This window comes from Ranitomeya variabilis, chromosome 5 (genome assembly GCF_051348905.1).
Source record: "Ranitomeya variabilis isolate aRanVar5 chromosome 5, aRanVar5.hap1, whole genome shotgun sequence".
In the NCBI taxonomy this organism is placed as follows: domain Eukaryota; kingdom Metazoa; phylum Chordata; class Amphibia; order Anura; family Dendrobatidae; genus Ranitomeya; species Ranitomeya variabilis.
Genome location: NC_135236.1, coordinates 571,304,192 through 571,376,280, shown reverse-complemented (window position 1 = coordinate 571,376,280; position 72,089 = coordinate 571,304,192).

Genomic DNA, 72,089 nt, shown 5'->3' with positions numbered 1-72,089 from the left:
ACGTATGAGACCACGTCCTGTCGGATCTTGTGCCACCAAAAACTCCAAGGTACCCCTAACCCCTGGGTGGCCAGCCAGGACAGCATCATGATGCTCCGCCAAAACCTTTAAGCGGAGGTGAAGCGTTACAAATGTTTTGTTGAAGGGAAGCTCAGATGGTACCTCCTCCTGGGCCTCGGCAATCTCAGCCTCAACCTCAGTAGTGAGAGCCGAAACCACAACACCCTTTTGGAGGATGGGTACTGGATCTTTCCGGGGTTCTCCCCCCAGAAAACACCTGGACAGAGCATCTGCCTTAGTGTTTTTAGACCCAGGTCTGTAAGTGACAACAAAGTTGAACCGTGTGAAAAACAATGCCCAGCGAGCCTGCCTGGGAGACAGACGCTTGGCAGACTCCAAATAAAGCAAATTCTTATGGTTGGTAATAACAGTAACCTGATGAACCGACCCCTCCAAGAAGTGTCGCCATTCCTCAAAGGCCAATTTGATTGCCAACAACTCCCTGTTGCTGATATCGTAGTTACGTTCGGCGGGCGACAGTTTCTTGGAAAAATATGCACATGGACGCAAACCGCTCAAGGATGAGCCTTGTGACAGCACCGCCCCCACACCAACCTCCGACGCATCGACTTCCATAACAAAAGGTTTCGATACATCTGGCTGCACAATAATGGGGGCCGAAACTAAACTGTTTTTAAGAAATTCAAATGCATGCACAGCAGCCTCAGGCCAAACGGAGAAATTGGTACCCTTTTTAGTCATGTCAGTTAGCGGTTTAGCAATGATAGAAAAATCTTTGATAAACTTCCTATAGTAGTTAGAAAACCCAAGGAACCGCTGAAGTGCTTTAAGGTTATCAGGCCGTTCCCAATGCAACATCGCTTGCACCTTGGCGGCGTCCATTTTGAAACCAGAAGCAGACACAATATAACCCAAGAAAGGCAACTCCTGAACTGAAAAAAACACATTTCTCAAGTTTTGCATATAGCTTATTCTCTCTGAGAAGCTGTAACACCTGCCTGACATGATCTAAATGAGTATCACGGTCGCAAGAATATATGAGAATGTCATCTAGGTACACAATAACGAATTTCCCCAAAACATGCGAGAACACATCATTTATGAAATGTTGAAACACTGCAGGTGCGTTTGTCAACCCAAATGGCATCACCAAATTTTCAAAATGACCCTCAGGGGTATTAAAAGCCGTCTTCCACTCATCACCTTGACGGACTCTTATGAGGTTGTACGCCCCCCTGAGGTCAAGCTTGGTAAACCACTTAGCACCTGCCACCTGGTTGAACAAATCCGGTATCAATGGTATAGGGTATGGATCACGAACCGTAATCTGGTTTAACTCCCTGAAATCCAGACACGGGCGTAGTCCGCCATCTTTCTTCTTAACGAAGAAGTACCCTGCTGCCACTGGCGAGGATGAAGGCCTGATGTGCCCTTTGCTCAAACTTTCAGCAATGTAATCCTTTAGAGCTTGTCTCTCCGGACCGGAGATGTTAAACATCTTGGCTTTAGGCAATTTGGCCCCTGGTTTAAACCTGATAGTACAGTCATAGAGGTGATGTGGTGGCAACTCTGAACAAGCCTTCTCAGAGAACACATCCACAAAATCTAGAAGTGACTCAGGAACGCTTGAAGTCACAGCATAAATACATGTGGCCAAGCAATTCTCCTGGCAGAATTTGCTCCACTGAATTATGTCCTGAGTTTTCCAGTCAATCACCGGGTTGTGCACAGACAACCAAGGAAAACCCAGAACCAATTGTGCTGGAAGACTCTTTAGCACCTTACATGTAACCTGCTCTAAATGAAGAACCCCAATGTGGAGTTTCACCTCAGCCACAAACTCAGTAATCTCCCCCTGTGGGAGAGGAGCAGCATTGATGGTGACCACACGGATAGGATGAGGCAGTTTTTCAACCCTAAAACCAGCTGTGCGCGCAAACTCCTCATCAATGAGATTTGTGGCAGAACCACTATCCACAAAAACCGTGATTAGCAGCTCTCTGCCAGCGACAATAACTTTGGCAGGGAGTATGCATTGAGAAACCACCATGGAGGATATACATAAGCTCAGATTGGACTCCTCCACACCCTCTGAGCTTAGAAGTTTTCCGCCGTTGCGTTTTTCTTTGACAGCAGAGGACAAATATTAACAAAATGACCAGTTTTACCGCAGTAAAAACAGGCTCCCTTCTTCCTGAGCACAGGGGCTCGATGCTTAACATGTGACACCCCTTTGATTTGTATAGGTTCCGTGGGCTCACCTGCAGCAACCTCACGTGAACCTAAACCTTCTCCCACAGGCAGCGTCTCATGCTCCCCCTGACGCAAATGGCGATCAATGTGGACAACGAGACTCATAGCGGAATCTAGTGAAGCAGGAGTCTCGTACATCAGGAGGGCTTTTTTAACCCTTCCAGAAACCCCATAAATAAACTGACACCGCAGTGCGGGATCATTCCACTGAGTGTCGACCGCCTAGCTGCGAAATTCAGAACAATAATCCTCTGCAACACGCTCCCCCTGGCGAATAGTGCGTATCTTAGATTCTGCTACAGCCATTCTGTCAGAATCATCGTAAATGTGTCCAAGAACAGAAAAAAACTCTCCACAGAGTTAAATGCAGCAGAATCAGATGGCAAAGAAAACGCCCATGCTTGGGGGTCCCCATTTAATAATGACAACACCAGGCCCACACGCTGAGCCTCATTACCTGAGGAGATCGGACGCATCCGAAAATACAGTTTGCAAGCTTCACGAAAAGTAACAAATTTACTGCGTTCCCCATTAAATTTTTCAGGCAAAGGAAACTTAGGCTCAGCAGCCCTACCTGCTGCTCCAGCTTGCACATTAGATACAGCTAGTCCCTGTTGCTGCACTGCCCCCCTCAACTCAGTGACCTGTAGGGACAGCGCCTCCAACTGGCGGGTTATGGAATTCATGGGATCCATGGAATTCAAATAATGTTGGCCGATTATAATGTCACGGGAGTCCTAGGTATGCAAGAGCTAATGACCCGGGCCCCTGCGATTTCCCTCAGACTAGGGAAACCCTGACTGACCCTCTCCCAGAGTTTACACTGATGGTGTGCATGTCTGGGCCTCCACCCTCACCCTGTCTCCTGTTTCAACCCTAGGCTGAAACCTCCACCCACCACCCAGTGAAGAGACCACACACCAATACCCACAGTTAGCACAGACAAGGATAACGGAAAAATATGCAACACGCCGCAGTCACTCAGGAATACACTATAAGTGCACAGGGCAAAATAAATACAAATATATGAAGGAGAAAATAAGACAAAGGGAAATACACCACCAGCAACGATACTCCAACTCCTAGCTCACCACTCCAGACCAAGATAACCAAGCACAAGACAGAAGCTATAATCGGCGACACCCAATGTTCAGAAGAACTGTTTAAAGGCAGTGGGTGTGGCCCAACTACCAATCCGAGCACCAGCTAAATTAACAAAATTAATAAAATCTAGCCGACGCCACTGAGCACATAGTGGACAAAAGCGGAATTACTGCTGTCTGTCAAACGCCCTGGTATGAACAGCGTCCGACATGACAATGTCATGGCGATAGCCCACGCACAGGGTGCCGTGTCCGGATAATTACCATCGAGTGTCAGTTGAATCAAACAGCTGACACCCAGCAACCAGTGGCAATAACGGTGCCTTACTTGACAGTGTGGGAACTGCAGCTGTCTGACAGCGTTGATGATTTTACCACCGATCAGAAGCAGAATATGACATTGCTACAAACATCCGGTGTTCAAGAGGCTGAATCTAAACAGTAACACTGACCTCCTGATGAAGTCCGCGTCCAAACAGTAGATGTTTGGTATGAACTCCAAACGTAACTGTTCAGATTCGCCTACTTCTACTTATCAATAGATTTTCTTAGCCCCAATTTTTTGTCAGAAATATAACAGGAAAAAATGGACCCCAAAATTTGTATTGCAATTTCTCCTGTGTATTCTGATACAGAGGCAAGTTCACAGCAGTGAAATTCTCCAGCTGAGTTGCAATTGGCTCGCCTCTGTACTATGAGACTTTCTCACATGCTAGCGGGTATCTCACTGAGGTTAACGCAGTTAAGCCCAGCTTTGAACGCAGCCTCAGAGACCGGCAGTGACCTCGATGACGTCACCGCTAGTCATTGATGCTGGGCTTGCAGCAGCTCATTCACCTGTGGTTCTGAGCTAGGACGGTTAAATCTTGGCACGGTCCAGGTTGAAAACGGTTTATCTATTATTTTAGAAAAAGTATGCGGCTCTCACCATTGCATGCATTATGCTAGTCCTTTATTCCATGTGAAAGTAACAGGACACTAAAAGTGACCTTCCTGGTTACAGAGACATGCCAGGAGAGATGAGGTGGAAGACGGCCATTTCACGTGTTAATGCTTCAAAAGGTCCAGGTGTATAATTAGATAGGGTTACCCCCTTATAAAGGGCTGTCCATATGATATGTAGAAGCAAAATACATAGTGTTGAACATAGATTGTGCAAAGTATATAAAGTGTATAACTAACATAATTATAATCTTAACAGAGCTACTGTATTTAGAGATAACTAGATCAATTCTATCATTAAGACCAATGGGATCTTGTGCTTTCATGATCCATTTGACTTCATTTTGAAGAAGTATATTATTGTATATAATTACATACATCGTGTTTGCACATTTTTTTTGCAGGGTGCAGGCTGAGTTTTTCCAGTAGTGGCTGGGTAATGTGGGCTGTCTAGCCTGTGGGTGCACATATGGTTTTGGCAGCCCGCCTGATGTAATATTAGGGGCATCGGTAATAGGCTGCTATACACATAGAGGTGCATCTCACATAATAGTGTGAATAACACTCTACGCAGACACCTTATGGAATACTATGCAGCCACCCCACACATGTTTGGTGGGTTAGTAAGTGGCTTGTCTTTAGTATTTTGCACCTGTGCTGGCCCTGCTTTTATCATGGGGGACTTGCTGCATCCTGTTTGTGCATTTGTGTCTGGACATGGTATTGCAAATATGGCTGATTTTTCTCTCTCAGTGATGTTAATTTTCTTACTTCAGTTAATTATTTCACTAAGACATCTAAGAATTATATTTTCTGTTAGAATATGACAACTTAAATTTGATATCTGAATCTAGATTGTTCAAAAAGTATGAAATTCACATATTCTGATATAGAACCAGTTCAGAAGAGGAAGACAAAGTCTATGTAGCTCCACCACATCAAAACATGAGTGAATTGGTGGGACACAAAGACAAGGTTTTCCTCCAATAACATCTTAAACAAATTGGCATAAGCAGGCACCATATTTGCACCCATCGCTATCTCGCATTGCAGTATACTGAAACCACCAAATAGGAAATTGTTGTTATAAAGTACAGATTCAAGTACGTCTAACAAACTTAATCTCTTTACTCACGAAGCTGGCCAATTTTTACAATTCTGACCACAGTCAACTTATGTAGTTGTAACTCTTGAACACTTCAGTGGATCCAGGTGATTCTGAGAATGTCTTTTCATAAAATATTGTGCTTCATTATAGTGGTAAAGTTTATTCAATATTGCTTGCATTTATTTGTGAAAAAAATGGAAATTTGGCAAAAATTTGAATTTTCATACCCTTAAATCACAGACATATGTCACACAAAATAGATAAGAAATTGTCAATTTATCTACTTTACAACAGCACAATTTTGGAACCAACATTTTTTTCGTTAAGAGGTTATAAGGGTTAAAAGTTGACCAGCGATTTTTAATTTTTCCAACAAAACTTACAAAACCATTTTTTTAGGGAATGCATCACATTTGAAGTCACTTCGAGGGGTCTATATGACAGAAAATACCAAAAAGTGACACCTGTTATGATCCGGTGACCTTGGAGCCGCATGAGACTTTCTCAGGAGTAGGTGGAACCTGTACTCTGTACTGACCGCAAACCCTAAACTGTCACCGCAACAAGAAGTAGCCGTGGGGTGTACCTAACACATCCTAGACACCTCGACACAGCCGGAGGACTAAATACCCCTATAGATGGAAATGGGAATTCTATCTTGCCTCAGAGCAGAACCCCAAAGGATAGGCAGCCCCCCACAAATATTGACTGTGAGTATTAGAGGAAAGACACACACAGGCAGACATCAGGATTTAGCAAAAGAGGCCACACTAGCTAAATAGGAAAGGATAGGACAGAATACTAAGCGGTCAGTATTAAAACCCTAAAAAATATCCACAGCAGATAATACAAAAATTCCACCATCTAACTAAAGACATGGAATGTATATCTGCATCTCCTGAGAATCCAACTTGACTGAAATATCGAAACACAGTCTAAGCTGGACAAGAAAAAACATTGAATAGTACTGAATTGTAAAGCACACAGCATGTGTGCTGCAGAAACAAAACCAGACACTTATTTTTGCTGATTTGGCAGCAGGGCAGGAGGAACCAGACAGAGATGCAAAACCTCCAAGAACAATGGACAACTGGCAAGGGCTAATGAATCCTGCACACACCTGCCCAGGATTGCAACCCAGGGACAACTGCATTACTACCAACAACCACCGGAGGGAACCCAAGAGCAGAATTCACAACAGTACCCCCCCTTGAGGAGGGGTCACCGAACCCTCACCAGAGCCCCCAGGCCGATCAGGATGAGCCAAATGAAAGGCACGGACCAAATCAGCAGCATGGACATCAGAGGCAAAAACCCAAGAATTATCCTCCTGGCCATAACCCTTCCATTTGACAAGGTACTGAAGCCTCTGCCTCGAAAAGCGAGAATCCAAAATCTTCTCAACCACATACTCCAACTCCCCATCAACCAACACAGGGGCCGGAGGATCAACAGAGGGAACAACGGGCACCACATATTTCCGCAACAAAGATCTATGGAAGACATTATGGATAGCAAAAGAAGCCGGAAGGGCCGATCAAAAAGACACCGGATTAATAATCTCAGAAATCCTATAAGGACCAATAAAGTGAGGCTTAAACTTAGGGGAAGAAACTATCATAGGAACATGACGGGAAGACAACCAGACCAGATAACCAACCCGAAGCCGGGAACCAACACACCGACGACGGTTAGCAAAACGTTGAGCCTCCTCCTGAGACAATACCAAATTGTCCACCACATGAGCCCAAATATGCTGCAACCTGTCAACCACAGAATCCACACCAGGACAGTCAGAAGGCTCAACCTGCCCCAAAGAAAAACGAGGATGAAAACCAAAATTACAAAAGAAGGGCAAAACCAAGGTAGCCGAACTAGCCCGATTATTAAGGGCAAACTCGGCCAATGGCAAGAAAGCCACCCAATCATCCTGATCAGCAGACACAAAGCATCTCAGATAAGTTTCTAAAGTCTGATTAGTTCGCTCGGTCTGGCCATTTGTCTGAGGATGAAATGCGGAAGAAAAAGACAAATCAATGCCCAGCTTAGCACAAAAGGCCCGCCAAAATCGAGAAACAAACTGGGAACCTCTGTCGGGCACAATATTCTCCGAAATACCATGCAAGCGAACCACATGCTGAAAAAACAATGGAACCAAATCCGAAGAGGAAGGCAATTTAGGCAAAGGCACCAAATGGACCATCTTAGAGAACCGGTCACAAACAACCCAGATGACAGACATCTTCTGGGAAACCAGAAGATCAGAAATAAAATAATAAAATCCATAGAAATATGCGTCCAGGGCCTCTCAGGGACCGGCAAAGGCAAAAGCAACCCACTAGCACGGGAACAACAAGGCTTGGCCCGCGCACAAGTCCCACAGGACTGCACAAAAGAACGCACATCACGTGACAAAGAAGGCCACCAAAAGGACCTACCAACCAAATCTCTGGTACCAAAAATACCAGGATGGCCAGCCAACACAGAACAATGAACCTCAGAAATCACTCTACTAGTCCATCTATCAGGAACAAACAGTTTCCCCACTGGACAGCGGTCAGGTTTGTCAGCCTGAAATTCCTGAAGAACTCATCGTAAATCAGGGGAGATGGCAGAAAGGACCACCCCTTCTTTCAGAATGCCGACCGGTTCGAGGACCTCAGGAGAATCAGGCAAAAAACTCCTAGAGAGGGCATCAGCCTTAATATTCTTAGAACCCGGAAGATACGAGACCACGAAATCAAAATGGGAAAAAAACAAGGACCATCGAGCCTGTCTAGGATTCAGCCGCCTGGCAGACTTGAGGTAAATCAGATTTTTATGATTGGTCAAGACCACAATACGGTGCTTAGCTCCCTCGAGCCAATGTCGCCACTCCTCAAACGCCCACTTCATAGCCAACAACTCCCGATTGCCGACATCATAATTGCGTTCAGCGGGCAAAAACTTATGGGAAAAGAAGGCACACGGTTTCATCAAGGAACCAACAGGATCCCTCTGAGACAAAACGGCCCCTGCCCCAATCTCAGAAGCGTCAACCTCAACCTGAAACGGAAGAGAAACATCCGGTTGATGCAACACCGGGGCAGAAGTAAATCAGCGTTTAAGTTCCTGAAAGGCAGAGACAGCCGCAGAGGACCAATTCATCACATCAGCGCCTTTCTTCGTCAAATCGGTCAGGGGTTTAACCACACTGGAGAAGTTAGCAAAGAAACGGCGATAAAAATTAGCAAAGCCCAAAAATTTCTGAAGGCTCTTCACAGATGTGGGTTGAATCCAATCATGAATGGCCTGAACCTTAACCGGATCCATCTCTATAGATGAGGGAGAAAAAATGAAGCCCAAAAAATAAACCTTCTGCACTCCAAAGAGACACTTAGACCCCTTCACAAACAAAGCATTATCACGAAGGATCTGAAATACCATCCTGACCTGTTTCACATGAGACTCCCAATCATCGGAAAAAATTAAAATGTCATCCAAATATACAATCATGAATTTATCAAGATAAGTCTGGAAGATATCGTGCATGAAGGACTGAAAAACAGATGGAGCATTAGCGAGCCCGAATGGCATCACAAGGTATTCAAAATGGCCTTCAGGCATATTAAACGCAGTTTTCCATTCATCACCCTGCTTAATACGAACAAGATTATATGCCCCCCGAAGGTAAATCTTTGTAAACCAACTAACCCCCTTAATCCTAGCAAACAAATCGGAAAGCAGAGGTAAAGGGTATTGAAACTTGACCGTGATCTTATTCAAGAGGTGATAATCAATACAGGGTCTCAAGGAGCCATCCTTCTTAGCAACAAAAAAAAATCCTGCTCCCAACGGTGAAGAAGATGGCCGAATATGTCCTTTCTCCAAAGACTCCTTAACATAACTCCGCATGGCGGTATGTTCAGGCACAGACAGGTTAAAAAGTCGGCCCTTAGGAAACTTACAGCCTGGAATCAAGTCAATCGCACAATCACAGTCCCTATGCGGTGGAAGGGAACTGGACTTGGGCTCATCGAATACATCGTGAAAATCAGACAAAAACTCTGGAATTTCAGAAGTGGAAGAAGAGGAGATTGACATCAAAGGAACGTCATTATGAACCCCCTGACATCCCCAACTAGTCACAGACATAGACTTCCAATCCAACACAGGATTATGTGCCTGCAACCACGGAAAACCCAGCACGATAGCATCATGTAAATTATGTAACACCAGAAATCGACAATATTCCTAATGGGCTGGCACCATACACATGGTCACCTGTGTCCAGAACTGGGGCTTATTTTTAGCCAAAGGTGTAGCATCAATGCCCCTTAAAGGAATAGGGTTCTGCAAAGACTGCAAGGGAAAACCACAATGCCTGGCAAACTCAAAGTCCATTAAGTTCAAGGCGGCGCCTGAATCCACAAACGCCATGACAGAAAATGATGACAATGAGCAGATCAAGGACACAGATAATAAAAATTTAGGTTGTACAGTACTGATGGTAAATGAACTAGCGATCCTCTTTGTACGCTTAAGGCAGACTGAAATGACATGAGAAGCATCGCCACAATAAAAACACAACCTATTCTGACGTCTGAATCCCTGTTGTTTCGTTCTAGACAGAATCCTATCACACTGCATTGACTCAGGCATCTGCTCTGAGGACAACGCCACAGCGCGCACAGTTCTGCGCTCCCGCAAACGCCGATCAATCTGAAGGGCCAGAGACATAGAATCACTCAGACCGAAAGGCGTGGGAAACCCCACCATAACATCTTTAACGGATTCAGAAAGACCCTTTCTGAAAATTGCCACCAAAGCATCATCATTCCATTTAGTCAACACAGACCATTTTCTAAATTTCTGACAATACAATTCTGCCGCTTCTTGACCCTGAGACAGGACCAACAAGGTCTTCTCCGCTTGATCCACAGAATTTGGTTCATCATATAATAATCCTAAAGCCTGAAAAAAGGCGTCTACATTAAGCAAGGCCGGATTCCCAGATTCCAGGGAAAATGCCCAATCCTGAGGATCACCACGCAGCAGGGAGATGACAATTTTAACCTGCTGAATGAAATCACCAGAGGATCGAGGTCTCAGAGCAAAAAACAGTTTACAGTTGTTTTTAAAACTCAAAAATTTGGACCTGTCCCCAAAAAACAAATCAGGAATAGGAATCTTAGGCTCTAAAACTGGAATCTGAACAATATAATCAGAAATACCCTGTACCCTATCAGCAAGCTGGTCTACACGAGAAGCTAATCCCTGAACATCCATGCTAGCACAAGACTCCTCAGCCACCCAGAGTAAAAGAGGGAAGAAAAGACAAAGCAGGCTACAGAAAAAAAAATTGCTCTTTCTTCCCTTCTTCTGAGATGCATTTAACTCATTGTTGGCCAGTTGTACTGTTATGATCCGGTGACCTTGGAGCCGCATGAGACTTTCTCAGGAGTAGGTGGAACCTGTACTGACCACAAACCCTAAACTGTCACCGCAAATAGAGGTAGCCGTGGGGTGTACTTAACACAACCTAGACACCATGACACAGCGGGAGGACTAAATACCCCTATAGATGGAAATGGGAATTCTATCTTGCCTCAGAGCAGAACCCCAAAGGATAGGCAGCCCCCCACAAATATTGACTGTGAGTATTAGAGGAAAGACACACGAAGGCAGAAATCAGGATTTAGCAAAAGAGGCCACGCTAGCTAAATAGGAAAGGATAGGACAGAATACTAAGCGGTCAGTATTAAAACCCTAAAAATATCCACAGCAGATAATACAAAAATTCCACCATCTAACTAAAGACATGGAATGTATATCTGCATCTCCTGAGAATCCAACTTGACTGAAATATCGAAACACAGTCTAAGCTGGACAAGAAAAAACATTGAATAGTACTGAATTGTAAAGCACACAGCATGTGTGCTGCAGAAACAAAACCAGACACTTATCTTTGCTGATTTGGCAGCAGGGCAGGAGGAACCAGACAGAGATGCAAAACTTTCAAGAACAATGGACAACTGGCAAGGGCTAATGAATCCTGCACACCTAAATATCCCAGTCAGAGCTGCAATCAGCAGGGACACCTGCCCAGGATTGCAACCCAGGGACAACCCAAGAGCAGAATTCACAACAGACACCATTCTAAAAAAACAACACTCCCCAAGTTGCTAAAAACCACATTCAAGAAGTTTAATAACCCTTCAGGTGCTTCACAGGAATTTTTGGAATGTGGGAAAAAAATGAACATTTACCTTTTTTTCACAAAAAAAATTACTTTATATCCAAATTTATTTATTTTGACAAGAGTATCAGGAATAAATGGACACCAACATTTGCTGTGTAATTTCTCCTGAGCATGCTGATACCCCATATGAGGGTGACAACCACTGTTTGGGTGCCCGGCAGAGCTCAGAAGGGAAGGAGCACCATTTGAATTTTTGAATGCAAATTTCATGGAATCATTAGTGGACATCATAACCCATTTGGAGGCCTAAACAGTGGACACCCCCCACAAGTGACTCCATTTTCGAAACTAGACCACTCAGGGAATGTAATTAGATGTGTAGTAAGCACCTTGTCCCTTCAAGTGCTTCACAGATTTTTATACCGTTGAGCCATAAAAATAATAAAATCACATTTTCCCCACAAAAATATTATATAAGCCCCAAATTTTACATTTTCATTAAGATTAACAGGAGAAATTGCACCATACAATTTGTAGTGCAATTTCTATTGAGTAGGTCGATACCCCATATGTTGGGGAATACTACTTTTGAGGCACAGTGCAAAGCTCAGAAGGGAAGAGTTCAGATTGGAGTTCAGATTTTGCTGGCATGGTTTGAGGGTGCCATGTCACATTGGCGGAGCCCCTAAGGTACCAGAACAAAAGAAACCCACTATATGTGAAATCATTTTATAAACTACGCTCCTCAATGAATTAATTTAGGGGTACATTGATTATTTTGACACGACATGTCAATATATCAGAATTTTATACCATTGTGCCGTGAAGAAAGAATAATTACATTTATTCCACTAAAATGTTGTTTTAGCCCCAAGTTATTAATTTTCTAAGGGCTAATAGGAATTTTTTTTACAACAAACCTAGGTCCATTATTTCCTGAGTGCGCCAATACCCTAAATGTAATCGGGAAATATTTTTCAGGCACAGTGCAAAGCTCAGAAGGCAAGGAGTGCCAGATTTTACTGTTATGGTTTGGATGTGCCATGATGCACTGGGAGAGCCTATGAGGTGCCAGAACAGCAAAACCACCCATAATTGACTCCATTTTACAAACTACTCCTCTTAACAAATTCATCTAGGGGTGCAGTAATCATGTTGTGTCAAAGAATTTTACTCGATTGGGCAGTGAAAAAAATAACTAAATTTTTACCACAAAAAAGTTGTTTTAGCACCAGATTTTACATTTTCACACGTGGGAAAAAAATTCTACTGAATGTGACAATATCCCATATATATCCCATATACAGTACTCCTTAGTAGGGTTGAGCGAAACGGATCGGTCATTTTCATAAATCGCCGACTTTTGGCAAAGTCCGTTTTCACGACCAGTGTGGGGTCGGCCAAGCGGTCGGCAATCTTCGCGCCAAAGTCGCGTTTCCTATGACGCTTTCAGCACCTTTTCTCAGCCAATGAAGGTGGACGCAGAATGTGGGCAGCGTGATGACATAGATCTCGGTCCCCACCATCTTAGAGAAGGGAATGGCAGTGATTGGCTTGCTCTCTGCGGCGTCACAGGGGCTATAAAGGGGCGTGCACGCTGACCGCCATCTTACTGCTGCCGAGCTGAGCATAGGGAGAGGTTGCTGCCGCTTCGTCAGAAGCAGGGATAGCGTTAGGCAGGGTACATTAACCCCCAAACCGCTTGTGCTGTAGTGATTTCCACTGTCCAACACCACCTTTTGTTTGCAGGGACAGTGGAGGCTAGATTTTTCTTCATCAGCTCTGTATCTTATTGGGCTGCCCTAGAAGGCTCCCTGATAGCTGCATTGCTGTTTGTACGCCGCTGTGCAAACCAACTGCTTTTTTAAAAGCACAAATCCTGTTGCTCCTTCCTTTCTGCACAGCTATCTTGTTTGTTTGTCCACACTTTTGTGGGCAGCAGTCCTTTTAATTGCTGCCTGCCATACTTTTCAGAGATTATTGTAGGGAGATAGTAATTGTAGTACAGTCCCTTTTTATATATATATATATATATATATATATCTTCAAGCCAATTTCTGCCCCTGAAACTGTGTAGTGTAAAATAGTGGGCCTGCATTTTTCTGCACTGTCCCACACCTGAAAAGGGAGATTTATATTGCCAATCAGTGCATCTGTGCCAGTCCTGTCTGTGGTATCTCTGTCAGTCATTTTGTGCCACAGAAACTATACTGTAAAACAGTGGGCCTGATTTATTCACTAGTCTTCCATATTAAAAAAAGGGAGAATAACATTGCCAAATCTGTGCATCTGTGCCGGTCCTGTCTGTGGTATCTCTGTCAGTCATTTTGTGCCACAGAAAATATTCTGTAAAACAGTGGGCCTGATTTATTCACTAGTCTTCCATATTAAAAAAGGGAGAATAACATTGCCAAATCTGGGCATCTGTGCCAGTCCTGTCTGTGGTATCGCTGTAAGTAATTTTGTGCCACAGAAACTGTACTGTAAAACAGTGGGCCTGATTTATTCACTAGTCTTCCATATTAAAAAAAGGGAGAATAACATTGCCAAATCTGTGCATCTGTGCCAGTCCTGTCTGTGGTATCTCTGTCAGTCATTTTCTGCCACAGAAACTATACTGTCATACAGTGGGCCTGATTTATTCACTAGTATCCCATATGAAAAAAAGGGAGAATAACATTGCCAAATCTGTGCATCTGTGCCAGTCCTGTCTGTGGTATCTCTGTCAGTAATTTTGTGCCACAGAAACTATACTGTAAAACAGTGGGCCTGATTTATTCACTAGTCTTCCATATTAAAAAAAGGGAGAATAACATTGCCAAATCTGTGCATCTGTGCCAGTCCTGTCTGTGGTATCTCTGTCAGTCATTTTCTGCTACAGAAACTATACTGTAAAACAGTGGGCCTGATTTATTCACTAGTCTCACATATGAAAAAAGGGAGAATAACATTGCCAAATCTGTGCATCTGTGCCAGTCCTGTCTGTGGTATCTCTGTCAGTCATTTTCTGCCACAGAAACTATACTGTCATATAGTGAGCCTGATTTATTCACTAGTCTCCCATATTAAAAAAGGGAGAATAACATTGCTAAATCTGTGCATCTGTGCCAGTCCTGTCTGTGGTATCTCTGTCAGTAATTTTGTGCCACAGAAACTATACTGTTAAACAGTGGGCCAGATTTATTCACTAGACTTCCATATTAAAAAAGGGAGAATAACATTGCTAAATCTGTGTATCTGTGTCAGTCCTGTCTGTGGTATCTCTGTCAGTCATTTTCTGCAACAGAAACTATATTGTTATATAGTGGGCCTGATTTATTCACTAGTGTCCCATATGAAAAAAAGGGAGAATAACATTGCCAAATCTGTGCATCTGTGCCAGTCCTGTCTGTGGTATCTCTGTCAGTAATTTTGTGCCACAGAAACTATACTGTTAAACAGTGGGCCTGATTTATTCACCAGTCTTCCATATTAAAAAAGGGAGAATAACATTGCCAAATCTGTGCATCAGTGCCAGTCCTGTCTGTGGTATCTCTGTCAGTCATTTTCTGCCACAGAAACTATACTGTAAAACAGTGGGCCTGATTTATTCACTAGTCTTCCATATTAAAAAAATGGAGAATAACATTGCCAAATCTGTGCATCTGTGCCAGTCCTGTCTGTGGTATCTCTGTCAGTCATTTTCGGCCACAGAAACTATAATGTCATATAGTGGGCCTGATTTATTCACTAGTCTCCCATATGAAAAAAAAGGGAGAATAACATTGCCAAATCTGTGCATCTGTGCCAGTCCTGTCTGTGGTATCTCTGTCAGTCATTTTGTGCCACAGAAACTATACTGTAAAACAGTGGGCCTGATTTATTCACTAGTCTTCCATATTAAAAAAATGGAGAATAACATTGCCAAATCTGTGCATCTGTGCCAGTCCTGTCTGTGGTATCTCTGTCAGTCATTTTCGGCCACAGAAACTATAATGTCATATAGTGGGCCTGATTTATTCACTAGTCTCCCATATGAAAAAAAAGGAAGAATAGCATTGCCAAATCTGTGCATCTGTGCCAGTCCTGTCTGTGGAATTTCTGTCAATCATTTTGTGCCACAGAAACTAAACTGTAAAACAGTGGGCCTGATTTATTCACTAGTCTTCCATATTAAAAAAAGGGAGAATAACATTGCCAAATCTGTGCATCTGTGCCAGTCCTGTCTGTGGTATCTCTGTCAGTCTTTTTCTGCTACAGAAACTATACTGTAAAACAGTGGGCCTGATTTATTCACTAGTCTCCCATATGAAAAAAGGGAGAATAACATTGCCAAATCTGTGCATCTGTGCCAGTACTGTCTGTGGTATCTCTGTCAGTCATTTTCTGCCACAGAAACTATACTGTCATATAGTGAGCCTGATTTATTCACTAGTCTCCCATATTAAAAAAAGGGAGAATAACATTGCCAAATCTGTGCATCTGTGCCTGTCCTGTCTGTGGTATCTCTGTCAGTCATTTTCTGCCACAGAAAGTACACTGTAAAACAGTGGGCCTGATTTATTCACTAGTCTTCCATATTAAAAAAGGGAGAATAACATTGCCAAATCTGTGCATCTGTGCCAGTCCTGTCTGTGGTATCTCTGTCAGTCATTTTCTGCCACAGAAACTATACTGTAAAACAGTGGGCCTGATTTATTCACTAGTCTTCCATATTAAAAAAGGTAGAATAACAGTGCCAAATCTGTGCATCTGTGCCAGTCCTGTCTGTGGTATCTCTGTCAGTCATTTTCTGCCACAGAAACTATACTGTCATATAGTGAGCCTGATTTATTCACTAGTCTCCCATATTAAAAAAAGGGAGAATAACATTGCCAAATCTGTGCATCTGTGCCTGTCCTGTCTGTGGTATCTCTGTCAGTCATTTTCTGCCACAGAAAGTACACTGTAAAACAGTGGGCCTGATTTATTCACTAGTCTTCCATATTAAAAAAGGGAGAATAACATTGCCAAATCTGTGCATCTGTGCCAGTCCTGTCTGTGGTATCTCTGTCAGTCATTTTCTGCCACAGAAACTATACTGTAAAACAGTGGGCCTGATTTATTCACTAGTCTTCCATATTAAAAAAGGTAGAATAACAGTGCCAAATCTGTGCATCTGTGCCAGTCCTGTCTGTGGTATCTCTGTCAGTCATTTTCTGCCACAGAAACTATACTGTCATATAGTTGGCCTGATTTATTCACTAGTCTCCCATATGAAAAAAAGGGAGAATAACATTGCCAAATCTGTGCATCTGTGCCAGTCCTGTCTGTGGTATCTCTGTCAGACATTTTCTGCCACAGAAACTATACTGTAAAACAGTGGGCCTGATTTATTCACTAATCTCCCATATGAAAAAAGGGAGAATAACATTGCCAAATCTGTGCATCTGTGCCAGTCCTGTCTGTGGTATATCTGTCAGTCATTTTGTGCCACAGAAACTATACTGTAAAACAGTGGGCCTGATTTATTCACTAGTTTCCCATATGAAAAAAGGGAGAATAACATTGCCAAATCTGTGCATCTGTGCCAGTACTGTCTGTGGTATCTCTGTCAGTCATTTTCTGCCACAGAAACTATACTGTCATATAGTGAGCCTGATTTATTCACTAGTCTCCCATATTAAAAAAAGGGAGAATAACATTGCCAAATCTGTGCATCTGTGCCAGTCCTGTCTGTGGTATCTCTGTCAGTCATTTTCTGCCACAGAAAGTACACTGTAAAACAGTGGGCCTGATTTATTCACTAGTCTTCCATATTAAAAAAGGGAGAATAACATTGCCAAATCTGTGCATCTGTGCCAGTCCTGTCTGTGGTATCGCTGTCAGTCATTTTCTGCCACAGAAACTATACTGTACAACAGTGGGCCTGATTTATTCACTAGTCTTCCATATTAAAAAAGGGAGAATAACAGTGCCTAATCTGTGCATCTGTGCCAGTCCTGTCTGTGGTATCTCTGTCAGTCATTTTCTGCCACAGAAACTATACTGTCATATAGTTGGCCTGATTTATTCACTAATCTCCCATATGAAAAAAGGGAGAATAACATTGCCAAATCTGTGCATCTGTGCCAGTCCTGTCTGTGGTATATCTGTCAGTCATTTTGTGCCACAGAAACTATACTGTAAAACAGTGGGCCTGATTTATTCACTAGTTTCCCATATGAAAAAAGGGAGAATAACATTGCCAAATCTGTCCATCTGTGCCAGTACTGTTTGTGGTATCTCTGTCAGTCATTTTCTGCCACAGAAACTATACTGTCATATAGTGAGCCTGATTTATTCACTAGTCTCCCATATTAAAAAAAGGGAGAATAACATTGCCAAATCTGTGCATCTGTGCCAGTCCTGTCTGTGGTATCTCTGTCAGTCATTTTCTGCCACAGAAAGTACACTGTAAAACAGTGGGCCTGATTTATTCACTAGTCTTCCATATTAAAAAAGGGAGAATAACATTGCCAAATCTGTGCATCTGTGCCAGTCCTGTCTGTGGTATCTCTGCCAGTCATTTTCTGCCACAGAAACTATACTGTAAAACAGTGGGCCTGATTTATTCACTAGTCTTCCATATTAAAAAAGGGAGAATAACAGTGCCAAATCTGTGCATCTGTGCCAGTCCTGTCTGTGGTATCTCTGTCAGTCATTTTCTGCCACAGAAACTATACTGTCATATAGTTGGCCTGATTTATTCACTAGTCTCCCATATGAAAAAAAGGGAGAATAACATTGCCAAATCTGTGCATCTGTGCCAGTCCTGTCTGTGGTATCTCTGTCAGACATTTTCTGCCACAGAATTATACTGTAAAACAGTGGGCCTGATTTATTCACTAATCTCCCATATGAAAAAAGGGAGAATAACATTGCCAAATCTGTGCATCTGTGCCAGTCCTGTCTGTGGTATATCTGTCAGTCATTTTGTGCCACAGAAACTATACTGTAAAACAGTGGGCCTGATTTATTCACTAGTTTCCCATATGAAAAAAGGGAGAATAACATTGCCAAATCTGTGCATCTGTGCCAGTCCTGTCTGTGGTATCTCTGTCAGTCATTTTGTGCCACAGAAACTATACTGTCATATAGTGAGCCTGATTTATTCACTAGTCTCCCATATTAAAAAAAGGGAGAATAACATTGCCAAATCTGTACATCTGTGCCTGTCCTGTCTGTGGTATCTCTGTCAGTCATTTTCTGCCACAGAAAGTACACTGTAAAACAGTGGGCCTGATTTATTCACTAGTCTTCCATATTAAAAAAGGGAGAATAACATTGCCAAATCTGTGCATCTGTGCCAGTCCTGTCTGTGGTATCTCTGTCAGTCATTTTCTGCCACAGAAACTATACTGTAAAACAGTGGGCCTGATTTATTCACTAGTCTTCCATATTAAAAAAGGTAGAATAACAGTGCCAAATCTGTGCATCTGTGCCAGTCCTGTCTGTGGTATCTCTGTCAGTCATTTTCTGCCACAGAAACTATACTGTCATATAGTGAGCCTGATTTATTCACTAGTCTCCCATATTAAAAAAAGGGAGAATAACATTGCCAAATCTGTGCATCTGTGCCTGTCCTGTCTGTGGTATCTCTGTCAGACATTTTCTGCCACAGAAACTATACTGTAAAACAGTGGGCCTGATTTATTCACTAGTTTCCCATATGAAAAAAGGGAGAATAACATTGCCAAATCTGTGCATCTGTGCCAGTCCTGTCTGTGGTATCTCTGTCAGTCATTTTGTGCCACAGAAACTATACTGTCATATAGTGAGCCTGATTTATTCACTAGTCTCCCATATTAAAAAAAGGGAGAATAACATTGCCAAATCTGTACATCTGTGCCTGTCCTGTCTGTGGTATCTCTGTCAGTCATTTTCTGCCACAGAAAGTACACTGTAAAACAGTGGGCCTGATTTATTCACTAGTCTTCCATATTAAAAAAGGGAGAATAACATTGCCAAATCTGTGCATCTGTGCCAGTCCTGTCTGTGGTATCTCTGTCAGTCATTTTCTGCCACAGAAACTATACTGTAAAACAGTGGGCCTGATTTATTCACTAGTCTTCCATATTAAAAAAGGTAGAATAACAGTGCCAAATCTGTGCATCTGTGCCAGTCCTGTCTGTGGTATCTCTGTCAGTCATTTTCTGCCACAGAAACTATACTGTCATATAGTTGGCCTGATTTATTCACTAGTCTCCCATATGAAAAAAAGGGAGAATAACATTGCCAAATCTGTGCATCTGTGCCAGTCCTGTCTGTGGTATCTCTGTCAGACATTTTCTGCCACAGAAACTATACTGTAAAACAGTGGGCCTGATTTATTCACTAATCTCCCATATGAAAAAAGGGAGAATAACATTGCCAAATCTGTGCATCTGTGCCAGTCCTGTCTGTGGTATATCTGTCAGTCATTTTGTGCCACAGAAACTATACTGTAAAACAGTGGGCCTGATTTATTCACTAGTTTCCCATATGAAAAAAGGGAGAATAACATTGCCAAATCTGTGCATCTGTGCCAGTACTGTCTGTGGTATCTCTGTCAGTCATTTTCTGCCACAGAAACTATACTGTCATATAGTGAGCCTGATTTATTCACTAGTCTCCCATATTAAAAAAAGGGAGAATAACATTGCCAAATCTGTGCATCTGTGCCAGTCCTGTCTGTGGTATCTCTGTCAGTCATTTTCTGCCACAGAAAGTACACTGTAAAACAGTGGGCCTGATTTATTCACTAGTCTTCCATATTAAAAAAGGGAGAATAACATTGCCAAATCTGTGCATCTGTGCCAGTCCTGTCTGTGGTATCGCTGTCAGTCATTTTCTGCCACAGAAACTATACTGTACAACAGTGGGCCTGATTTATTCACTAGTCTTCCATATTAAAAAAGGGAGAATAACAGTGCCTAATCTGTGCATCTGTGCCAGTCCTGTCTGTGGTATCTCTGTCAGTCATTTTCTGCCACAGAAACTATACTGTCATATAGTTGGCCTGATTTATTCACTAATCTCCCATATGAAAAAAGGGAGAATAACATTGCCAAATCTGTGCATCTGTGCCAGTCCTGTCTGTGGTATATCTGTCAGTCATTTTGTGCCACAGAAACTATACTGTAAAACAGTGGGCCTGATTTATTCACTAGTTTCCCATATGAAAAAAGGGAGAATAACATTGCCAAATCTGTCCATCTGTGCCAGTACTGTTTGTGGTATCTCTGTCAGTCATTTTCTGCCACAGAAACTATACTGTCATATAGTGAGCCTGATTTATTCACTAGTCTCCCATATTAAAAAAAGGGAGAATAACATTGCCAAATCTGTGCATCTGTGCCAGTCCTGTCTGTGGTATCTCTGTCAGTCATTTTCTGCCACAGAAAGTACACTGTAAAACAGTGGGCCTGATTTATTCACTAGTCTTCCATATTAAAAAAGGGAGAATAACATTGCCAAATCTGTGCATCTGTGCCAGTCCTGTCTGTGGTATCTCTGCCAGTCATTTTCTGCCACAGAAACTATACTGTAAAACAGTGGGCCTGATTTATTCACTAGTCTTCCATATTAAAAAAGGGAGAATAACAGTGCCAAATCTGTGCATCTGTGCCAGTCCTGTCTGTGGTATCTCTGTCAGTCATTTTCTGCCACAGAAACTATACTGTCATATAGTTGGCCTGATTTATTCACTAGTCTCCCATATGAAAAAAAGGGAGAATAACATTGCCAAATCTGTGCATCTGTGCCAGTCCTGTCTGTGGTATCTCTGTCAGACATTTTCTGCCACAGAATTATACTGTAAAACAGTGGGCCTGATTTATTCACTAATCTCCCATATGAAAAAAGGGAGAATAACATTGCCAAATCTGTGCATCTGTGCCAGTCCTGTCTGTGGTATATCTGTCAGTCATTTTGTGCCACAGAAACTATACTGTAAAACAGTGGGCCTGATTTATTCACTAGTTTCCCATATGAAAAAAGGGAGAATAACATTGCCAAATCTGTGCATCTGTGCCAGTCCTGTCTGTGGTATCTCTGTCAGTCATTTTGTGCCACAGAAACTATACTATAAAACAGTGGACCTGATTTATTCACTAGCCTTCCATACTAAAAAAGGGAGAATAACATTGCCAAATCTGTGCATCTGTGCCAGTACTGTCTGTGGTATCTCTGTCAGTCATTTTCTGCCACAGAAAGTACACTGTAAAACAGTGGGCCTGATTTATTCACTAGTCTTCCATATTAAAAAAGGGAGAATAACATTGCCAAATCTGTGCATCTGTGCCAGTCCTGTCTGTGGTATCGCTGTCAGTCATTTTCTGCCACAGAAACTATACTGTACAACAGTGGGCCTGATTTATTCACTAGTCTTCCATATTAAAAAAGGGAGAATAACAGTGCCTAATCTGTGCATCTGTGCCAGTCCTGTCTGTGGTATCTCTGTCAGTCATTTTCTGCCACAGAAACTATACTGTCATATAGTTGGCCTGATTTATTCACTAATCTCCCATATGAAAAAAGGGAGAATAACATTGCCAAATCTGTGCATCTGTGCCAGTCCTGTCTGTGGTATATCTGTCAGTCATTTTGTGCCACAGAAACTATACTGTAAAACAGTGGGCCTGATTTATTCACTAGTTTCCCATATGAAAAAAGGGAGAATAACATTGCCAAATCTGTCCATCTGTGCCAGTACTGTTTGTGGTATCTCTGTCAGTCATTTTCTGCCACAGAAACTATACTGTCATATAGTGAGCCTGATTTATTCACTAGTCTCCCATATTAAAAAAAGGGAGAATAACATTGCCAAATCTGTGCATCTGTGCCAGTCCTGTCTGTGGTATCTCTGTCAGTCATTTTCTGCCACAGAAAGTACACTGTAAAACAGTGGGCCTGATTTATTCACTAGTCTTCCATATTAAAAAAGGGAGAATAACATTGCCAAATCTGTGCATCTGTGCCAGTCCTGTCTGTGGTATCTCTGCCAGTCATTTTCTGCCACAGAAACTATACTGTAAAACAGTGGGCCTGATTTATTCACTAGTCTTCCATATTAAAAAAGGGAGAATAACAGTGCCAAATCTGTGCATCTGTGCCAGTCCTGTCTGTGGTATCTCTGTCAGTCATTTTCTGCCACAGAAACTATACTGTCATATAGTTGGCCTGATTTATTCACTAGTCTCCCATATGAAAAAAAGGGAGAATAACATTGCCAAATCTGTGCATCTGTGCCAGTCCTGTCTGTGGTATCTCTGTCAGACATTTTCTGCCACAGAATTATACTGTAAAACAGTGGGCCTGATTTATTCACTAATCTCCCATATGAAAAAAGGGAGAATAACATTGCCAAATCTGTGCATCTGTGCCAGTCCTGTCTGTGGTATATCTGTCAGTCATTTTGTGCCACAGAAACTATACTGTAAAACAGTGGGCCTGATTTATTCACTAGTTTCCCATATGAAAAAAGGGAGAATAACATTGCCAAATCTGTGCATCTGTGCCAGTCCTGTCTGTGGTATCTCTGTCAGTCATTTTGTGCCACAGAAACTATACTATAAAACAGTGGACCTGATTTATTCACTAGCCTTCCATACTAAAAAAGGGAGAATAACATTGCCAAATCTGTGCATCTGTGCCAGTCCTATCTGTGGCATTTCTGTCAGTCATTTTTTGCCACAGAAACAATACTGTAAAACAGTGGGCCTGATTTATTCACTAGTCTCCCATATGAAAAAAAAGGGAGAATAACATTGCCAAATCTGTGCATCTGTGCCAGTCCTGTCTGTGGTATCTCTGTCAGTCATTTTCTGCCACAGAAACAATACTGTAAAACAGTGGGCCTGATTTATTCACTAGTCTTCCATATTAAAAAAGGGAGAATAACATTGCCAAATCTGTGCATCTGTGCCAGTCCTGTCTGTGGTATCTCTGTCAGTCATTTTCTGCCACAGAAACTATACTGTCATATAGTGGGCCTGATTTATTCACTAGTCTCCCATATGAAAAAAAAGGGAGAATAACATTGCCAAATCTGTGCATCTGTGCCAGTCCTGTCTGTGGTATCTCTGTCAGTCATTTTGTGCCACAGAAACTATACTATAAAACAGTGGACCTGATTTATTCACTAGCCTTCCATACTAAAAAAGGGAGAATAACATTGCCAAATCTGTGCATCTGTGCCAGTCCTATCTGTGGCATTTCTGTCAGTCATTTTGTGCCACAGAAACAATACTGTAAAACAGTGGGCCTGATTTATTCACTAGTCTCCCATATGAAAAAAAGGGAGAATAACATTGCCAAATCTGTGCATCTGTGCCAGTCCTGTCTGTGGTATCTCTGTCAGTCATTTTCTGCCACAGAAACTATACTGTAAAACAGTGGGCCTGATTTATTCACTAGTCTTCCATATTAAAAAAGGGAGAATAACATTGCCAAATCTGTGCATCTGTGCCAGTCCTGTCTGTGGTATCTCTGTCAGTCATTTTCTGCCACAGAAACTATACTGTCATATAGTGGGCCTGATTTATTCACTAGTCTCCCATATGAAAAAAAAGGGAGAATAACATTGCCAAATCTGTGCATCTGTGCCAGTCCTGTCTGTGGTATCTCTGTCAGTCATTTTGTGCCACAGAAACTATACTGTAAAACAGTGGGCCTGATTTATTCACTAGTCTTCCATATTAAAAAAGGGAGAATAACATTGCCAAATCTGTGCATCTGTGCCAGTCCTGTCTGTGGTATCTCTGTCAGCCATTTTCTGCCACAGAAACTATACTGTCATATAGTGGGCCTGACTTATTCACTAGTCTCCCAAATGAAAAAAAGGGAGAATAACATTGCCAAATCTGTGCATCTGTGCCAGTCCTGTCTGTGGTATCTCTGTCAGACATTTTCTGCCACAGAAACTATACTGTAAAACAGTGGGCCTGATTTATTCACTAATCTCCCATATGAAATAAGGGAGCATAACATTGCCAAATCTGTGCATCTGTGCCAGTCCTGTCTGTGGTATCTCTGTCAGTCATTTTGTGCCACATAAACTATACTGTAAAACAGTGGGTCTGATTTATTCACTAGTCTTCCATATTAAAAAAGGGAGAATAACATTGCCAAATCTGTGCACCAGTGCCAGTCCTGTCTGTGGTATCTCTGTCAGTCATTTTCTGCCACAGAAACTATACTGTCATTTATTGGGCCTGATTTATTCACTAGTCTCCCATATGAAAAAAAGGGAGAATAACATTGCCAACTCTGTGCATCTGTGCCAGTCCTCTCTGTGGAATTTCTGTCAGTCATTTTGTGCCACATAAACTATCCTGTAAAACAGTGGGCCTGATTTATTCACTAGTCTCCCATATGAAAAAAAGGGAGAATAACATTGCCAAATCTGCGCATCTGTGCCAGTCCTGTCTGTGGTATCTCTGTCAGTCATTTTGTGCCACAGAAACTATACTGTAAAACAGTGGGCCTGATTTATTCACTAGTCTTCCATATTAAAAAGGGATAATAACATTGCCAAATCTGCGCATCTGTGCCAGTCCTGTCTGTGGTATCTCTGTCAGTCATTTTGTGCCACATAAACTATACTGTAAAACAGTGGGCCTGATTTATTCACTAGTCTCCCATATGAAAAAAAGGGAGAATAACATTGCCAAATCTGCGCATCTGTGCCAGTCCTGTCTGTGGTATCTCTGTCAGTCATTTTCTGCCACAGAAACTATACTGTCATATAGTGGGCCTGATTTATTCACTAGTCTCCTATATGAAAAAAAGGGAGAATAACATTGCCAAATCTGTGCATCTGTGCCAGTCCTGTCTGTGGTATCTCTGTCAGACATTTTCTGCCACAGAAACTATACTGTAAAACAGTGGGCCTGATTTATTCACTAATCTCCCATATGAAAAAAGGGAGAATAACATTGCCAAATCTGTGCATCTGTGCCAGTCCTGTCTGTGGTATCTCTGTCAGTCATTTTCTGCCACAGAAACTATACTGTAAAACAGTGGGCCTGATTTATTCACTAGTGTTCCATATTAAAAAAGGGAGAATAACATTGCCAAATCTGTGCATCAGTGCCAGTCCTGTCTGTGGTATCTCTGTCAGTCATATTCTGCCACAGAAACTATACTGTCATATAGTGGGCCTGATTTATTCACTAGTATCCCATATGAAAAAAAGGGAGAATAACATTGCCAAATCTGTGCATCTGTGCCAGTCCTGTCTGTGGTATCTCTGTCAGTCATTTTGTGCCACAGAAACTGTACTGTAAAACAGTGGGCCTGATTTATTCACTAGTCTTCCATATTAAAAAAATGGAGAATAACATTGCCAAATCTGTGCATCTGTGCCAGTCCTGTCTGTGGTATCTCTGTTAGTCATTTTCTGCCACAGAAACTATACTGTCATATAGTGGGCCTGATTTATTCACTAGTCTCCCATATGAAAAAAAGGGAGAATAACATTGCCAAATCTGTGCATCTGTGCCAGTCCTGTCTGTGGAATTTCTGTCAGTCATTTTGTGCCACAGAAACTATACTGTAAAACAGTGGGCCTGATTTATTCACTAGTCTTCCATATTAAAAAAAAGGGAGAATAGCATTGCCAAATCTGTGCATCTGTGCCAGTCCTGTCTGTGGTATCTCTGTCAGTCATTTTCTGCCACAGAAACTATACTGTCATATAGTGAGCCTGATTTATTCACTAGTCTCCCATATTAAAAAAAGGGAGAATAACATTGCCAAATCTGTGCATCTGTGCCAGTCCTGTCTGTGGTATCTCTGTCAGTCATTTTCTGCCACAGAAAGTACACTGTAAAACAGTGGGCCTGATTTATTGACTAGTCTTCTATATTAAAAAAGGGAGAATAACATTGCCAAATCTGTGCATCTGTGCCAGTCCTGTCTGTGGTATCTCTGTCAGTCATTTTCTGCCACAGAAACTATACTGTAAAACAGTGGGCCTGATTTATTCACTAGTCTTCCATATTAAAAAAGGGAGAATAACAGTGCCAAATCTGTGCATCGGTGCCAGTCCTGTCTGTGGTATCTCTGTCAGTCATTTTCTGCCACAGAAACTATACTGTCATATAGTTGGCCTGATTTATTCACTAGTCTCCCATATGAAAAAAAGGGAGAATAACATTGCCAAATCTGTGCATCTGTGCCAGTCCTGTCTGTGGTATCTCTGTCAGACATTTTCTGCCACAGAAACTATACTGTAAAACAGTGGGCCTGATTTATTCACTAATCTCCCATATGAAAAAAGGGAGAATAACATTGCCAAATCTGTGCATCTGTGCCAGTCCTGTCTGTGGTATCTCTGTCAGTCATTTTGTGCCACAGAAACTATACTGTAAAACAGTGGGCCTGATTTATTCACTAGTTTCCCATATGAAAAAAGGGAGAATAACATTGCCAAATCTGTGCATCTGTGCCAGTCCTGTCTGTGGTATCTCTGTCAGTCATTTTGTGCCACAGAAACTATACTATAAAACAGTGGACCTGATTTATTCACTAGCCTTCCATACTAAAAAAGGGAGAATAACATTGCCAAATCTGTGCATCTGTGCCAGTCCTATCTGTGGCATTTCTGTCAGTCTGGCACTAATGCAGATTTGCCAATCTTAATCTCCCACTTTTATTTTTTTTTTCTGTGAGAATTGTGAAGAAATCAGGCCCACTGCTACACAGTAGGTTTTCTGTGGCAGAAAAAAAAAAGATGCCACACTCAGCACTGGCACTAATGCAGATTTGCCAATCTTAATCTCCCACTTTTATTTTTTTTTCTGGGAGAAAAGTGAAGAAATCAGGCCCACTGTTACACAGTAGGTTTTCTGTGGCAGAAAAACAAAGACAGATGCCACACACAGGACTGGCACTAATGCAGATTTGCCAATCTTAATCTCCCACTTTTTTTTTTCTGGGAGAATTGTGAAGAAATCAGGCCCACTGTTACACAGTAGGTTTTCTGTGGCAGAAAAACAAAAACAGATGCCACACACAGGACCGGCAATAATATAGATTTGCCAATCTTAATCTCCCACTTTTTTTTTCTGGGAAAATTGTGAAGAAATCAGGCCCACTGTTACACAGTAGGTTTTCTGTGGCAGAAAAACAAAGACAGATGCCACACACAGGACTGGCACTAATGCAGATTTGCCAATCTTAATCTCCCACTTTTATTTTTTTTTCTGGGAGAATTGAGAAGAAAACAGGCCCACTGCTACACAGTAGGTTTTCTGTGGCAGAAAAACAAAGACAGATGCCACACACAGGACTGGCACTAATGCAGATTTGCCAATCTTAATCTCCCACTTTTATTTTTTTTCTGGGAGAATTGAGAAGAAATCAGGCCCACTGCTACACAGTAGGTTTTCTGTGGCAGAAAAACAAAGACAGATGCCACACACAGTACTGGCACTAATGCAGATTTGCCAATCTTAATCTCCCACTTTTATTTTTTTTTCTGGGAGAATTGTGAAGAAATCAGGCCCACTGTTACACAGTAGGTTTTTTTGTGGCAGAAAAACAAAGACAGATGCCACACCCAGGACTGGCACTAATGAAGATTTGCCAATCGTAATCTCCCACTTTTATTTTTTTTTCTGGGAGAATTGTGAAGAAATCAGGCCCACTGCTACACAGTAGGTTTTCTGTGGCAGAAAAAAAAAGATGCCACACTCAGGACTGGCACTAATGCAGATTTGCCAATCTTAATCTCCCACTTTTATTTTTTTTTCTGGGAGAATTGTGAAGAAATCAGGCCCACTGCTACACAGTAGGTTTTCTGTGGCAGAAAAACAAAGACAGATGCCACACACAGGACTGGCACTAATGCAGATTTGCCAATCTTAATCTCCCACTTTTATTTTTTTTTCTGGGAGAATTGTGAAGAAATCAGGCCCACTGTTACACAGTAGGTTTTCTGTGGCAGAAAAACAAAGACAGATGCCACACACAGGACTGGCACTAATGCAGATTTGCCAATCTTAATCTCCCACTTTTTTTTTTTTCTGGGAGAATTGTGAAGAGATCAGGCCCACTGTTACACAGTAGGTTTTCTGTGGCAGAAAAACAAAGACAGATGCCACACACAGGACTGGCACTAATGCAGATTTGCCAATCTTAATCTCCCACTTTTATTTTTTTTCTGGGAGAATTGAGAAGAAATCAGGCCCACTGCTACACAGTGGGTTTTCTGTGGCAGAAAAACAAAGACAGATGCCACACACAGTACTGGCACTAATGCAGATTTGCCAATCTTAATCTCCCACTTTTATTTTTTTTTCTGGGAGAATTGTGAAGAAATCAGGCCCACTGTTACACAGTAGGTTTTTTTGTGGCAGAAAAACAAAGACAGATGCCACACCCAGGACTGGCACTAATGCAGATTTGCCAATCGTAATCTTCCACTTTTATATTTTTTTCTGGGAGAATTGTGAAGAAATCAGGCCCACTGCTACACAGTAGGTTTTCTGTGGCAGAAAAAAAAAGATGCCACACTCAGGACTGGCACTAATGCAGATTTGCCAATCTTAATCTCCCACTTTTATTATTTTTTCTGGGAGAATTGTGAAGAAATCAGGCCCACTGCTACACAGTAGGTTTTCTGTGGCAGAAAAACAAAGACAGATGCCACACACAGGACTGGCACTAATGCAGATTTGCCAATCTTAATCTCCCACTTTTATTTTTTTTTCTGGGAGAATTGTGAAGAAATCAGGCCCACTGTTACACAGTAGGATTTCTGTGGCAGAAAAACAAAGACAGATGCCACACACAGGACTGGCACTAATGCAGATTTGCCAATCTTAATCTCCCACTTTTATTTTTTTTTCTGGGAGAATTGTGAAGAAATCAGGCCCACTGCTACACAGTTGGTTTTCTGTGGCAGAAAAAAAAAATGCCACACACAGGACTGGCACTAATGCAGATTTGCCAATCTTAATCTCACACTTTTTTTTATTTTCTGGGAGAATTGTGAAGAAATCAGGCCCACTGTTACACAGTAGGTTTTCTGTGGCAGAAAAACAAAGACAGATGCCACACACAGGACTGGCACTAATGCACATTTGCCAATCTTAATCTCCCACTTTTATTTTTTTTTTCTGGGAGAATTGTGAAGAAATCAGGCCCACTGTTACACAGTAGGTTTTCTGTGGCAGAAAAACAAAGACAGATGCCACACACAGGACTGGCACTAATACAGATTTGCCAATCTTAATCTCCCACTTTTATTTTTTTTCTGGGAGAATTGTGAAGAAATCAGGCCCACTGTTACACAGTAGGTTTTCTGTGGCAGAAAAACAAAGACAGATGCCACACACAGAACTGGCACTAATGTAGATTTTCCAATCTTAATCTCCCACTTTATTTTTATTTCTGGGAGAATTGTGAAGAAATCAGGCCCACTGTTACACAGTAGGTTTTCTATGGTTCAGAAAAACAAAGACAGATGCCGCACACAGGACTGGCACTAATGCAGATTTGCCAATCTTAATCTCCCACTTTTTTTTTTTTTCTGGGAGAATTGTGAAGAAATCAGGCCCACTGTTACACAGTAGGTTTTCTGTGGCAGAAAAACAAAGACAGATGCCACACACAGGACTGGCACTAATGCAGATTTGCCAATCTTAATCTCCCACTTTTATTTTTTTTCTGGGAGAATTGAGAAGAAATCAGGCCCACTGCTACACAGTAGGTTTTCTGTGGCAGAAAAACAAAGACAGATGCCACACACAGTACTGGCACTAATGCAGATTTGCCAATCTTAATCTCCCACTTTTATTTTTTTTTCTGGGAGAATTGTGAAGAAATCAGGCCCACTGCTACACAGTAGGTTTTTTTGTGGCAGAAAAACAAAGACAGATGCCACACCCAGGACTGGCACTAATGCAGATTTGCCAATCGTAATCTTCCACTTTTATTTTTTTTTCTGGGAGAATTGTGAAGAAATCAGGCCCACTGCTACACAGTAGGTTTTCTGTGGCAGAAAAAAAAAGATGCCACACTCAGGACTGGCACTAATGCAGATTTGCCAATCTTAATCTCCCACTTTTATTTTTTTTTCTGGGAGAATTGTGAAGAAATCAGGCCCACTGCTACACAGTAGGTTTTCTGTGGCAGAAAAACAAAGACAGATGCCACACACAGGACTGGCACTAATGCAGATTTGCCAATCTTAATCTCCTACTTTTATTTTTTTTTCTGGGAGAATTGTGAAGAAATCAGGCCCACTGTTACACAGTAGGATTTCTGTGGCAGAAAAACAAAGACAGATGCCACACACAGGACTGGCACTAATGCAGATTTGCCAATCTTAATCTCCCACTTTTATTTTTTTTTCTGGGAGAATTGTGAAGAAATCAGGCCCACTGCTACACAGTTGGTATTCTGTGGCAGAAAAAAAAATGCCACACACAGGACTGGCACTAATGCAGATTTGCCAATCTTAATCTCCCACTTTTTTTTATTTTCTGGGAGAATTGTGAAGAAATCAGGCCCACTGTTACACAGTAGGTTTTCTGTGGCAGAAAAACAAAGACAGATGCCACACACAGGACTGGCACTAATGCACATTTGCCAATCTTAATCTCCCACTTTTATTTTTTTTTCTGGGAGAATTGTGAAGAAATCAGGCCCACTGTTACACAGTAGGTTTTCTGTGGCAGAAAAACAAAGACAGATGCCACACACAGGACTGGCACTAATACAGATTTGCCAATCTTAATCTCCCACTTTTATTTTTTTTCTGGGAGAATTGTGAAGAAATCAGGCCCACTGTTACACAGTAGGTTTTCTGTGGCAGAAAAACAAAGACAGATGCCACACACAGAACTGGCACTAATGTAGATTTTCCAATCTTAATCTCCCACTTTATTTTTATTTCTGGGAGAATTGTGAAGAAATCAGGCCCACTGTTACACAGTAGGTTTTCTATGGTTCAGAAAAACAAAGACAGATGCCACACACAGGACTGGCACTAATGCAGATTTGTCAATCTTAATCTCCCACTTTTTTTTTTTTTCTGGGAGAATTGTGAAGAAATCAGGCCCACTGTTACACAGTAGGTTTTCTGTGGCAGAAAAACAAAGACAGATGCCACACACAGGACTGGCACTAATGCAGATTTGCCAATCTTAATCTCCCACTTTTATTTTTTTTCTGGGAGAATTGAGAAGAAATCAGGCCCACTGCTACACAGTAGGTTTTCTGTGGCAGAAAAACAAAGACAGATGCCACACACAGTACTGGCACTAATGCAGATTTGCCAATCTTAATCTCCCACTTTTATTTTTTTTTCTGGGAGAATTGTGAAGAAATCAGGCCCACTGTTACACAGTAGGTTTTTTTGTGGCAGAAAAACAAAGACAGATGCCACACCCAGGACTGGCACTAATGCAGATTTGCCAATCGTAATCTTCCACTTTTATTTTTTTTTCTGGGAGAATTGTGAAGAAATCAGGCCCACTGCTACACAGTAGGTTTTCTGTGGCAGAAAAAAAAAGATGCCACACTCAGGACTGGCACTAATGCAGATTTGCCAATCTTAATCTCCCACTTTTATTTTTTTTTCTGGGAGAATTGTGAAGAAATCAGGCCCACTGCTACACAGTAGGTTTTCTGTGGCAGAAAAACAAAGACAGATGCCACACACAGGACTGGCACTAATGCAGATTTGCCAATCTTAATCTCCCACTTTTATTTTTTTTTCTGGGAGAATTGTGAAGAAATCAGGCCCACTGCTACACAGTTGGTTTTCTGTGGCAGAAAAAGAAATGCCACACACAGGACTGGCACTAATGCAGATTTGCCAATCTTAATCTCCCACTTTTTTTTATTTTCTGGGAGAATTGTGAAGAAATCAGGCCCACTGTTACACAGTAGGTTTTCTGTGGCAGAAAAACAAAGACAGATGCCACACACAGGACTGGCACTAATGCACATTTGCCAATCTTAATCTCCCACTTTTATTTTTTTTTCTGGGAGAATTGTGAAGAAATCAGGCCCACAGTTACACAGTAGGTTTTCTGTGGCAGAAAAACAAAGACAGATGCCACACACAGGACTGGCACTAATGCAGATTTGTCAATCTTAATCTCCCACTTTTTTTTTTTTTCTGGGAGAATTGTGAAGAAATCAGGCCCACTGTTACACAGTAGGTTTTCTGTGGCAGAAAAACAAAGACAGATGCCACACACAGGACTGGCACTAATGCAGATTTGCCAATCTTAATCTCCCACTTTTATTTTTTTTCTGGGAGAATTGAGAAGAAATCAGGCCCACTGCTACACAGTAGGTTTTCTGTGGCAGAAAAACAAAGACAGATGCCACACACAGTACTGGCACTAATGCAGATTTGCCAATCTTAATCTCCCACTTTTATTTTTTTTTCTGGGAGAATTGTGAAGAAATCAGGCCCACTGTTACACAGTAGGTTTTTTTGTGGCAGAAAAACAAAGACAGATGCCACACCCAGGACTGGCACTAATGCAGATTTGCCAATCTTAATCTCCCACTTTTTTTTTTTTTTCTGGGAGAATTGTGAAGAAATCAGGCCCACTGCTACACAGTAGGTTTTCTGTGGCAGAAAAAAAAAGATGCCACACTCAGGACTGGCACTAATGCAGATTTGCCAATCTTAATCTCCCACTTTTATTTTTTTTTCTGGGAGAATTGTGAAGAAATCAGGCCCACTGCTACACAGTAGGTTTTCTGTGGCAGAAAAACAAAGACAGATGCCACACACAGGACTGGCACTAATGCAGATTTGCCAATCTTAATCTCCCACTTTTATTTTTTTTTCTGGGAGAATTGTGAAGAAATCAGGCCCACTGTTACACAGTAGGATTTCTGTGGCAGAAAAACAAAGACAGATGCCACACACAGGACTGGCACCAATGCAGATTTGCCAATCTTAATCTCCCACTTTTATTTTTTTCCTGGGAGAATTGAGAAGAAATCAGGCCCACTGCTACACAGTAGGTTTTCTGTGGCAGAAAAACCTAGACATGCCACACACAGTACTGGCACTAATGCAGATTTGCCAATCTTAATCTCCCACTTTTATTCTTTTTTCTGGGAGAATTGTGAAGAAATCAGGCCCACTATTACACAGTAGGTTTTCTGTGGCAGAAAAACAAAGACAGATGCCACACACAGGACTGGCACTGATGCAGATTTGCCAATCTTAATCTCCCACTTTTATTCTTTTTTCTGGGAGAATTCTGAAGAAATCAGGCCCACTGTTACACAGTAGGTTTTCTGTGGCAGAAAAACAAAGACAGATGCCACACACAGGACAGGCACTAATGCAGATTTGCCAATCTTAATCTCCCACTTTTATTTTTTTTTCTGGGAGAATTGTGAAGAAATCAGGCCCACTGCTACACAGTAGGTTTTCTGTGGCAGAAAAAAAAAAAAAAAAAAGATGCCACACTCAGGACTGGCACTAATGCAGATTTGCCAATCTTAATCTCCCACTTTTATTTTTTTTTTCTGGAAGAATTGTGAAGAAATCAGGCCCACTGTTACACAGTAGGTTTTCTGTGGCAGAAAAACAAAGACAGATGCCACACACAGGACTGGCACTAATGCAGATTTGCCAATCTTAATCTCCCACTTTTATTTTTTTTCTGGGAGAATTGTGAAGAAATCAGGCCCACTGTTACACAGTAGGTTTTCTGTGGCAGAAAAACAAAGACAGATGCCACACCCAGGACTGGCACTAATGCAGATTTGCCAATCTTAATCTCCCACTTTTATTATTTTTTCTGGGAGAATTGTGAAGAAATGAGGCCCACTGCTACACAGTAGGTTTTCTGTGGCAGAAAAACAAAGACAGATGCCACACACAGGACTGGCACTAATGCAGATTTGCCAATCTTAATCTCCCACTTTTATTTTTTTTTCTGGGAGAATTGTGAAGAAATCAGGCCCACTGTTACACAGTAGGTTTTCTGTGGCAGAAAAACAAAGACAGATGCCACACACAGGACTGGCACTAATGCAGATTTGTCAATCTTAATCTCCCACTTTTTTTTTTTTTTCTGGGAGAATTGTGAAGAAATCAGGCCCACTGTTACACAGTAGGTTTTCTGTGGCAGAAAAACAAAGACAGATGCCACACACAGGACTGGCACTAATGCAGATTTGCCAATCTTAATCTCCCACTTTTATTTTTTTTCTGGGAGAATTGAGAAGAAATCAGGCCCACTGCTACACAGTAGGTTTTCTGTGGCAGAAAAACAAAGACAGATGCCACACACAGTACTGGCACTAATGCAGATTTGCCAATCTTAATCTCCCACTTTTATTTTTTTTTCTGGGAGAATTGTGAAGAAATCAGGCCCACTGTTACACAGTAGGTTTTTTTGTGGCAGAAAAACAAAGACAGATGCCACACCCAGGACTGGCACTAATGCAGATTTGCCAATCGTAATCTTCCACTTTTATTTTTTTTTCTGGGAGAATTGTGAAGAAATCAGGCCCACTGTTACACAGTAGGTTTTCTGTGGCAGAAAAACAAAGACAGATGCCACACACAGGACTGGCACTAATGCAGATTTGCCAATCTTAATCTCCCACTTTAATTTTTTTTTCTGGGAGAATTGTGAAGAAATCAGGCCCACTGTTACACAGTAGGTTTTCTGTGGCAGAAAAACAAAGACAGATGCCACACACAGGACTGGCACTAATGCAGATTTGTCAATCTTAATCTCCCACTTTTTTTTTTTTTCTGGGAGAATTGTGAAGAAATCAGGCCCACTGTTACACAGTAGGTTTTCTGTGGCAGAAAAACAAAGACAGATGCCACACACAGGACTGGCACTAATGCAGATTTGCCAATCTTAATCTCCCACTTTTATTTTTTTTCTGGGAGAATTGAGAAGAAATCAGGCCCACTGCTACACAGTAGGTTTTCTGTGGCAGAAAAACAAAGACAGATGCCACACACAGTACTGGCACTAATGCAGATTTGCCAATCTTAATCTCCCACTTTTATTTTTTTTTCTGGGAGAATTGTGAAGAAATCAGGCCCACTGTTACACAGTAGGTTTTTTTGTGGCAGAAAAACAAAGACAGATGCCACACCCAGGACTGGCACTAATGCAGATTTGCCAATCGTAATCTTCCACTTTTATTTTTTTTTCTGGGAGAATTGTGAAGAAATCAGGCCCACTGCTACACAGTAGGTTTTCTGTGGCAGAAAAAAAAGATGCCACACACAGGACTGGCACTAATGCAGATTTGCCAATCTTAATCTCCCACTTTTATTTTTTTTCTGGGAGAATTGTGAAGAAATCAGGCCCACTGCTACACAGTAGGTTTTCTGTGGCAGAAAAACAAAGACAGATGCCACACACAGGACTGGCACTAATGCAGATTTGCCAATCTTAATCTCCCACTTTTATTTTTTTTCTGGGAGAATTGTGAAGAAATCAGGCCCACTGTTACACAGTAGGTTTTCTGTGGCAGAAAAACAAAGACAGATGCCACACACAGGACTGGCACTAATGCAGATTTGCCAATCTTAATCTCCCACTTTATATTTTTTTTCTGGGAGAATTGTGAAGAAATCAGGCCCACTGTTACACAGTAGGTTTTCTGTGGCAGAAAAACAAAGACAGATGCCACACACAGGACTGGCACTAATGCAGATTTGCCAATCTTAATCTCCCACTTTATTTTTTTTTTCTGGGAGAATTGTGAAGAAATCAGGCCCACTGTTACACAGTAGGTTTTCTGTGGCAGAAAAACAAAGACAGATGCCACTCTCAGGACTGGCACTAATGCAGATTTGCCAATCTTAATCTCCCACTTTTATTTTTTTTCTGGGAGAATTGTGAAGAAATCAGGCCCACTGCTACACAGTAGGTTTTCTGTGGCAGAAAAACAAAGACAGATGCCACACACAGGACTGGCACTAATGCAGATTTGCCAGTCTTAACCTCCCACTTTTTTTTTTATACTGGGAGAATTGTGAAGAAATCAGGCCCACTGTTACACAGTAAGTTTTCTGTGGCAGAAAAACAAAGACAGATGCCACACACAGGACTGGCACTAATGCAGATTTGCCAATCTTAATCTCCCACTTTATATTTTTTTTCTGGGAGAATTGTGAAGAAATCAGGCCCACTGTTACACAGTAGGTTTTCTGTGGCAGAAAAACAGACAGATGCCACACACAGGACTGGCAACTAATGCAGATTTGCCAATCTTAATCTCCCACTTTTATTTTTTTTTCTGGGAGAATTGAGAAGAAATCAGGCCCACTGCTACACAGTAGGTTTTCTGTGGCAGAAAAACAAAGACAGATGTCACACACAGGACTGGCACTAATGCAGATTTGCCAATCTTAATCTCCCACTGTTATTTTTTTTTCTGGGAGAATTGTGAAGAAATTAGGCCCACTGCTACACAGTAGGTTTTCTGTGGCAGAAAAACAAAGACAGATGCCACACACAGGACTGGCACTAATGCAGATTTGCCAATCTTAATCTCCCACTTTAATTTTTTTTCTGGGAGAATTGTGAAGAAATTAGGCCCACTGCTACACTGTAGGTTTTCTGTGGCAGAAAAACAAAGACAGATGCCACACACAGGACTGGCACTAATGCAGATTTGCCAATCTTAATCTCCCACTTTTATTTTTTTTTCTGGGAGAATTGTGAAGAAATCAGGCCCACTGCTACACAGTAGGTTTTCTGTGGCAGAAAAAAAAAGATGCCACACTCAGGACTGGCACTAATGCAGATTTGCCAATCTTAATCTCCCACTTTTATTTTTTTTTCTGGGAGAATTGTGAAGAAATCAGGCCCACTGCTACACAGTAGGTTTTCTGTGGCAGAAAAACAAAGACAGATGCCACACACAGGACTGGCACTAATGCAGATTTGCCAATCTTAATCTCCCACTTTTATTTTTTTTTCTGGCAGAATTGTGAAGAAATCAGGCCCACTGTTAAAAAAAGTAGGTTTTCTGTGGCAGAAAAACAAAGACAGATGCCACACACAGGACTGGCGCTAATGCAGATTTGCCAATCTTAATCTCCCACTTTTAATTTTTTTTCTGGGAGAATTGTGAATAAATCTGGGCCACTGTATTAGAGTATATTTTCTGTGGCAAAAAGTGGCTTGAAGAGATATAACAAAAAAATAGGGACTGTACTACAATTACTATCTCCCTACAGTTATATCAGAAAAGTATGTCAGGCAGCAATAAAAAGGACTGCTGCACACAAAAGTCAAAAGTGTGGACAAACAAACAAGATAGCTGTGCAGAAAGGAAGGAGCAACAGGATTTGTGCTTTGAAAAAAGCAGTTGGTTTGCACAGCGGCGTACACACAGCAACGCAGCTATCAGGGAGCCTTATAACCTACAGAGCTGTTGCACAGAAATCGAGCCTCCACTGTCCCAAAAAGAAAAGGTGGTGTTGGACAGTGGAAATTGCTACAGCACAAGCGGTTTGGGGCTTAATTTACCCTGCCTAATGCTATCCCTGCTTCTGACGAAGCGGCAGCAACCTCTCCCTATGCTCAGATCAGCAGCAGTAACATGGCGGTCAGCGGGAACGCCCCTTTATAGCCCCTGTGACGCCGCACAAAGCAAGCCAATCACTGCCATGCCCTTCTCTAAGATGGTGGGGACCAGGACCTATGTCATCACGCTGCCCACACTCTGCGTGCACCTTCATTGGCTGAGAAATGGCGCTTTAAGCGTCATAGGAAACGCGACTTTTGCGCAAAGATAGTGTACCGCATTGCCGATCCCACGCTGGGATCGGGTCGGGTTTCATGAAACCCGACTTTGCCAAAAGTCAGCGACTTATGAAAATGACCGATCTGTTTCGCTCAACCCTAGTAATCAGTATTTTAGCTGCCTCAGTGCAGTATGTTGATCATTATTTCATTGCTTAGATGTATGATTGAATTTAATGACACCGTGCCAATTAAGCCATTTCAAAAAGACCCTGTTTGTATGAATATTATTTGTCCAACTGTTCTTGAAAATTCTGAAAGGACTTTGCTATGCACCAACCTGAGAGCATTGGGAATTTGCAATTCCTTTCCTAATTGCTTACCATAAGGTAAATTAAACTTTACGACTTAATATATGAGAAATTATCTATGTAATGAAGTTATTTATTTTTATGTTCATTTTCAGTTTATCCTTGAACACACAGTAATTTTCATTTAGAAACATTCAAGGACATCTATAGCATATTACTAGAGAATAATAAAGAAAAATCACGTATGAGCTCACAAACTACATTGAGCAAAATGTCTAAATTCATCTTCAAATTTAAATAATTAAAAATGTTCTTGGATTTGGACAAGTATATCAATATAACCATTGATTTCTGAGCTCTAATTATTGTGTATTTAAAACATCAAATAGAGTTACCCACATTTAAAGTGGAATTCATGAGTTCATTAGTAAAAAAAACATCTTTAGAAATACATAGGAGAAGACAGAGGCAGAAGTGAAAACCTCATTCTTCAGTGTAGCTAAAGGACAGAGATACATCTGCTGTTCATAGTAGTCTATGGACAAAGGGGGAAGAAGAAAATGAATAAGCATCTTTAATAAAGTGAGAGACATTCAGGAAAAAATATTTAATCAAAATTAATCATCATATTACCCAATATTTTAATGAAAATTTAAGTTACTTTGCAATTATGCAGACTAGAAATCATAAAGACAGAAATTATGTTATTTTGTTTATTGGCCCACAATCTAGGAAATAGGTGATAAATGAATAATTTCTGGGTGTCAAACAGTTGGGACCTCCACTTGTCCTAAAAATAAGAGTTCAGTATCTCCCTTGGAAATGACACAACAGTGCATACTTGTGCATGACCATCTCTCCATTTACTTTCTATGAGAATGGTATTCTCCCACTGCATCAGCCACTTTTTCCTTGTATTGAATTAAAATAATTGTGTTCTATTTTATGCCCTCTTCTTTTATGTTCTTTCAATTTCTGTTTCACACCTAGTTATTAATATCATACCAGATATCACAAAAGGTGCCAGTGTACCTGTTTGAATGCTTCATTGTAACTGCTATCCTACCATATATAGTACTATGCAAAGGTATTAGGCAGGTATGGAAAAAATGATGCAAAATGTTAATAGCTAAATTATTTATATCAATTATCAAAATTCTAAATGTATGGACAAAGTGGAAATCTGAATCAAATTACCGTATATACTCGAGTATAAGCCGACCCGAGTATAAGCCGACCCCCCTAATTTTGCCACAAAAAACTGGGAAAACTTATTGACTCGAGTATAAGCCTAGGGTGGAAAATGCAGCAGGTACCGGTGAATTTCAAAATTAAAAATAGATACTCCATACCATTCATTATGGCCTTATAGATGCTCCACATAAAGCTGTGCCATATATAATGCTCTGCACCATTCATTATGGCCCCATAGATGCTCCATAGAAAGCTGTGCCATATACAATGCTCTGCACCGTTGCCCCATAGATACTCCACATAAAGCTGTGCCATATATACAATGCTCTGCACCGTTGCCCCATAGCTGTGCCATATATACAATGCTCTGCCGTTGCCCCATAGATAGCTGTACCATATATATAATGCTCTGCACCGTTGCCCCATAGCTGTGCCATATATATATAATGCTCTGCACCGTTGCCCCATAGCTGTGCCATATATATAATGCTCTGCACCGTTGCCCCATAGCTGTGCCATATAGTGCTCTGCACCGTTGCCCCATAGCTGTGCCATATAGTGCTCTGCACTGTTGCCCCATAGCTGTGCCATATAGTGCTCTGCACCGTTACCCCATAGCTGTGCCATATATATAATGCTCTGCACCGTTGCCCCATAGCTGTGCCATATAGTGCTCTGCACCGTTGCCCCATAGATGCTCCACATAAATCTGTGCCATTGCTGCTGCTGCAATAAAAAAAAAAAAAAACACATACTCACCTCTCTTGCTTGCAGCTCCTCGGCGCCATCTTCCCGGCGTCTCTCCGCACTGACTGATCAGGCAGAGGGCGGCGCGCACACTATATGCGTCATCGCGCCCTCTGACCTGCACAGTCAGTGCGGAGAGACGCCGGGAAGACAGAGCGGCGCCCGGGGTGTGGAACGAGGACAGGTGAATATGTCATACTTACCTGCTCCCGGCGTCCCGCTCCTTCCCCCGGACAGCTGGTCTTCGGTGCCGCAGCCTCTTCCTCTGTCAGCGGTCACCGGCACCGCTGATTAGAGAAATTAATTATGCGGCTCCGCCCCTATGGGAGGTGGAGCAGCCTATTCATTTCTCTAATGAGCGGTCCCACGTGACCGCTCAGGGGAAGAGGCTGCGGCACCCGGAGACCGTGGGACGGGCAGGGGGAGCGCCAGGAGCCCCGGAAGCAGGTAAGTATATGACAGTGCTCACCCGCCGACCCCACCACCGATCATGACTCGAGTATAAGCCGAGAGGGGCACTTGCAGCCCAAAAATTTGGGCTGAAAATCTCAGCTTATACTCGAGTATATACGGTAATATTTGGTGTGACCACCCATTTCCTTCCATCATTAAAGCAGCAATTCACCTGGTGAGATTTGCAAAGCATTATTAACCCCTTTCTGACATCGGGCATAATAGTACGCCAACGTCAGACTCCCTCTCTTTGATGTGGGCTCCGGTGCTGAGCCTACATCTTTTCTGGGACATATCAGCTATTTTGAACAGCTGACATGTGCCTCTAATAGCCGCGGGTGGATCCGGTGGTCAATGTTCATAGCAAGTGATCAATTCTGCTAGATATGGAGACGATCGGAAAATTCCAGCTTCTAGTCTCCCATGCCAAAAGTAAGAAAAAAGTTTCTAAAAATATTACAAAAATAAAAATAAGGTTCAAATCACCCCGTTTCGCCCATTCAAAATAAAACAATAAAAAAATCAAACATACACCTATTTTGTATCGCCATGTTGAGAATTGCCTGATCTATCAATATAAAAAAAATAACCCAATCGCGAAAGGACATAATGACAAAAAAGTCAAAATGCCAGAATTAAATTTTTTTTGTTGCTGCAACATTGCATTAAAATGCAATAACAGGTGATCAAAAGATTGCATCTGCACCAAAATTAAATAATTAAAAACGTCAGCTCAGCATGCAAAAATATGCCTTCACCCACCCGAGAACACAAAAAATGGAGACACTACGGATAGCGGAATATGTTTGGCGTCTATGAACTCATAATATGCAAGAAAAACAGCCGCACTCAAGTCTTTGCGTTTATGTACCGTATTTTCCGGCGTATAAGACAACTGGGCGTATAAGACGACCCCCCAACTTTACCAGTTAAAATATAAAATGTTCTTAAAAGTCGGGGGTCTTCTTATACACCCTATGTCGTCTTATAGGGCCGGTGAATATGTGCCTTTTGGGGGGGGGGAGTGGTCCTGATGACAACGAGGGGGCGTCTCACAGGAAAGTGAGTATCCCCCATTACCTCATCATAGCGCTGCAGCGTGGGGTCTCTGTGCTGGGAGCGGCGGCTGCTGTGCTGTGGGGCGGCGGCTCCTCTTCTGCAGTGTGGGACATCTGGTGCTGTGGGGCGGTGGCGGCAGCGTATCTTCATGCAGTCGGGGCTCCTCCGGCATCTCCTTAAAGCTCGGAGGCCCCGCGGCGCTGGCAGCTCCATCGGTACAATGCGGTGGCCTCCGGGAAAATGGCCGCTGCTCAGATTCAGATCTCGTCCCGAGATCTCGGGAGACGAGATCTGAATCTGAGCAGCGGCCATTTTCCCGGAGGCAGCTCAATAGGTGCGATGCGGGAAAATGGCCGCTGGGGGTGGCGCATGCTCAGATTCAGATCTCGGCCCGAGATCTCGGGACACAAGATCTGAATCTGAGCAGCGGCCATTTTCCCGGAGGCCACCCCATTGTACTGATGGAGCTGCCAGCGCCGCGGGGCCTCCGAGCTTTAAGGAGATGCCGGAGGAGCTCTGACTGCATGAAGATACGCCGCCGCCACCGCCCCACAGCACCAGAGGCCCCACACTGCAGAAGAGGAGCCGCCGCCCCACAGCACAGCAGCCGCCGCTTCCAGCACAGAGACCCCACGCCGCAGCAGCGCTATGATGAGGTAATGGGGGATACTCACTTTCCTGTGAGACGCCCCCTCGTCGTCATCAGACCACTCCCCCCCCCCCACCATATACACCAGGCGTACAAGGCAATACCCGGCGTATAGGACGACCCCCGACTTTTAAGAAGATTTTCAGGGGTTAAAAAGTTGTCTTATACGCCGGAAAATACAGTAGAAAAATTTTTAAAATTGCTTTTATTCATGTGCACAAGCACCACCAAATAATGAGAAAATGGATGATAGCGGACAACAAGATAAGGTTAACGTTTTGACCAGGCACGGTCTTTCTCAAAACCTCACTGCAAAATAAATAAATGGTATAAATGTGCTGTACATATTACATGTGCTAAAAAGAAATGCAATTCTACTAGATAAACAGAGGGGAAAAAGAACAAAACAAAACACACAACTACCATTAAAAATCCAAAAAATATGTATATATATACACAGCTCGCAATATATTAGAAAAAGGACTAGGTTTAGTCCAGAGATAATCAATCATGACAAATAGAAGTCCTTGTAAGGTCAGGATAAAGTATATACCACTATTAAGAAACGCCCTAATGCTGTAGCAAGATTAAAGCTAATGTACAACTAGACATAGCAAATACAATAGATTAAGCCACCATAATGATGTACTGACCTGGGGGAAGAGTAGTAATTGAGGAGGAAAGAGTATAGGAGTAGAGTCCCAAAGAACTAAGGGGAAAGAGGAGAGGACATGGTTAAATAGACATTCAAGCGCCGAAACACGTATCGCATGACCCCACCCCCAAGATTAGATCCAAAATTGACATGATTCTTAGTAAATACCTTTGCAATAATTGTATAGACCAAAAAACTGCATCCTTCCTAACAAACCCACACCCCACAATGCCTGTTTTTTATGTTCTCCCGAAAATACATAAATCCTTAATCAATCCCCCTGGTCGCCCTATTGTGGCATCCACAAATTCCATCCTTTCTCCGTTATCAGTTCAGCCCCCAAAAAATAAATAGCTAATAAAGTTCACCAAGCACCACTTTACAGTTGTGTAGGCCACATTAGCTCATATTAAAGTCTAGTCCACACTTTAGATAATTAGTGTTTCTTATACCTGTTAGGAGCTGTTCAGGAATAAGCACACTAAGCCGTTAGTACTTTTCTGCTTATCTTTATCAGTCAACCAAAATGAAGAAGGCAGGGAGTAAGGCACATGGGCGTCGGCGCGGCGCAGGGAGAGGACGTGGGGATTCTGTGCCTGCTGCGGGCACCGGTGACTCATCATCACCCAGTTTCAGCAGGGAACAGTCCTTCATGCGCAGCTTTGTCAGAGAGTGCCGTACACCGCTGCTGCGTGAAGACCAAATTGAAGCCGTTGTCGGATGGATGGCAGCTAACGCATCGACTTCAATTAGTGCCACATCCTCTCAGGCACAGAGCACTGGAGAGCACCCATCTGTCTCTTCACCACCTGCCAAATTGCCCTGGCAGTCAGAGAGCCCAGGACAGGAGCCGTCTCTACTTCTGTTCTCTGAATCTCTTGGCTTGGAAACAGGGGGCCAGCCAAGCAGCATTGGAGAAATGGAAGAAGAGGCAGTGTGCAGTGATGCCCAACAGCTTTTTCTCTCTGAGTCTGAAGAGGAGGGTGGGCCAGTGCCTCCGGTCACCACACCGCAGTACGCATCAGCTGATGATGACACTCAGGTGCCACTTTCTGGTGCGTGCTGTGCTGCTGAGACTACCCAGGAGGAGCAGTTGGTGGCAGAGGGTAGTGTAGATGATGAGGTCCTTGACCCATCATGGCGTGAGGGACAGGAAGGTGGTGGGAGCAGCTCTGAGGAAGAGATTCCCCGAATGGGCCAAAGAGGGAGAGGGAGGGGGAAGACTGCATAGCCTGTAGCCTCCACTTCGGCACCCATTAGGAGCATGCCTCTTCCAAAAGCCAAAATGGGCACTCCTAAGACTTGCAGTGCCTGGGCCTTTTTTGACACAGTTGCAGATGACATTTGCTTTGTCAAATGCAAGTTGTGTCATCAGAAAATCAAAAGAGGGAGAAATGTCAGCAGCCTCAATACCTCAAATTAGGGTTGAGCGAAACGGGTCGGCCATTTTCAGAAGTCGACGACTTTTGGCAAAGTCGGTTTTCATGAAACCCGACCCGACCCCTGTGTGGGGTCGGCCATGAGGTCGGCGATCTTCTGAATCTGGTATCGGAATTCCGATACCGAGTTCCGATATGTTTGCGATATCGGAAATCGGTATCGGAATCCATATTTAAGTGTAAAATAAAGAATTAAAATAAAAAATATTGATATACTCACCTCTCCGGAGGCCCCTGGACATCGCTGTTGGTAACCGGCAGCCTTCTTTGCTTAAAATGAGCGTGTTTACGGCCATCCATGACGTCACGGCTTCTGATTGGTCGCGTGCGCTCATGTGACCGCCACGCGACCAATCACAAGCCGTGACGTAATTCTCAGGTCCTAAATTCCTCATTCTAGGAATTTAGGACCTAAGAATTACGTCACGGCATGTGATTGGTCGCGTGAGCGGTCACATGGGCGGCCGCGACCAATCACATGCCGTGACGTCATCTAAGGCCCTTCACGCGCTCATTCTTAAGAAGGAAGGCTGCCGGAAAGAAGCAGGGCGCGTCCGAGGGTGAGTATATACCTAATAGGAATATACTCACCCTCGGCTATAAAAATAAAAGTCGCTCAACCCTATTAAGGAGTCTTTGGAGAAAGGGCATATTCGACCATCTTCTTCACCGTTGGGAGCGGGATTTATTTTTGTTGCTAAGACAACAAGCGGACAACAAGATAAGGTTAACGTTTCGACCAGGCACGGTCTTTCTCAAAACCTCACTGCAAAATAAATAAATGGTATAAATGTGCTGTACAAATATACATGTGCTAAAAAGAAATGCAATTCTACTAGATAAACAGAGGGGAAAAAGAACAAAACAAAACACACAACTACCATTAAAAATCCCAAAAATATGTATATATATACACAGCTCGCAATATATTAGAAAAAGGACTAGGTTTAGTCCAGAGATAATCAATCATGACAAATAGAAGTCCTTGTAAGGTCAGGATAAAGTATAGACCACTATTAAGAAACACCCTAATGCTGTAGCAAGATTAAAGCTAAGGTACAACTAGACATAGCAAATACAATAGATCAAGCCACCATAATGATGTACTGACCTGGAGGAAGAGTAGTAATTGAGGAGGAAAGAGTATAGGAGTAGAGTCCCAAAGAACTAAGGGGAAAGAGGAGAGGACATGGTTAAATAGACATTCAAGCGCCGAAACACGTATCGCATGACCCCGCCCCCAAGATTAGGTCCAAAATTGACATGATTCTTAGTAAATACCTTTCCAATAATTGTATAGACCAAAAAACTGCATCCTTCCTGTTGTGGATTCTGTTTGTGGGCTCCCTCTGGTGGTTACTGCTGGTACTGGGTGACTTTGGTGGGTTGCGGCCTTTGGTTTCCACCTGTCCATCAGAGGCTGGGTGTTTCCTATTTTACCTGGCCTTTCTGTCATTTCCCTTGCCGGCTACCAATGTGTTCAGATGTGCTCTGTTTGGTTCCTGCCTACCTGCTCCCAGATCTTTCAGGATAAGCTAAGTGCTGATTTTCAGTTGTTTGGTTTTTGGTCCAGCTTGCTTAGAATGTCTCTATGCTAGCTGGTTGCTCTAGTGGACTGAGGTTCTCCCCATGTGCCATGAGTTGGCACATGGGTTCTTGTAATCTCAGGATGGTTTTTTTGATTAGGGGTTTTTGCTGACCGCTCAGTCCCCTTTTGTATCATTCTGCTTTCTAGTTTTTAGCGGGCCTCTATTTGCTAAAGCTATATACATCATCTCTATGTGTGTGCCTTCCTCTCATTTCACCGTCAATACATGTGGGGGGCAACTATACCTTTGGGGTTAATTCCTCTGGAGGCAAGTGAGGTCTTTGTTTTCTCTGCAGTACTAGTTAGCTCTTAGGCTGGTGCGTGGCGTCTAGAACCAACGTAGGCACGCTCCCTGGCTATCTCTAGTTGCGTTTGTCAGGCGTAGGGCAGCGGTCAGCCCAGGTTCCATCACCCTAGAGCTCGTCCGATATTTCTTATACTTTGCTTGTCCTGTGCTATCCCTCGCCATTGGGGATTCATGACAGTATAGCCGGCCCACAAAGTGTTAATTGTTTGGGCTGAAGCAGGAGAAAAAGAAGTGTTCAAGGGAAATTTTTTTTTTTTCCCTTCAGAGTTTTGCTGCCTAGCCCTTAATTGCTGTCTAGCTGCTTCTTACCTCCTCTTAACCCTTGAATGGCTCTGATCTTAGCTGTTTATCATGGATGTCCAGAGTTTGGCTTCCAGCCTGAGTAATCTCGCGGCAAAGGTTCAAAACATACAGGATTTCGTTGTTCACACTCCCATGTCTGAACCTAGAATTCCTATTCCAGAGTTTTTTTCTGGAGATAGATCTACCTTCCTGAATTTCAGGAACAATTGTAAATTGTTTCTCTCTTTGAAATCTCGCTCCTCTGGAGACCCTGCTCAACAGGTCAAGATTGTTATATCGTTCCTACGGGGCGACCCTCAGAATTGGGCATTTGCATTGGCACCAGGGGATCCTGCATTGCTCAGTGTGGATGCGTTTTTTCTGGCATTGGGATTGCTCTATGAGGAACCTAACCTAGAGATTCAGGCTGAAAAGGCTTTATTAGCCCTCTCTCAGGGGCATGATGAAGCGGAAATATATTGTCAGAAATTTCGGAAATGGTCGGTGCTTACTCAGTGGAATGAGTGCGCCCTGGCTGCAAACTTCAGAAATGGTCTTTCTGAGGCCATTAAGGATATTATGGTGGGGTTCCCTGCGCCTACAGGTCTGAATGAGTCTATGGCTATGGCCATTCAGATTGATCGGCGTTTACGGGAGCGCAAACCCGTGCACCAGTTGGCGGTGTCTTCTGAACAGGCACCTGAGACTATGCAATGTGATAGAATTCAGTCCAGAAGTGAACGGCAAAATTATAGGCGGAAAAATGGTTTGTGTTTTTATTGTGGTGATTCAGCTCATGTTATATCATCATGCTCTAAACGCACAAAAAGGGTTGATAAATCTTTTGCCATTGATACTCTGCAGTCTAAGTTCATTTTGTCTGTGACTCTGATTTTTTCACTGTCTTCCATTTCCGTCGATGCCTATGTGGATTCAGGCGCTGCCCTGAGTCTTATGGATTGGTCATTTGCTAAACGCTGCGGTTTTAGTCTAGAGCCTCTGGAAGTTCCTATTCCTCTGAAGGGAATTGATTCTACACCATTGGCTATGAATAAACCGCAGTATTGGACACAAGTGACCATGCGCATGACTCCCGTTCATCAGGAGGTGATTCGCTTCCTTGTACTGTATAATTTACATGATGTACTAGTGCTTGGTCTGCCATGGTTACAAACTCATAATCCGGTCCTGGACTGGAAAACAATGTCTGTGCTAAGCTGGGGATGTCAGGGGGTTCATGATGATGCACCTCCGATTTCTATCGCTTCATCTACTCCTTCGGAGATCCCTGCGTTTTTGTCGGATTATAGGGATGTTTTTGAGGAGCCTAAGCTCAATTCGCTCCCTCCTCATAGAGAGTGTGACTGTGCTATAGAATTGATTCCTGGCAGTAAGTTCCCTAAGGGTCGTTTATTTAATCTGTCACTGCCAGAGCATACTGCTATGCGGAATTATATTAAGGAGTCCTTGGAAAAGGGACATATTCGTCCATCTTCGTCCCCTCTGGGAGCAGGTTTTTTTTTCGTGGCAAAAAAAGATGGTTCCCTGAGGCCTTGTATAGATTATCGCCTTCTGAATAAGATTACAGTCAAATACCAGTATCCATTGCCATTATTTACTGATTTGTTTGCTCGCATTAAGGGGGCTAGGTGGTTCACTAAAATAGATCTTCGTGGTGCGTATAATCTGGTGCGGATAAAACAGGGTGATGAGTGGAAAACCGCATTTAATACGCCTGAGGGCCATTTTGAGTATTTGGTAATGCCTTTTGGACTCTCCAATGCTCCGTCAGTCTTTCAGTCCTTTATGCACAATATTTTCCGTGAATATCTGGATAAGTTTATGATTGTGTATTTGGATGATATTTTGGTGTTTTCTGATGACTGGGAGTCTCATGTTCTACAGGTCAGGAAGGTGTTTCAGGTTTTGCGGGCCAATTCTCTGTTTGTGAAGGGCTCAAAGTGTCTCTTCGGAGTCCAGAAGATTTCTTTTTTGGGGTACATTTTTTCTCCTTCTACTATTGAGATGGATCCCGTTAAGGTTCAGGCTATTTGTGACTGGACACAACCTACATCTGTTAAGAGCCTTCAGAAGTTCTTGGGGTTTGCTAATTTTTATCGTCGGTTCATTGCTAATTTTTCCAGTATTTTTAAACCTTTGACTGATTTGACTAAAAAGGGTGCTGATGTTGCTGATTGGTCTCCTGCGGCCGTGGAGGCCTTTCGGGAACTTAAGCGCCGGTTTTCTTCTGCTCCTGTGTTGTGTCAACCAGATGTTTCACTTCCTTTTCAGGTGGAGGTTGATGCTTCCGAGATTGGAGCGGGGGCGGTTTTGTCACAGAGAAGTTCTAATGGCTCGGTGATGAAGCCATGTGCTTTCTTTCTTCTCTAGAAAATTCTCGCCCGCCGAGCGCAATTATGATGTGGGTAATCGGGAGCTTTTGGCCATGAAGTGGGCATTTGAGGAGTGGCGTCATTGGCTTGAGGGTGCTAAACATCGCGTGGTGGTCTTGACTGATCACAAGAATCTCATTTACCTTGAGTCTGCCAGGCATTTGAATCCTAGACAGGCTCGTTGGTCGTTATTTTTTTCTCGTTTCAATTTCGTGGTTTCATACCTGCCAGGTTCAAAGAATGTGAAGGCAGATGCTCTTTCCAGGAGTTTTGTGCCTGACTCTCCTGGAGACACTGGGCCTGCTGGTATCCTTAGGGATGGGGTAATATTGTCCGCCGTATCCCCAGACTTGCGACGCGCATTGCAGGAGTTTCAGGTGGATAAACCGGATCGATGTCCACCAGAAAGACTGTTTGTTCCGGATGATTGGACCAGTAGAGTCATCTCCGAGGTCCATTCTTCTGTGTTGGCTGGTCATCCTGGAATATTTGGTACAAGAGACTTGGTGGCCAGGTCTTTTTGGTGGCCTTCCTTGTCTAGGGATGTGCGTACCTTTGTGCAGTCTTGTGAAGTGTGTGCTCGAGCTAAGCCTTGCTGTTCACGGGCTAGTGGGTTGTTGTTATCATTGCCCATCCCGAAGAGGCCTTGGACGCACATTTCCATGGATTTTATTTCTGATCTTCCGGTTTCACAGAAAATGTCCGTTATCTGGGTTGTGTGTGACCGCTTTTCTAAGATGGTTCATTTGGTGCCCTTGCCTAAGTTGCCCTCCTCCTCTGAGTTGGTTCCTTTGTTTTTTCAGAACGTGGTTCGTTTGCATGGGATTCCGGAGAATATCGTTTCTGACAGGGGATCCCAGTTTGTGTCTAGATTTTGGCGGACGTTTTGTGCCAAGATGGGCATTGATTTGTCTTTCTCGTCTGCATTCCATCCTCAGACGAATGGCCAGACGGAGCAAACTAATCAGACCTTGGAAACTTATTTGAGGTGTTTTGTTTCTGCTGATCAGGATGACTGGGTTGCTTTTTTGCCACTGGCCGAATTTGCTCTTAATAATCGGGCTAGTTCTGCCACGTTGGTTTCTCCTTTTTTTTGTAATTCGGGGTTTCATCCTCGTTTTTCCTCTGGTCAGGGGGAATCTTCGGATTGTCCTGGAGTGGACGTGGTGGTGGACAGGTTACATCAGATTTGGAATCAGGTGGTGGACAATTTGAAGTTATCTCAGGAGAAGACTCAGCAGTTTGCTAATCGCCGTCGCCGCGTGGGTCCCCGACTTCTTGTTGGGGACTTGGTGTGGTTGTCTTCTTGTTTTGTCCCTATGAAGGTCTCTTCTCCTAAGTTCAAGCCTCGGTTCATCGGTCCTTATAGGATCTCGGAGATTCTTAACCCTGTATCTTTTCGTTTGGATCTCCCAGCATCGTTTGCTATTCATAATGTGTTCCATCGGTCGTTGTTGCGGAGGTATGAGGTGCCCGTTGTTCCTTCGGTCGAGCCTCCTGCTCCGGTGCTGGTGGAGGGAGAATTGGAGTATGTTGTTGAAAAGATCTTGGATTCTCGTGTTTCCAGACGCAAACTCCAGTATTTGGTTAAGTGGAAGGGTTATGGTCAGGAGGATAATTCCTGGGTGGTCGCCTCCGATGTTCATGCGACTGATTTGGTCCGTGCCTTCCATAGAGCTCACCCTGATCGCCCTGGGGGTGCTCGTGAGGGTTCGGTGACCCCTCCTCAAGGGGGGGGTACTGTTGTGGATTCTGTTTGTGGGCTCCCTCTGGTGGTTACTGCTGGTACTGGGTGACTTTGGTGGGTTGCGGCCTTTGGTTTCCACCTGTCCATCAGAGGCTGGGTGTTTCCTATTTTACCTGGCCTTTCTGTCATTTCCCTTGCCGGCTACCAATGTGTTCAGATGTGCTCTGTTTGGTTCCTGCCTACCTGCTCCCAGATCTTTCAGGATAAGCTAAGTGCTGATTTTCAGTTGTTTGGTTTTTGGTCCAGCTTGCTTAGAATGTCTCTATGCTAGCTGGTTGCTCTAGTGGACTGAGGTTCTCCCCATGTGCCATGAGTTGGCACATGGGTTCTTGTAATCTCAGGATGGTTTTTTTGATTAGGGTTTTTTGCTGACCGCTCAGTCCCCTTTTGTATCATTCTGCTTTCTAGTTTTTAGCGGGCCTCTATTTGCTAAAGCTATATACATCATCTCTATGTGTGTGCCTTCCTCTCATTTCACCGTCAATACATGTGGGGGGCAACTATACCTTTGGGGTTAATTCCTCTGGAGGCAAGTGAGGTCTTTGTTTTCTCTGCAGTACTAGTTAGCTCTTAGGCTGGTGCGTGGCGTCTAGAACCAACGTAGGCACGCTCCCTGGCTATCTCTAGTTGCGTTTGTCAGGCGTAGGGCAGCGGTCAGCCCAGGTTCCATCACCCTAGAGCTCGTCCGATATTTGTTATACTTTGCTTGTCCTGTGCTATCCCTCGCCATTGGGGATTCATGACACCTTCCTAACAAACCCACACCCCACAATGCCTGTTTTTTATGTTCTCCCCAAAATACATAAATCCTTAATCCATCCCCCTGGTCGCCCTATTGTGGCATCCACAAATTCCATCCTTTCTCCGTTATCAATTTTTCTGGAAAAATATCTCACCCCATTTGTTAAGAAAACCAAATCATTTGTCCTCGATACAGGTCACTTCATCGAATTAATCAAACAGATTTCCACCTTATCACCACAATGTCTCTCAACAACTTTGGACGTTAAAAGTCTCTACACCTCAATAAAACATGACTTAGGCCTGGAGGCGGTGGGTAACCTGTTACAGACCTCTGACCTGAGTCCGCAAGCCCAAGATCTTATGCTAGACCTCCTTTCCACAGTCCTTAAGGAGAACTATTTCTTGTTTGGTGACCAGTTCTACTTGCAAGTCTGTGGGACCGCCATGGGGTCCAACATGGCACCAGCTTATGCCAATATCTACATGAACACCTTCGAGAACAAACATATCTATAATAACGCCCTCTTTCGGCTACATTCAAAATGCTGGCTCCGGTACATAGATGACATCTTTTGTCTATGGGATGGACCAACTGATACCTTTTCCCACTTTGTATCACAGATTAATGATGTCAGACCTAAACTACAGTTTACACCCAACTGTGACACCCACAAAATTCCATTCCTCGACACCCTGGTTATCAAGAATAGCCGAGGTGGCCTTAAGACGGATATTTTCACAAAGCCCACTGACTCTAACAATCTGCTTTTGTTTTTGAGTTGTCATCCCAAATCAACACGGGAGAGTCTTCCACGTTCCCAATTCCGTAGGGTCACTAACATTGTGTCAAACCCGAACCTGACTGAGTCTCGTTTGGACGACATGGTACAAAAATTCAGGGACAGGGATTACCCCGATAGGATTCTACAAAAAGAGAAAACAAGGGCCCTGAAATACCCCCCATCCAGAACACAAACCCCTAAACAGGAACGTATACCATTTATACATACCCATCATCCTACCATGCCACTGATCTATAAAACCATTAAAAAACATTGGCCCATGCTTTCTGAGGCCTACCACAGGGAGCTGCCTTTCAAGCCCCAGCATTGATGTGCAAACGTAGACCGAGGAATTTCAAGGACAGCCTGGTTAAGGCCGACATCGGAAGTTTCACCAAACAACCAAGACAACAATTCCTTGGAACGCAGAGGGTGGGTACGTTCCCGTGTTTAGGCTGTGCCTGTTGTGCCAACGTGATCAAGTTAAGTGAATTCGCACATCCGCGTACGGGTAAGAGATTCAAGATTAAGGGGTTCTACACCTGTGACTAGTGTTGAGCGATACCGTCCGATACTTGAAAGTATCGGTATCGGAAAGTATCGGCCGATACCGGCAAAGTATCGGATTTAATCCGATACCGATACCCGATACCAATACAAGTCAATGGGACTCAAGTATCGGACGGTATCCCTGATGGTTCCCAGGGTCTGAAGGAGAGGAAACTCTCCTTCAGGCCCTGGGAACCATATTAATGTGTAAAATAAAGAATTAAAATAAAAAATATTGCTATACTCACCTCTCCGACGCAGCCTGCACCTTACCGAGGGAACCGGGAGCCTTCTTTGCTTAAAATGCGCGCTTTTCCTTCCTTCCGTGACGTCACGGCTTCTGATTGGTCGCGTGAAGCCCATGTGGCCGCGACGCGACCAATCACAGCAAGCCGTGACGTAATTTTCAGGTCCTTCTAGGCATTCAGTATTTTAAAATTACGTTCCGGCGTTGTGATTGGTCGCGTCGCGGTCACATGGGCGACGCGACCAATCACAAGCCGTGACGTCACGGGAGGCAGGAGACGCGCGCATTTTAAAATGCGCGCGTGTCCAGCCTCCCGTGACGTCACGGCTTGTGATTGGTCGCGTCGCCCATGTGACCGCGACGCAACCAATCACAGCAAGCCGTGACGTAATTTCAGGTCCTTCAGGATTTTAAAATTACGTTCCGGCGTTGTGATTGGTCGCGTCGCGGTCACATGGGCGACGCGACCAATCACAAGCCGTGACGTCACGGGAGGCTGGACACGCGCGCATTTTAAGCAAAGAAGGCTCCCGGTTCCCTCGGTGAGGTCCAGGCTGCGTCGGAGAGGTGAGTATAGCAATATTTTTTATTTTAATTCTTTCTTTTACACATTAATGTTGTTTCGATACCGATACCCGATACCACAAAAGTATCGGATCTCGGTATCGGAATTCCGATACCCGCAAGTATCGGCCGATACCCGATACTTGCGGTATCGGAATGCTCAACACTACCTGTGACACTAACTATGTTGTGTACGTAATTAAGTGTCCCTGCGGTCTTATGTACGTGGGTGAAACAATACAACACGTACATGATAGAATTTCCAGCCACAAGTCTACCATTAGACTAAAGAAAACATGGCTCCCGCTCCCCCACCATTTTGCCTTGGCCAACCATTCCGTATCTCAACTACAGTACCAAGTAATAGAGAAAGTGGAACAACCAAGAGGGGGCGGCGATCATATAAAACTTCTCAAGGAACGAGAATCCTGCTGGATCTACACACTACAGACTATGGCCCCTAAAGGCCTTAACAGGGAGCTGGACTTCACTTTCTAGAATGTTGATTTTTGGCTGATTTTTTGTTAACTATCTTCGTTTCTAATATCATATTTTTTTTTCCTTAGATCAAGACCGCCTTGCTAATCACTTTGTACTAATCACTTTTTACTTCTGTTTCTTCTTTTAGACTTCTTAGGAAGGAAGTACATGAGAATGATATATATTTTTTTTCACCACAATCTACCACCTTTTGGTAAGTTTACGATGACTACAAGGCCCCTTATTTTTATTTTTGATTTTTATTTTTTATTTTTTATTTTTACCTTTTTCCTAATTTTTATTATATATTCTTTATTTTATTTTTATAGGTAATTTTTTCCATTGTTTTTATAGGCATTTTTTTTCCATTATTTTCATTTACACTATGTTCCAAATTATTATGCAATTGACATTTTTATCGGATTTTCCTAAATGGTTGGTGCAAATGACAGTCAGTCTAATAAAAGTAATTACCCGTATACATCAAATTTTATTGAATAAACCTCCCAATGATAACAGTATAATCTCCAAAATGAATAAAAACTTAAAATGCACTGTTCCAAATTATTAGGCACAGTAGAATTTCTAAACATTTGATATGTTTTAAAGAACTGAAAATGCTCATTTGTGGAATTTGCAGCATTAGGAGGTCACGTTCACTGAACAAAAAGCTATTTAATTCCAAAACATCCTAACAGGCCAAGTTACATGTTAACATAGGACACTTCTCTGATATCACCTTCACAATTCTTGCATCCATTGAACTTGTAAGTTTTTGGAGAGTTTCTGCTTGTATTTCTTTGCATGAAGTTAGTATAGCCTCCCAGAGCTGCTGTTTTGATGTGAACTGCCTCCCACCCTCATAGATCTTTTGCTTGATGATACTTCAAAAGGTTCTCTATAGGGTTGAGGACAGGGGAAGATGGTGGCCACAGCATGAGTTTATCTCCTTTTATGCCCATAGCAGCCAATGACTCAGAGGTATTCTTTGCAGCATGAGATGGTGCATTATCATGCATGAAGATGATTTTGCTCCTGAAGGCACATTTCTGCTTTTTATACCATGGAGGAAAGTTGTCAGTCAGAAACTCTATATACTTTGCAGAGGTCATTTTCACACCTTTAGGAACCTTAAAGGACCATACCAGCTGTTTCTCCATGATTCCGGCCCAAAACATGACTCCTCCACCTCCTTGCTGTTGTTGCAGCCTTGTTGGGACATGGTGGCCATCCAGCAACCATCCACTACTCCATCTATCTGGACCATCCGGGGTTGCTCAACACTTATCAGTAAACAAGAATGTTTGGAAATTAGTCTTTATGTATGTGTGGGCCCAATGCAACCATTTCTGCTTGTGAACACTGTTTAGGGGTGGCCGAATAGTAGGTTTATGCACCACAGCAAGCCTTTGAAGGAGCCTACACCTTGAGGTTCGAGGGACTCCAGAGGCACCAGCAGCTTCAAATATCTGTTTGCTGCTTTGTAATGGCTTTTTAGCAGCTGCTCTCTTAATCCGATGAACTTGCCTGGCAGAAATCTTCCTCATTATGCCTTTATCAGCACAAACACATCTGTGCTCAGATACAGCCACAAATCTCTTAACAGTACGATGATCACACTTAAGTTTTCGGGAAATTTCTAATGTTTTCATCCCTTCACCAAGGCATTGCACTATTTGATGCTTTTCAGCAGCAGAGAGATCCTTTTTCTTTCCCATTTTACTTGAAAACTGTGACCTGCTTAATAATGTGGAACATCATTTTTAAGTAGTTTTCCTTTAATTAGAACCACCTGGAAAACAAATTATCACATGTGTTTAAGATTGATTTCAGTGATCGATTGAGCCCTGAGACACAATACCATCCATGAGTTTATTTGAAAAACAAAACAATTAAATCTTTATCAAACCTAAATCCAATTTGCATAATAATTTGGAACAAAGTGTATAAGCTCAAGGAACATCAGTGTCAGATCGCACTATCAGTCGTTGTATGAGCCAAAGTGGACTTCATGGGAGACGACAAAGGAGGGCACCATTGTTAAAAAAAATCATTAAAAAAACAGACTGGAATTTGCCAAACTATGTGTTGACAAGTCACAAAGCTTCTGGGAGAATGTCCCATGGACAAATGAAACAAAAATGGAACTTTTTGGCAAGGCACATCAGCTCTATGTTCACAGGTGGAAAAATGAAGCACATCAAGAAAAGAACACTGTCCCTACTGTGAAACATGAAGGAGGCTCTGTTATATTCTGGGGCTGCTTTGCTGCATCTGACACGTTGTGTCTAGAATCTGTGCAGGGTACAATGAAATCTCAAGACTATCAAGGGATTCTAGAGAGAGATGTGATACCCAGTGTCAGAAAGCTTGATCTCAGTCGCAGGTCATGGGTCTTGCAACAGGATAATGACCCAAACACCCAAGAAAGGCTAAGAGGAAAACATTGAACTATTCTGAAGTGGTGTCCTATGAGCCCTGACCTAAATCTTATTGTGCATCTTTGGAAAGAGCTGAAACATGCCGTGTGGAAAAGGCAACCTTCAAACACGAGACAACTGGAGCAGTTTGCTCTTGAGGAGTGAGCCAAAATAACTGTCACGAGGTGCAGAAGTTTCATTGACAGTTACAGGAATCGTTTGATTGCAGTGATTGCCTCAAAAAGTTGTGCAACAAAATATTAAGTTAAGGGTACCATCATTTCTGTCCAGGCCTATTTCATGAGTTTTATTTTTTTTTTTTTAATTCTGTGGAAGCATGGTTGAAAAATAATGTCTGACTTTCATTTGTTCTTTTTCATAGATTTTTTTTATTTATTATTACTTTTGTCAGATTCAAGTTATTTCTGTGACCATTGTGAGTTTTTCTGTCATTAAACGAGGGGTACCAACAATTTTGACTACGTGTGTAGTTTATAAGTTAATATGCCTTGTAGATCTCAGTCACACAGCTCGAAAGTTGTGAACAGCTATCCAGTTCAACGGCTGTCTCCACAAAACGTGGAGCCAGGAAAGGCCATGCATGGCGCATGTCCTCAACTTGGTGTTACAGCAATTTTCTCCATCACTATCCTGGCCTGGATGCACTGCTGCAGTGAGCATGGTCGCTGTGTGCTCACTTCCATCAACTGAACCCTGTAGTTCATCGACTTGCATCGCTACAGAGGTATTTTGTCCCACCAGTTAACTGTTAAATTTGTGATGTTCCTACATGGTAAATATACACTCTGCACATGTTGCAGCGACTGTGTCTGCAGGGATGAGCATTGGTGCAGTATGTCCTTTTGCGAACCTTGCAGAATGGGCATAGATGAAGGACTTCTGCACCCTTCTGCACAGTTTTGAAATGGCTACTAAGATGGTTAGTGCTGATAATGCTGTCACCAACATCATTATTCCAGTCATCTACATGCTGGACACACACTTTGAATAGACTGTGTGAGAAGGTGGTAGTCCCAGAGGAAGAGTTGGAAGCAGAGGAGGATGCGGAAGGAACAACAATATTTCAAATTTCCAGACTGTCGAAGCACAAGCGGTTGCCATGGGAGCATGTCTTACAATGATCAAGAGAGGCTCATGGTACCAGACAAACTGTTATTAGTGAAGGTACAGATGCCTAGGCACAAATGGAAGGAAAATGTGGAGGAAAAGATGATGCACACACAACAGTCAGGAGATGAAGTGTATAGTGATCCCCTCTCTGATTTCTGTGGTTGGTGGGAGAGGATGGAGGAAGCAACCTTGAGTATTACCCTGCCACCCACACACCATGGACTTGGAGCTTATTGAAGCATCAGACACATGACCGCTTTCTTACTGCACAATCTTCAAAATGATGCCCATATTTTTAGGGTTTGAAATAGTGCTGACTACTGGGTTGCCACTCTGTTAGAACAATAGCACAAGAGTAAAATTAACCAGATGCTTCCTCCCCTGGAAAGGGATATGTGCATGCTGGAGTATCAAAACACAGACAATCTTAAGAGTGGTTTTCTCCAAGACAGCAATGAGGCACAGAATGTGCATTTCAGTTCTAGACGTCCAACCCCGGAAACTTCAAGGTGTCATCGCAAAAACATTAGCAGCAGCAGTGTAACTGAAATAAGCAATTTCGGTGAGCCATTTCACACATTTTTTTAGACCAGCCCGTGTGCCAGTAAAACAGAGTACAAGTCTGACACATTGTGAAAAAATGAAGAAAAAGTTGCATGAGTATCTGGAGCTTAATATCAATGCTACCAGGGGGAGTTTGGACCCTTTTGCATTTTGGTCTTCAAAAATAGATGTGAATACTTTTCTTCCCAATGATGACAAAACTATTCTAGGAGTGATACCTTTATTGGCTAACCAGTAAACAATACGTTTGAAAGCTTTCAGAGAGCAGTGGTTCCTTCTTAAGGCAATATTACAAATAGATTAATAAGAAAAAAGCACAACATTTAAAGAATACTACAGTAGGACATTTGTTCAATGGGGTGGGATGTGTGATGCTTTCTAAAGATAAGCCAAGGAAATCAAATTAGGCATTTTCTTACAAATGGAGAAGCAGTGGGAATTAGTTATCTGGAGTCCGTCTGGTGGAGGTGTGAATTGTATCCATGTAGTGACTCATAAATCCAGGTGTTAAATTGAGTCCTAGTGTCAAAGAATTGGACATCTTCATTAGTTTGAATTCCCAATTTTTTCTTTCTCTGTCATCCTTAAAATGACCTTTTAGTATTAAGAGTTTTAAATCTGTCATACTGTGTCCAGGTCCAGAGAAATGTTTTCCCACAGGAGTGTCCATTTCATTCCTGATTGTGTGTCTGTGTAGATTCATCCTAATTTGTAGTTTTTGCATGGTTTCCCCAATATAGATACTTTGAGGGCACCTCGTACATTGTATCATGTACACCACGTTGGAGGATGTACATGAAAAGGAACCCGTGACCTTGTAGTCCTGATTTGTGTTTGGTATGTGGACTATATTTGTTGTTAATATGTGGGTACAAGTTTTGCATTTTTTATTGTTACATGGGAATGTGCCAGTCACTGATGGTGATGAGAGGACACTTCTGACAAGGAGATTTCTTAAGATAGGGGGCTATTTGTAGGAGAGAAGTGGTAGTTCTGGGAATATGTCTTTCAATTTGTGGTCTCTGAGGAATATGGGTTGGAGATCAGCACCAATTTTCCTTAGGATGCTCATGTGGGAGTTGTATGTGACCACAAGAGGCACCCTGTTGTTATCCTCTCTCAGTTTGTAATCCAGGAGGCTGTTTCTTGGGATCCTTGTAGCCCTGTGGATCTGTTCATCTATTACCAGTGGATGGTATCCTTGTTGTAGGAATGTATTCCTCAGTGATCGCAGCTGTAGTTCCCTGTCTTTACTGTCTGAACAGATCCGAATATACCTCAGAGCTTAACTGTAGATGATGGATTTTTTTGTGTGTCTTGGATGAAAGCTGTTCCATCTAAGATAAGCGGACGTCCTGTGGGCTTATGGTAAATTCATATTTGTATGGCGCTGTCCTGGATGTATATGGTTATGTCCAGAAAATGTAGTTGGGTCTTTGAAAAGTTGAGGGTGAGCTTGATGGTTGGGTGGTACTTGTTGAAGTTATTGTGGAAGGTGAGTAGATCATATTTTGAGCCTGCCCATATTATTAGCAGATCATAAATGTAGCGGAAGTATGCAAGAGGTTTAACAGAGCAAGATGACAAAAATTCTTCCTCCAGTTTCGCCATAAATAAGTTAGCATATTGTGGGGACATTTTGCTTCCCATGGTGCTGCTCATACCCTGTTGGTATAAATTGTTCCTAAAAGAAAAATAGTTGTGATGAAGCACAAACCTGATAAATTGCAGTGTTGGTTCTTTGGCTAGATTGTTCTTTTGAAGGAAATATTTGCATGCTGCAATTCCATCCTCATGAGGAATGTTGAAATAACGAGACTCTACACCCATGGTGGCTAGTATCGGGTCCTCTGAAAATGGGCCCAGTGCTGACAATTTACAAAGAATATCCATGGTGTCCTGCATATAGCTGGGTGTGTGCCTCACCAAGGGTTTCAGAATGTTCTCCACCCAGCCTGAGATATTCTCAGTTAATGTCCCAATACCAGACATAATAGGCCTCCCAGGATTACCTTCTTTATGTATTTTAGGCAACATGTAGAAGGTACCTGTTTGGGGATAGTCTGGTATTAGTTCCAGCATTGAGGATGAAGTGGAATCAAATCCATTGATGATATGTGTCAGGTCCTCTGTGTATTTTTTGGTCTGATCTCCCTGAAGTGGAGTATAGTATTTTATATCCAAAAGTTGTCTGTTTGCTTCCTGGATGTAATCTGTCGTGTTCATTATGACTACAGCTCCTCCTTTGTCAACTTGTTTGATGATGATGATGATGATATTATTATTGGTTTTTAAGGATTGTATGGCTTTTCTTTCCCCCATAGTAATATTTTTTGGCACTTTATGGTGTCTGTCCAAAATGTCAGATTTAAATTTTTACGGAAACAGTCAATGTAGTGATCCAGCGTTTGGTTGTGCCCAGGTTGTGGGGTCCAGTTTGTTCTCTTTTTCTTTTTTGCTGTGTCGTTCACATTGTCTTGTGATGCGATATCTGCATGGTTATGAAAGAATTATTTGAGTCGCAATCAGTGGAAAAATTCCTCGATATCACTACAGAACTGAGCCCTATCCAGCTGTTTTGTAGGACAGAATGTTAGTCCCTTTGATAGAACATGCATTTCTCCTGTGCTTGGCTCATATTGTGAGAGGTTTACAACAGAGGACAATGTATTAAAATGATTCTGTAAATTGGGCTTACCTTCAGCTGCATTGAGACCTGCTTTCTTCCTGAGTCTGTCCAGTTTCTTTTTCTTATTGATAATGAGGTGATGTAAATTGTTGTAGAAATCCTGAAAAGTCTCCTTGATTAGACTGGTCCTTGTATTCGGTCCTGTAGGTAACTTATCTCTGTATGGATGATCCTCTTCTTGTGGTAGAAAAATCCAATTAGATGATTCCGCAGTTTCTCAGATGATCAGTAGCAAAGTGTCTGTGAAAAATGGGTATTGTATTTATACTTTGTTGGATTCCTTATCATGAGTCCTTTAGGGATTAGGTTTTCCTTCTTGCATCTGGATAGAAAGAAAATGTCGCTGGTCTTCAAAAATGGAAGAGTGGTCTGAGCTCGCCTGTCGCACCTTAGAAGTTTTGACATGTCCAGCAGCAAGTGTTCACTCAGAACATGTTTTCAGCGCTGTTGGTGATATACTGATGAATAAGCACATCCAGCTGTCCCCTGAAAGTGTAGACTATCTAGCTTTCATCCAAACTAACAAGTCATGGATCTCCAATGACTTTTGCATCCCAATTGCAGATTGGCAGACTAGGCGATGGTGTTGTTTTTAGTGTCATGCACTGATCTCACATTTTTGCTGTCTGTGCCACCTTCGTGATGTCTTCTGTGCCTGCTGTTGCTACTACTGCTGATGTTACAAACAATTTTTTGAAATGTGGAGACTCCAAGTTAAGTCTCCATCTGGGGGGTTGCATGTGATGGAAAGTGTGTCAGAGGAATATTATAATTGTTATGCTCTGTGTAAATTGATGCCACTTTAGTGGTGTGTGACAATAATTCTTTGAAATATGGAGACTCCAAGTGGGGTCTCTATCTGGTGGGTTGCCTGTGTAAGTAGGGCACCCAGACAGGCAGGCCTTCACTTTCTGTCAGCTACCTGTGTTACTTTCCTCACATTTTTCTACCGAATTTCATGCGGGAAACTAATGTTTGTTCTATCTAAGTGTGGCTGGAAAAAGAAAAGAATGGAGGGGTTGCATGAGGTATCAGGGCTCCCAGCTAAGAAGGATTTTACTGCTCAATTACCCACCACGTCCACATTTAAACTTCAATTCTAAGCTGTAAATGCTCAGCAGACCTAGATACCTCATGCATGGCCCATAGCTGACTGTTTGTGTGCCATTATAAAAGGTTCTACTGTGGGTCAATTGATCAGTCAACAACCTGGTTTACTTTCCTTATATTTCTCTATCAATAGTACTGTATGAAACTGATGTTTGTACCATCTGATTGTGGCTGGAATAAAATAAAAAATGTAGGTGTTGCATGAGGTATCAGGGCTTCCAGCTAAGAAGGCTTACACTGCTCCCTTAACCATCAGGTCCTCATTGAAACTTCAATTCCAAGATATAAATGATGACCATGATACCTCATGTGTGGCCCATGGCTGACTGCTTCTGTGCCATTTGCAAATTTGTTCAATAGGTCAATTGACACCACTTTTCATTGTGTCAGCCCCTAATTTTAGCTGTTTGGGAAGCTTTCTGTCACCCCTTACGTTTGGTTTGGCCTCCAAATGAACTTAATGGGGTTTGGGTTTGTTCATCGAACCGCATCTGGCTGTCCCCTCAAAGTATAAACCACATAACTCATCAAAATGAATAAGGCATGGATCTTTGATGACAAGTCACAGATTGGGCAGACTAGGCGATGGTGTCACTTTTAGAGTTATGTTTTGATGTTGTGTTATTGCAGTCAGTGCCATCTTTGAGATGTCTTCTGTGCCTGCTGTTGCTACTGCTGCTGATGTTGCAAGCATCCATCTGGTGGTTTGCCTGTAGTAGAAGATGTGTCACAGGCCTTTTATTCTGTTTCTACTCTGTGGAAACTGATACCACTTTAGTGCTATGGTACAATTATTTTTTTTCCATCTGGAGAGTTGCCTGTGTAAGTAGTGCTCCCAGACAGGCAGGCTACACTTTCTTTCAGTAAACTACCCGTGTTACTTAACTTACATTTACTACTGTGTGCACACTGATGCCATTTTAGTGGAGTGTAGCAATATTTATTTGAAATATGGAGACTCCAAGTGGGGTCTCCATCTGGTGGGTTGCCTGTGTAAGTAGGGCTCCCAGACAGGCAGGCCCTCACTTACTTTCTGTCAGCTACCTGTGTTACTTTCTTTAAATTTCTCTACCAAATTTACTGTATGAAACTGAGATTTGTGTCATCTGAGTATGGCTGGAAAGAAATAAAAAATCTGAGTTGTTGCATGACATGTGACTTTTCCCTGCTAAGAAGCCGTACACCGCTCCCTTAACCACCAAGTCCTCATTGAAACTTCAATTACAAGCTGTAAATGCTGGGTCAGACCCTGATACCTCATGCATGGCCCACGGCTCACTGCTGCAGTGCCATTTGCAAATTTCTACTGTTGGTCAATTGATGCCACTTTTCATGGTGACTACACCTAATTTTAGCTGTTTGGGAAGATCTTTTTCACTCCTTAAGGTGTTGTCTATGTGTTTGATTTGGCCCCCCATTGAATCTAATGGGGTTCGGATACATTCGTCAGACTGTTCACCAAAATGCACATATTGATTTCTCTGTTAACAACAGTGAACGGAATACAAGGCCAGAAGAAAGGCAAAATATAAAGCACCCAATCTGATGACTCTTGGTGCCAGAGACATGAGTATAAGATTTTTTGTATCCTGTTGCACAATTTATTTAGAATCAGATTTATTAATTTGAAATCAAAGTTTACGTTTAATTGTTTGAGAATTTCAGGAGAGCTGCACTACTCCAATGTCTTACAATGTTACTTTTCCAACACTTTCTAAAATAGCTAAATGTGAGATTCTGTAACCACTAAAAATTAATTTAATTACTGCTTCCATTACATGACAATTTCACATTCTTAATGTTCCACTTCCACAGAGAAGCTTTATTTAGTTGCTTTAATTGGATTACTCTTTTGTTTAAAAAATGAATAAATTAGCATTTTTTCGACTTTTTCTGAATTACTGATGTGTCCAATATGTACTTTGTCATTGTCATTTTATAAAAAATTCCAAATCCATTTGTATATAGTGGTGGATTTTCATTTGTAATTTAAGCAGAATGACAAACAAACATTAATATCTTACATTACATGATGGAAGCTTATTATTTAGGCATCTGTGTTTGTGAAAAAATGAATCAATTTTCTAGAAATTAAATGAATTTTTTTCATCTTCTTTCAAAGACAGCATTGTTCTGAAATTTGAATATAGATAAACTATTTCTTAAATAGGCAAATTATGTTTTTATTTAGATACATTTTGTCATTTTAGGCACTAGAATTACTTAAAATAATTTTAGCAAGGGAAAACGTAATCAAAACATGTATGTATATATGAAGCAAAAGCATGTTATATTCAGTCTATGTTATACATTAACACTTGTTCACATTTTTACTGTATTTATACCTAAATAGGTCACATATACACCTGGATGGGAACCAAAAAAGATTAAAAATTTATCATGATCTATTTTTCCTTTTTTTCATAGTGATTCTACAGCTTGGCTAAAATTAAAAAGCAATAGTAATTAAAAAAACTAATTAATAAAACCTTATTCACTACAATAAATAAAATGCAAATTTGATTACAAAATAGTACATATAAAACTTAATAAAAGTTGACCATTACAATTTTTTTAAAGTTGTTGTGCTCCGTGCCTAGAACCTATGTACAATGGGTGGTGGTAGAGCATGATACATTGAATTAGGTGTAAGCGCCATCAAATGGATAGGTAGTTGCTAGGAAAGGAAGGAATTTACCAGGGGAGTGATTACTGTTGCTGAAAGAAACATTAATGCAGAGTTTTCATTGAATGAGACGTGGGATGTGAAGGTAGGGAGAACACGAGAAACCAAGAGGAATTAAATGATGGGACAGAAATATAATATATATATATATATATATATATATATATATATATATATATATATATATATATATATATATATATATATATACTGTATATATGTACAGTAGGGTGTTTCAATTTTCCGAAGTTATGATTTTCATATGACTTTGCTTGAATCCTTGGTCTAAGTCATCTTAAAGATCCATGTAAAAAAAATTTAGCGAAATTGATTAATATTTAGGGGTTGCACACTTTTGATCACTTTTAGTGAAAGTACTGAAATTCATGAAAATGTATCATTCACATCACACTAATGTGTATATTGTGTTTCTATTATGTTTTGCAGGTAGTTTATCTGAAAATGAGTACTAGAAAGGGAATTTGGTTACTTGAAAAGGTGCCTGGTGGTGAATTTTTAGGAGCTCGACTCACTTCCAAGGAACAAGTGCTTTTAGTTTTCATTTACCATCACAAGGAAATTAAAGGAACACTCTTGTGTGCTGCTAAATCCACAAGTATTAAACTACAGGAAGTGTGGAAGAAAGCAAGTATCCCTGTCATGACAGAGGAGAATATCCGAACTCATATAGAGAAGTTATACAAGGAATATCAACATCTGGGTAAAGAGAAATCAAGAACCACTGACAAAGCAAATATGAAGCGGCAGATTTGGAAAGGTGATCTTGTTGACCTATTTGATATTGCCAGGCAAAATGTGATGTCCATGAATAGCGTACTAGAATTTGATAAAGCATTCCTTATGTCACAAAGAGAGGATCGTACGAGTTCATCAATGAGTGGTGTAGATAAGGTGCTTGTCTCACAAATTAAAAAGAAGAAAATAAATACAGAAAAAAAGAAGGCATACAAGATGACACCTTATAAAGAAATGGCCAAAATGAACAAGTCAGTTATAGTGGAACACTCAGTCTCATCTCCATCATTATCAGTTCACGAAGAGGACACATTTTCTGCACCACCAGTGAAAAAATCTTGTGCAGGTCATAGATTAAAACCTCTTGATCACACACTCACGGCTACATGGGATCGAGAACAACTCTCCAATTGACAAGCAATTACTTCATTTATTGCAACTGCAAAAAGCCTTGGTCACGATGTTTCATGCATTTCCAAATCTTCATTTACTGTTTTCCGAGCTCGGGCGATTAACAGAAGATAAATGGCTGAGAACATGGAAAAGTCACTGTTTGAAAATCCTCCTCATTTAGTCTTACATTGGGATAGTAAATTGTTGCCCTCGGTTGCCTGTCTGAGTGTCAGAACTCTAGAAGATAGATTTGCTGTTCTTGTAACTGAGAAAAAACAGCAAAACATGGCAGAGATGCTCACCTGCCTAGGCCTCCAAACAAATGCACTATCAGGATGCAGTGTTCTTGTAACTGGAAAAGATTTTGAGCATTTGCTTGGCGTACCTGTTGCCTAGAAAGGTACTGGTGAGCTACTGGCTGAAGTTGTTATGCAGGAGGTGGACCGATTCATGCAATGTGACTGTATCATTGGTATGTCTTTTGATACAACTGCATCTAATACAGGTATGATCCCAGAAGCATGTATCAGAATTTAAACTGAATTTGGGCGACCATTGTTGTGGTTGGCTTGCCGCCACCACACCCACGAATTAATCTTGAAAGGAGTGTTTGGTAACTGTTGTAACATATCATCAAGTGGTCCTGACATCCAGATTTTCCGAAAGTTCTAAAATCAGTAGAATTCAGTTGATAAGAAGTCCTATTCCATGATGTCAGATGAAGAAAATCCCATTCAAGGTTTTCTAGAACAACGTGTGAAAATGGTTGACTACCTCAACAATGTCTTGAATGATGGCAGTCATCCAAGAGAAGATTACAAAGAGCTATTACAACTATCACTTCTATATCTTCGAGGTTGGGATGAAAACGATTTCGGATTTAGGGTTCCAGGGTTCCTGACTGAAGCAAGGTGGATGGCAAAGGCCATATATGTACTCAAAATTGTGCTATTCACTAAACAATTGCATATTTCTAATACTGAATTGAAAGGAATAAGAAAAGTAGCTAATTTTGTCTGTCTAATATATGTCTGCTTTTGGCAGGAGGCAGTTGTAAGTTGATGGGCTCCAAAGAATGATTTGGAGATGCTACAGCTTTTGCAGTATTATCCAGATAAAGATGTCAGAGAAAGGGCCCTCACAGTGGCTAAGAGACACATTTGGTATCTGTCAGAAACTAATATAGGATTGGCATTTTTGGATGAACGTATCGGTCAGGCTGAGAAGGATAAGATGTTTGAAAATTTAAGAATGAAACTTGCAAAGAAAAAGGAACTGAAACAGTTGGAAGGTAAAATCCTAGTTTTTAAAGGAAAAGACGTCAGCGATTTTGTTACAAGTAAAACAAAGACAGTCTTTGAATTGTTTGGGATCCACGACGTAGAAGAATATTGCAGTGCTACACTAAGAAGCTCCGTCAATGCTCTTAAGGTGGTGAATGACACCACAGAAAGGGGCATGTCACGGGGAGACTAGATGGGCAAGAGCTAATAACCCGGGCCCCTGCAATTTCCCTCAGACTAGGGAAATCCTGACTGACCCTCTACCTAGAGTTTACACTGATGGTGTGCATGTCTAGGCCTCGACCCTCGCCCTGTCTCCTGTTACAACCTTAGGCTGAAACCACCGGCCACCACCCAGTGAAAAGATCATACACCAATACCCACAGTTAGAACAGACAGGGATAACGGAAAATATACACCACGCCGCAGTCACTCAGGAATACACTATAAATGCGCAGGGCAAAATAAATATAAATATAGGAAGGAGTAAATAAGACAAAGGGAAATATGCCACCAGCAACGATACTCAAACTACTAGCTCACCACTCCAGACCGAGATAACAACGCACAAGATAGAAGCTATAATCGGCGACGCCCAATGTTCCGGAGAACTATTTAAAGGCAATGAGCATGGCCCAGCTTCCAATCCGAGCATCAGGTAAATTAACCCCGGACCAGCTAGATAAACTCTAGCCGACGCCAATGAGCACATAGTGGTCAAAAGCGGAATTACCGCTGTCTGTCGAACGACCTGGTCTGAACAGCGTCCGACATGACAGGGCATTGCTCTGATAAAGAAGTTTAATAATTCAATCAGAGATGAACAACAGAAAAAGTTCTTGTTAAGAGTTGTCAAGTATCATAGAAAAGCCTTCACCAAGCGAACAAAAGGAGGAGTTGCATCTTTCACAGCACATGAGTGTAAATCATTTAATACGTATGATACTGCCTATCAATGTTACTGTTTATTGTCACTATTATTCTAAGTTTTTCATTGCTTGAATTTCTAATAAAAAAAATACTTACCATTGAAAATCTGTTTTTTGTGTATCTTTATTAAACTGATAAAAGTGTGCAACCTCTAAATATTGTTTGATCATCTTGAAATTTGGCATATATACTTTTTACATTAGTGAGAATCGGGGCGTAAGCAAAGTCTGCAAAAATTTGACATTTTTATTTTTACCATACAAAATGAAACACCCTAATGTACAGTACAGACCAAAAGTTTGGACACACCTTCTCATTTAAAGATTTTTCTGTATTTTCATGACTATGAAAATTGTACATTCACACTGAAGGCAACAAAACTATGAATTAACACATGCAGAATTATATACTTAACAATAAAGTGTGAAACAACTGAAATTATGTCTTATATTCTAGGTTCTTCAAAGTAGCCACCTTGTGCTTTGATGACTGCTTTGCACACTCTCGGCATTCTCTTGATGAGCTTCAAGAGGTAGTCACCGGGAATGGTCTTCCAACAATCTTGAAGGAGTTCCCAGAGATGCTTAGTAGGGTTGAGCGACCTTTACTTTTATAGGATCGGGTCGGGTTTCACGAAACCCGACTTTTTCAAAAGTCGGGTCGAGTGAAATCGGCCGATCCTATAAAAAAGTCGGGGTCGGGGTTGGCCGAAACTCGAAACCCAATGCAGTGCATTGGGTTTCCAATGGTTCCCAGGGTCTGAAGGAGCGGAAACTCTCCTTCAGGCCCTGGGATCCATATTTAAGTGTAAAATAAAGAATTAAAATAAAAAATATCGCTATACTTACACTCTGATGGGCCCTGGTACTAACCGGGAACCTTCCTTTCTTAGAATCAGCCTTCCAGGACCTTGCGGTGACGTCGCGGTGACGTCGCGGCGACGTCGCGGCTTGTGATTGGTCGCGCGGCCGCCCATGTGACCGCTCGCGCGACCAATCACAAGCTGCGACGTCACCGTGACGTCACGAAGGTCCTGGAAGGGCTGATTCTTAGGAAGGAAGGCTGCCGGAAAGAAGCAGGGCATGTCCGAGGGTGAGTATATACCTAATAGGAATATACTCACCCTCGGCTTCATTCCGGCAGCCTTCCTTCCTAAGAATCAGCCCTTCCAGGACCTTCGGTGACGTCACGGTGACGTCGCGGCTTGTGATTGGTCGCGCGAGCGGTCACATGGGCGGCCGCGCGACCAATCACAAGCCGCGATGTCGCCGCGACGTCACTGCGACATCACCGCAAGGTCCTGGAAGGCTGATTCTAAGGAAGGAAGGTTCCCGGTTAGTACCAGGGCCCGTCAGAGTGTAAGTATAGCGATATTTTTTATTTTAATTCTTTATTTTACACTTAAATCTGAATTCCGATACCAATTCCCGATATCTTAAACATATCGGGAATCGGTATCGGAATTCCGATTCCAGATTCAGAAGATCGCCGACTTCATGGCCGACCCCACACAGGGGTCGGGTCGGGTTTCATGAAACCCGACATTGCCAAAAGTCGGCGACTTCTGAAAATTGCCGACCCGTTTCGCCCAACCCTAATGCTTAGCACTTGTTGGTTCTTTTGCTTTCATGATTGGGTTCAGGTCTAGTGATTGTGGAGGCCAGGTCATCTGGCGTAGCACCCCATCACTCTTTCTTGGTCAAATAGACCTTACACAGCCTGGAGGTGTGTTTGGGGTCATTGTCCTGTTTGAAAATAAATGATGGTTTAACTAAACACAAGCTAGATGGAATAGCGTACTGCTGCAATATGCTGTGGTAGCCATGCTGGTTCAGTATGCCTTCACTTTTGAATAAATCCCCAACAGCGTCACCAGCAAATCACCCCCACACCATCACACCTCTTCCTCCATACTTCACGCTGGGAACCAGGCATGTAGAGTCCATCCGTTCACCTTTTCTGCGTCGCACAAAGACACGGTGGTTGGAACCAAATATCTCAAATTTGGAATCATCAGACCAAAGCACAGATTTCCACTGGTCTACTGTCCATTCCTTGTGTTATTTACCCCAAACAAGTCTCTTCTGCTTGTTGCCTGTCCTTAGCAGTGGTTTCCTAGCAGCTACTTTACCATGAAGGCCTGCTGCATAAAGTCTCCTCTTAACAGTTGTTGTAGAGATGTGTCTGCTGCTAGAACTCTGTGTGGCATTGACCTGGTTTTTAATCTGAGCTGCTGTTAACCTGCGATTTCTGAGGCTGGTGACTCAGATAAACTTATCCTCAGAAGCAGAGGTGATTCTTGGTCTTCCTTTCCTGGGGCAGTCCTCATGTTAGCCAGTTTCTTTGTAGCACTTGATGGTTTTTGCCACTGCACTTGGGGATACTTTCAAAGTTTTCCCAATTTTTCGGACTGACTGACCTTCATTTCTTAAAGTAATGATGGCCACTCGTTTTTCTTTACTTGGCTGCTTTTTTCTTGCCATAATACAAATTCTAACAGTCTATTCAGTAGGACTATCAGCTGTGTATACACCAGACTTCTGCACAACACAACTGATGGTTCAACCCCATTTATAAGGCTCGAAATCCCAATTATTAAACCTGACAGGACTCACCTGTGAAGTGAAAACTAGGGTTGAGTGAAACGGGTCGGCCATTTTCAGAAGTCGCCGACTTTTGGCAAAGTCGGGTTTCATGAAACCCGACCCAACCCCTGTGTGGGGTCCGCCATGAGGTCGGCGATCTTTTGAATCTGGTATCGGAATTCCGATACCGAGTTCCGATATGTTTGCGATATCGGGAATCGGTATCGGAATCCATATTTAAGTGTAAAATAAAGAATCAAAATAAAAAATATTGATATACTCACCCTCGGACGCGCCCTGGTACTAACCGGCAGGCTTCCTTCCTAAGAATGAGAGCGTGAATGACCTGCGGTGACGTCGCGGCTTGTGATTGGTCGCGAGCGGTCACATGGACAAGCCGCGATGTCATCTAAGGTCCTTCACGCGCTCATTCTTAGGAAGGAAGCCTGCCGGAAAGAAGCAGGGCACGTCCGAGGGTGAGTATATACCTAATAGGAATATACTCACCCTCGGACGCGCCCTGCTTCTTTCCGGCAGGCTTCCTTCCTAAGAATGAGCGCATGAAGGACCTTAGATGACGTCGCGGCTTGTCCATGTGACCGCTCGCGACCAATCACAAGCCGCGACATCACCGCAGGTCATTCACGCGCTCATTCTTAGGAAGGAAGCCTGCCGGTTAGTACCAGGTTGCGTCCGAGGGTGAGTATATCAATATTTTTTATTTTGATTCTTTATTTTACACATTAATATGGATCCCAGGGCCTGAAGGAGAGTTTCCTCTCCTTCAGACCCTGGGAACCATAGTATCCCATTGCACTGCATTGGGTTTCGTGTTTCGGCCGACCCTGACTTTTTTATAGGATCGGCCGATTTCACTCGACCTGACTTTTGAGAAAGTCGGGTTTCGTGAAACCCGACCCGATCCTATAAAAATAAAAGTCGCTCAACCCTATTGAAAACCATTCACGTGACTACCTCTTGAAGCTCATCAACAGAATGCCAAGAGTGTGCAAAGCAGTCATCAAAGCAAAAGGTGGCTACTTTGAAT